At 46.1% G+C, this 72,089-nt stretch overlaps 1 protein-coding gene across 1 annotated transcript; it reads right to left on the reverse strand.

Moving 5' to 3' along the window:
• Positions 1 to 5,406: 5,406 nt before the first annotated feature.
• Positions 5,407 to 30,260, reverse strand: LOC120989153 (annexin A1-like). The gene is made up of 13 exons (XM_040417074.1): positions 30,116 to 30,260; positions 26,418 to 26,491; positions 25,325 to 25,415; positions 23,996 to 24,090; positions 23,752 to 23,865; positions 22,257 to 22,347; positions 20,132 to 20,211; positions 19,898 to 19,954; positions 19,729 to 19,822; positions 8,624 to 8,719; positions 7,955 to 8,013; positions 7,129 to 7,251; positions 5,407 to 5,609 (listed from the first exon to the last, which is right to left on the reverse strand). The coding sequence occupies exons 2-13, from the start codon at positions 26,484 to 26,486 to the stop codon at positions 5,547 to 5,549; spliced, it is 1,032 nt and encodes a 343-aa protein (XP_040273008.1). The 5' UTR covers positions 26,487 to 26,491; positions 30,116 to 30,260; the 3' UTR covers positions 5,407 to 5,546.
• Between the last annotated feature and the right edge of the window lie 41,829 nt (positions 30,261 to 72,089).

A 72,089-nucleotide genomic window follows, 5' to 3' on the forward strand; every position in this document is an offset into this window, starting at 1 on the left:
TAGGACGTACTGTTCCTGAGATATTCCCAAAAAATGACCCACATTAGCCAATACAAGTCTTTCTCTTCAAATCCCAACTGCCATAAACACAGTTTTACTCCAGGTTTCCATAACATCCCAGCCATTTTTCTTTACTGCTTAAAGGGGCGAGCACTGTGGAGGTCACTGTTGTTAAAGGGGCGGGCACTATGGAGGTCACTGTTATTAAAAGGACGGGTGAAAGTCACTGTTAAAGGGGCGGCCACTGTTAAAGTCACTGTTAAAGGGGAGGTCACTGTAAAAGTCACTGTTAAAGGGGCGGCCACTGTGAAAAAATCACTGTTAAAGGGGCGGCCACTGTGAAAACGGCGGTCACTATGAAAGTCACTGTTAAAGGGGCGGCCACTATGAAAGTCACTGTTAAAGAAGCGGTCACTGTGAAAGTCAATGTTAAAGGGGAGGTTACTGTTCAATAGGCAGTCACTGTGAAAGTCACTTTTAAAGGGGCGGCACTGTGGAGGTCTCTGTTAAAGGGGCGGGCACTGTGGAAGTCACTGTTAAAGGGGTGACCACTATAAAGGTCATTGTTAAAGGGGCAGGCACTGTGGAGGTCCCTGTTAAAGGGCAGACTCTATTAAAGTAACGGACAATGTGGAGGTCACTGTTATAGGGTCGGACATTGTGGATGTCACTGTTAAAAGAGCAGGCAGTGAGGAGGTCATTGTTAAAGGGTCGGGCACTGTGGAGGTCAATGTTAAAGGGTCGGGCACTGTGGAGGTCATTTTTAAAGGGACGGGTACTGTAGAGGTTACTGTTATGGAGGAAACTGTCGATATCTTTTTACGACACACGGAAACATAAAATCAAATAGATTAAATATAGCCGGGTCCTTCTGCTAGTCTCTTATATATATAAAAATGAGTTTCTGTCTGTCCCGATGTCTGTCTGTGTGTCTGTTCTTTATGCGTGACCAAACGACTGGACCGATCTTCACCAAATTTGGCACACCGGTACATCAGGTGTCTGGGAAGAATTTAGAGTCTCAGCTCTCTAGGACATACCGTTCCTGAGATATTCCCAATAAATGACATGCATTAGGCAATAGAAGCCTGCACGTCTTTCTCTTCGTACCCCAACTGCCATACACACACAGTCACATGTCCCTTATCAGGCAAAAGAAGCTTGCAGGCCCTTAGTCTCCACATACACACAGTTTTACTTCAGGGTTCCATAACAACCTAGCCATTTTTCTTCACTGCTATAGGTCAGCTCTAGGCTAGAGCTACACGACGACATGCATCGCTCAACACATATGGCACAACTACACTGCGACATTGATGTTGCAGAACAATTTTTATAATGATAGTCTATGGTGTTGCACTGCGACATGCAACATGATGCGACGGTCACAAAAAAAATCCATCTTGGATGGATTTTTTGCGACGGTCGTGTTGCAGTCGCAGCGTGTTGCAGTGTGACACTATAGCCTATCATCATAAAAATTATTGCGCGACATTGGTGAGACAAAATAGCGTGTGACACATGTCGTGTAGCCCTAGCCTTAAAGAGGCTGTGGAGGTCACTGTTAACGGGGCAGGGGTCACTATTAAAGGGGCAGCTGCTGCATAGGTCACTGTTAAGGGGGAATGGGCCACTATCAAAAGGGCAGCTGCTGTGGATCTCACTGTCAATGGGGCGGGTGCTGTGGAGGTCACTGTTAAAGGGACGTTCACTTTGGATGTTACTGTTAAAGGGTTTCTACCACTTCGTTTCACCTAATTAGCTGTCAGACACTAGCGATCAGCTAGTGTCTGCTCTAACAAACCATCCTAATATAACAGCTTATTGTCCTGCCGTTTCGCTAAAAAACTAACTTATATAGATATGCTAATGAGCCTCTAGGTGCTATGGGGGCGTCATTAGCACCTAGAGGCTCAGTCTACCTTCACAAACTGCCGCCGCCCAGCGTGTCCCTCCAGCCTGCCCATCTCCTCCGGAATGCGATCCTCCCCGTGCGCGTCTGTATTCGGCGCATGCGCAGTGAATGTCTGACCGCTTCCCTGCTCAGACATCTCCACTGCGCCAATGACGTCATAGTACTCCGAGGAACAGGCGCAGTGGAGATGTCTGTGCAGAAAGCGGTCAGACATTCACTGCGCATGCGCTGAATACAGACGCGCACGGGGAGGATCGCATTCCGGAGGAGATGGGCGGGCTGGAGGGACGCGCTGGGCGGCGGCAGTTTGTGAAGGTAGACTGAGCCTCTAGGTGCTAATGACGCCCCCATAGCACCTAGAGGCTCATTAGCATATCTATACAAGTTCGTTTTTTAGCGAAACGGCAGGACAATAAGCTATTATATTAGGATGGTTTGGTAGAGCAGACACTAGCGGATCGCTAGTGTCTGACAGCTAAATATGTGAAAACGAAGTGGTAGAAACCCTTTAAGGTGGCAGGCTGCTGTGGAGGTCACTGTTAAAGGGGCGGGCACTGCAGAGGTCACTGTTAAAGGGGCAGGGTACTGTGAGGTCACTGTTAAGAGAACAGGGTACTGTGGCGGTCACTGTTAAAGGGACGGGTGCTGCGGAGATCTCTGTTAAGAGGACGGTCCCCTATGGAGGTTAGTGTTAAGGGGCGGGGTGCTGTATAGGTCACTGTTAAGGGAGCGGGCCCCTGAGGCGGTTACTGTCAATGGAGTAGGGTGCTGTAAAACTCACTGTTAGGGTACTTTCACACTAGCGGCAGGACGGATCCGACAGGCTGTTCACCCTGTCGGATTCGTCCTGCCACTATTTCGCCGTGCTGCCGGACTGCCGCTCCATCCCCATTGACTATGAGAGGCCGCCGGACTAAAAAGTCGGACATGCAGTACTTTTAGTCCGGCGGCCTCTCGCCGTGCTGCACCGGAGCTCTGCCCCCGTCCCCATTATAGTCAATGGGGACAGAGCGTCAGTCTGGTGAAAATAGCGGCAGGACGGATCCGACAGGGTGAACAGCCTGTCGGATCTGTCCTGCCGCTAGTGTGAAAGTACCCTTAAAAGGGTGGGCTGCTGTGAAGGTCAAAGTTAATGGGATGGGCTGCTGTGGAGATCCCATTTTAAGGAGGTGGGGCACTGTGGGGGGGGGGGGGGGGTCAGTGTTAAGGGGTGGGTGGGTGGGTGGCTGTGGAGTTCACTTTTAAAGGGGTATTCCCATCTGAAAGATCATCTTTTAAAAAGTTTACACTGGTGCCATACATAATTAACATTAATTTTTATAAATAGCTTCTATTTTTTATAATGCACCCATTTAGAGACATGTTGACATTTGGAAAATCATAGATATGGCCACTGCTCCAGGGCTGCGCTTGTGCAGACCGTTCTCCCTTTTCACCCGGGCGGCCGGTGATTCAGACGAGTACGCGCATGCTGCCGCACAGGCGCATATCGTCTTTCCTCACTGCCGCGTTTGATACAGAGCCGCGCATGCTCTGTATGCAGCGCGGACTCTGGATAAAGCGGCGCATAGAGGGGGTGTGCATTGGAGCGATCGGAGGAGAGTGGAGGGACAAGTTTATTTAGTGGAGGGACACTGGGGGCCAATTTTATTTAGTGGAGGGACATTGTGGGACAATTTTTAGTGGCAGATGTAGCAGAGCTGTATTGAAAGCTGTTCAGCCACAGTGCTGGTAGTGGAGAGGAAGACAGATGTAGCAGAGCTGTATTGAAAGCTGTTCAGCCACAGTGCTAGAGAGGACTGGGGAAGACAGATGTAGCAGAGCTGTATATGCATCTATACAGATACATGGCCTAAAGGTGTATACACAACTGTAGTAGAGCTGTAATGGAAACAAATCTGCATCAGTGCTGGTGGGTGGGGGATGGTAATATTTTAGGGGAGGCAAAAGCACAGATCATTTGGCTACTAGCTATGCTTTTGGGCTCATCTATAGTAGTGAATTATTGTTTTGCTGCTCAGAATGGGTTTTGTACTGTCTTAGCTCACTTCCCATGGCTCTCTGAGTGATCATTCCCCAGCAGGAGGGATGGGCTTCACACTGCAGGCTGCCAGACTGATGACTCATACTATCCACATGAATGAGCATGCAAGGACTGAGTTCTCAGTGTGATGTCATATGGCCTCCTTCACTCAAGCTGCCTAAGCCCACCCAGTCTTAGGCCTCTTTCACACGGCCGTTTTTTTTTTTCCGTTTTGCGGGCCGTTTTTTACGGTCCGTATACGGAACCATTCATTTCAATGGTTCCGCAAAAAAAGGAATGTGTTCCGTATGCATTCCGTTTCCGTATTTCCGTTTTTCCGTTCAAAGATAGAACATGTCCTATATTTGGCCGCAAATCACGTTCCGTTGCTCCATTAAAGTCTATGGGTCCGCAAAAAAACGGAATGTATCCGTTCCGTTTTTTGCGGAACCATCTATTTAAAATGTTATGCCCAGCCCAATTTTTTTCTATGAAATTACTGTATTTGCCATACGGAAAAACGGAACTCCAGGTTGCCATAACAACTGATCACAGATTTTAGCAGTTCGCCTGTCCTTAAAATATTCCGTCATATGACAGCTACATGCATGAGGGTCAGGGGTCACTATTAAACAGACGGGCGCCGTGGAGTTCACTGTTATGGGGGAAACTGTTAATATCTTTTTACGACACACGGCAACATAAAATGAAATAGATGGGTCCTTCTGCTAGTAATTATATATATATATATATATATATATATATATATATTTTACACACCAAAAAAGGAGAGGGATTAGCAGTCGGCACTATGCCCACAGATGAAAAACTATTCACAGCGGGGTCTGGGTTACCACAATTCAGTGGTGCTCAATGTACAAAGCAAAGTCTTCAAATCAATCCACTTTTGAGAAAATGCAAACATGGCACTCCCTCCCCATGAAATCTTCCTTAATTAGTTCATCATATAGAAACATCAGGACAGTGGAGAGCAGCCATTGCTCTCCTGCATCATTCCCCAATCTGCCATTTCTATATGATGAACATTACATACCGGCCAAGACCCTTACTAATTACATGAGATCTCTACTTCAAGTGTGCAAACCCCTGGTCCAAGAAAACAAGACTGTTTTATATATTTATTTAGGTCAAATCTGCATTTACAGTTTTGCTTTAGGCTTCATGAATATAGCAGTGTTTACATTTCGGCACACAAAATATCAATACTGTCACAGAATTTTTCTTGCTCCCTTTTACAGAAATTACTATTCTTGTCCTCAAAGACAAGAAAAAGACATGTCCTATAATTTGCGAAACGGCCACATGGATCTGCATAATAAAAATCCAGGATGTATGCAGGGCCGAATGTGCCAACAAACTTCATATAAATGCGGATACCACAGAGATGAAAAATAAGGTCATGCGTATGAGGCCTGACACCATTTTATACAAATAAACAGACGCACTCTGTAAACATACAAGGTTCACATTTATTGTTGAATACTAAATTTGTTAATCATATGTTTTAGGTGAATGAGAAGATTTGCGTTCTAGTTTTCAAAAGACAGAAGAAACGTGTAGTGACCTCTTGAAGATAAAAGTAGGCACTTAGTTGTCAGGTCCACACAATGCCAAGACAATGGTCTCATAGTCTCCCTTCAGCTTTTCCTCCTATAAAAAGAAAGCACATATAGATGACCCTTGTTCATTTAGAGCCAATTCCATCTGTTCTAACAGTATAGTCAAATACAATCAATAACATAACTTGGAGTTCTATTCTATAGAGGCAGGGCACCTGACCGCTTTGGTTTCCATACTGGGAAGGGACCAGTCACTGAAATGTTTTTCCAACCTTGACATTGTCATAACAGCTACCTATTGCTCATTTACAGACCTGCACACCTCAAAATGGAGTTCAATATTAGCTGTAACCCATGTGTCAATAGGGTAGTGAGCAATAGTAGGCCACAAACTACTTTAGGTTTGCAGCCTACAGTGTGTTGGGACCAAGAAGAGGATGCCAACATTGCTGCACAATGATATCTGAACTAAATTGAGCAGGGACTTGGTTGCAGTAGTCACTGGTGAGGAGACTAGAACACCACCACCACCACCACCCCCCCCCCCCCCCCAATGGCTGTCCTGTGGTCCCGGTACAGTGGAGTCACATTACACTCCGGTAGCTGTCCCTGCTTCAGCAGAGACTTCTGCCTGTAATGATGAAGCAGAGAGCCGTTGGCTCCCTGCTCCATCATTAGTCACCCCTGCGCTCCACACTACTGGACTGGGTGGGGTGGGGCCGGCCGTCAGCCTCTGCTCCTCCTCCACAGAGCAGCCGATGTGTATCCTGGTGCTGCTGGCGAATGAGGGGAGTATTTGTCTTCATTTATTTTTTTACTTTCTGTGAAGGGGGCACAACCCTGGGCATATTACTGTGAGGGGGCACATATCTGGGCATAATCTGAAGGGGGCACAGTGTGGTGGCATAAAAGGGGGAATAATTAATATGTGGGAGCATTTAAAGGACTGGGTAGGACTAGTGTTTAGTTATGTTTTCGGCAGAGTTAGAGGCATGGCCTAGTGCAGAAATAAATGTGCCATGGCATGCTTTGCGTGCCACACATAGTGTGCCTCTTCCTTTTTTTCAAAAGTTGGGAGGTATGTAGTAGTACTGGAAGTAGTCATGGTATGGGGTTACCTGGGTTGGTGTCTCTCGTCCCATATGCATTTTGTTCCCCTGTGCCGAGACCCTAGCTATGCCTCTCCCATATGCAGTTAGCTCCCCTACATATAGTGATTGCATAGAACCACAATTACACATTTTAGGATGTTAGAAAACTAGAGTATACGCATACATTTCTGACAGATTTCATATTTTAATAAAAGAATAAGCAAGTTTTGTATTCCTTTGTGGCAATGTGATCCCAGGTAAAGTTATACCGGCAGTTTTATGCTATCTCGGGAGATGAGACCATGTTGTGGCAGATAGTGTAAGACCTCTTTGAAATAAACATACAAGTTAACCCAAGTTCACATAAACTTTTTGTATTACATTAAACAAATGCAAATATATCCACCCGACCCTTCCCCAACGTATATGTCAAATGTAAAACAAAAACGTGATCTGAACCCAGCACAGTCATTAGTCATAAGCATTTGTTTTATATTGTGGATGATATTGTTTCCATACCATAATAGCTTGGCGCAGGGATTTGCCGTAAATCCTCTTATAGTAAGTCTTGACTTCTTTTAGGTCAATTTCACTGCGAGAAACCAGCAGTCTGATTAGATCCTTATGCTTGGTTCCTGAACCCTATGGGGGAAACCAGACATTTCAGTGGCCAGACAAAACCCGTCCACAGGAAAGTAGCCAATTTGATAATGGACAGACAACAACAAGCCTATTCTGCATTACATTCAACTGATCCATTCTACCATGAGGCGGTTTGTTCAAAAGGAGTAATGCAATGTACAAGACATTGGATCTCTCAAATGTGAAGTGCAAAGGATCTTATTCTGAAGAGTAATGAAGCAGATGTTTCAGAGATAAGGACAGTATAAAATGTGTTTACATCTACCCATATGTCCAAACAGCAAAATTTATAGAGGTCACTAGTTTTCCTCCAGCCCATGCCCGCTGTGGAGAGAAACAGAGCATTGCATCCTGTTGCTAGGGTGACGTCATGTCAATAGGGGGAGAGACTTTGTAGCGCATCTCCCCTGGCACGGTGGTGCCAAGGCTGGAGATCTCGCTGCTGGAGTCCAGACCGGTAGGTTAGTGACATTTAACTTTTAGAAAGACTAATTTCAAGTAAATGGTTGCCCAATTGAATTAAAATAACCATCTTGAAAAAAGACAAGTAAACTGTACATTAGAGAAACTAGCAGAAGTGAAAAGAATCAGAAACCCCTGATATAATAAAGAAGAAAGCAGTGTAGATAAAAAAAAAAAAAATATGATCCTGTCAGAGGACCTCACATATTCTTGCAAATAAATTACTCAAATCATACAGTACCTTCATTGCCAGGAAGAATTTCTCCGCAAAATAACTTGGTTTGCTTATTATACATTTTACTGCAAGTGAACATAACAGAGGGTTATTGTTGTAGAGTTTCTATTTTAAACAATCTCCTTGAAGTCTATGAAGAAAACTAATATGAGGTGCGGTATTGCCCAAACAATTGACATGCTGCAGATTTCAAAAACGGAATAACTGCTCAATTTCAACTTGAAAAAAATTACACAAAATGTTTAGTTGACAGCTCATGTGTGTGGCCACTTTAAGTTTCAACCAGTTAAAGTATGCAGACTAATTTGACATTTTTTTTATAAAATGGTGTTATTTTTCTGTAATTTTTTCGTATATTAATATACTATTTAACGTAAAATTTGGTGTACTCCTACAGGCATATTCAGTATACCCATCTAAGCCTTAAGCCTGGGTTCATATCATATTTTTGTCTTATGTTTAACATATGTTGGGGTGGGGGGGAAGGGGGAGAATGCAGAAACGCAGTGCACAACGCTTTTCCCATCATGCAGAGTCCAGACAAAAAAAAAAGTTAACAAAAAAAACTATGGTGACAGATGCCACTGTATGGCATCCGTTTAAACTAAGACAAAAATGTGATGTCAACCCAGTCTAATGGGCATCTATATAAAATTAAACAAACATTCTACTTACCAAGTGAGATCAGACAGTTTTCAATGTCTCCTTTTAACTCCAGATCAAGGGCCTTAGCCATATCATTTTTGCTATATCTGGAATATCTTCCGAAGACTGAAAATGAAATTCATATACTCATAAGTACTATAATATATTATATATATATATATATATATATATATATATATATATATATATATATATATAAAAAATAAAAAAAGAGATGGCAGCACCGTCACAGTAGAAGAAATGGATAAAGGGTGCACAGGCCCAGTATGGATAAGCCAATCCAGTAAAATATAAGCGATGAAAAAGGGCAGCACTCCAATAGATAAAAATAAATAACTTTATTTACCCATAAGGCTGTAGCGACGTTTCGGCTCTAACACAGGAGCCTTCCTCAAGCAGTGTGTACAGATCAAGATCCAAACATATATAGTGTTATAGCTAGCCATAGCCAATTACATGTTAAGTGAACATAATTAATAAATAAAGCAAAATACAAAATACATCATACATGTGAATACAGATAAAATCAGCAATACAATGTGGTTCAATCGTGGTGCACCTGATTGCTTAAAAACTATTACCATAAATATAAAACTTAGTGAGATATTTCTATAATTACATAGTTGATAATATGATCAGTGTCAACTGTAGATGATTAAATAAAGTGTCACGTGCTTACTATTACAGGTGGTGCATACTGAGGATGCAGGATGAGGGTCGGTTGTGGTCGCTGCTGACATGTGCGGTCCGGCGTGCCTAGGTCCCCACTGCGCATGCCAATACGACGTGTAATACATGTTGCCGGCCAGTATCAATACGACGTGTAATACATGCTGCCGGCCAGTATCAATCTCGTCACCTGACGCATATGCTCCTACGTCACCGCACCAAGACGGCCATTATGGATAAGGGCAAACAGCCCATTCTGTCGCCCTGACGATCATGCTGACAATTTAGTCCGATGCAGTGTGGAATCGGGATGGTACTGGCATGGGACAATGCCAGAGTGTCAAAAGTGGCTGAGTGGGCTCGGCTAAGGGATACCACAACAATGAAGAGTGGATCCGCCAGCCGTGACCACAGAGCGGCCGCGCATCTGTACGCAAATACAGAGTCGCGGCCGCTCCGATCCAACCCACCTGTCGCCACAACCTGTGGCGACAGGTTGTGGCGACAGGTGGGTTGGATCGGAGCGGCCGCGACTCTGTATTTGCGTACAGATGCGCGGCCGCTCTGTGGTCACGGCTGGCGGATCCACTCTTCATTGTTGTGGTATCCCTTAGCCGAGCCCACTCAGCCACTTTTGACACTCTGGCATTGTCCCATGCCAGTACCATCCCGATTCCACACTGCATCGGACTAAATTGTCAGCATGATCGTCAGGGCGACAGAATGGGCTGTTTGCCCTTATCCATAATGGCCGTCTTGGTGCGGTGACGTAGGAGCATATGCGTCAGGTGACGAGATTGATACTGGCCGGCAGCATGTATTACACGTCGTATTGATACTGGCCGGCAACATGTATTACACGTCGTATTGGCATGCGCAGTGGGGACCTAGGCACGCCGGACCGCACATGTCAGCAGCGACCACAACCGACCCTCATCCTGCATCCTCAGTATGCACCACCTGTAATAGTAAGCACGTGACACTTTATTTAATCATCTACAGTTGACACTGATCATATTATCAACTATGTAATTATAGAAATATCTCACTAAGTTTTATATTTATGGTAATAGTTTTTAAGCAATCAGGTGCACCACGATTGAACCACATTGTATTGCTGATTTTATCTGTATTCACATGTATGATGTATTTTGTATTTTGCTTTACACTGCGTGCAGAATTATTAGGCAAATGAGTATTTTGACCACATCATCCTCTTTATGCATGTTGTCTTACTCCAAGCTGTATAGGCTCGAAAGCCTACTACCAATTAAGCATATTAGGTGATGTGCATCTCTGTAATGAGAAGGGGTGTGGTCTAATGACATCAACACCCTATATTAGGTGTGCATAATTATTAGGCAACTTCCTTTCCTTTGGCAAAATGGGTCAAAAGAAGGACTTGACAGGCTCAGAAAAGTCAAAAATAGTGAGATATCTTGCAGAGGGATGCAGCACTCTTAAAATTGCAAAGCTTCTGAAGTGTGATCATCAAACAATCAAGCGTTTCATTCAAAATAGTCAACAGGGTCGCAAGAAGCGTGTGGAAAAACCAAGGCGCAAAATAACTGCCCATGAACTGAGAAAAGTCAAGCGTGCAGCTGCCAAGATGCCACTTGCCACCAGTTTGGCCATATTTCAGAGCTGCAACATCACTGGAGTGCCCAAAAGCACAAGGTGTGCAATACTCAGAGACATGGCCAAGGTAAGAAAGGCTGAAAGACGACCACCACTGAACAAGACACACAAGCTGAAACGTCAAGACTGGGCCAAGAAATATCTCAAGACTGATTTTTCTAAGGTTTTATGGACTGATGAAATGAGAGTGAGTCTTGATGGGCCAGATGGATGGGCCCGTGGCTGGATTGGTAAAGGGCAGAGAGCTCCAGTCCGACTCAGACGCCAGCAAGGTGGAGGTGGAGTACTGGTTTGGGCTGGTATCATCAAAGATGAGCTTGTGGGGGCCTTTCGGGTTGATGATGGAGTCAAGCTCAACTCCCAGTTTCTGGAAGAGACCTTCTTCAAGCAGTGGTACAGGAAGAAGTCTGCATCCTTCAAGAAAAACATGATTTTCATGCAGGACAATGCTCCATCACACGCATCCAAGTACTCCACAGCGTGGCTGGCAAGAAAGGGTATAAAAGAAGAAAATCTAATGACATGGCCTCCTTGTTCACCTGATCTGAACCCTATTGAGAACCTGTGGTCCATCATCAAATGTGAGATTTACAAGGAGGGAAAACAGTACACCTCTCTGAACAGTGTCTGGGAGGCTGTGGTTGCTGCTGCACGCAATGTTGATGGTGAACAGATCAAAACACTGACAGAATCCATGGATGGCAGGCTTTTGAGTGTCCTTGCAAAGAAAGGTGGCTATATTGGTCACTGATTTGTTTTTGTTTTGTTTTTGAATGTCAGAAATGTATATTTGTGAATGTTGAGATGTTATATTGGTTTCACTGGTAAAAATAAATAATTGAAATGGGTATATATTTGTTTTTTGTTAAGTTGCCTAATAATTATGCACAGTAATAGTCAGCTGCACACACAGATATCCCCCTAAAATAGCTAAAACTAAAAACAAACTATAAACTACTTCCAAAAATATTCAGCTTTGATAATAATGAGTTTTTTGGGTTCATTGAGAACATGGTTGCTGTTCAATAATAAAATTAATCCTCAAAAATACAACTTGCCTAATAATTCTGCACTCCCTGTATTTATTAATTATGTTCACTTAACATGTAATTGGCTATGGCTAGCTATAACACTATATATGTTTGGATCTTGATCTGTACACACTGCTTGAGGAAGGCTCCTGTGTTAGAGCCGAAACGTCGCTACAGCCTTATGGGTAAATAAAGTTTTTTGCTATTTTATTTATTGGAGTGCTGCCCTTTTTCTACGTTATATATATATATATATATACACACACACACACACACTTTATTCTCTTCAATTTTCAACCTTAAAATTCTTCTGAGACACAGTGCTGCTCCCAATTAGTGATAGATGAACATCGGCCGGAACAGTTCTCAAACACGCGTTCAAGAACTGCGCGTTCATGGCAGGCCCTATTGACTTTAATGGCAGGTGAACCTGAAAAACCTTCAGGTCATATTTGCAGCCACCAAATACTTACTAGAAGTGCACAAAAAGTCCCACAACATGGACAGTGACATACCAGAGGGGCTTCATTGGCAAAAATTCCCCCCCAAAAAAATAATAATATATATATATTTTAATCAGGGGCCATTTTTATGCATATTAGGCTACTTTCACACTAGCGTTCGGGTGTCCGCTTGTGAGCTCCGTTTGAAGGCTCTCACAAGCGGCCCCGAACGCATCTGTCCAGCCCTAATGCATTCTGAGTGGACGCGGATCCGCTCAGAATGTATCAGTCTGGCAGCGTTCGGGTGTCCGCCTGGCCGTGCGGAGGCAAGCGGATCCGTCCAGACTTACAATGTAAGTCAATGGGGACGGATCCGTTTGAAGATGACACTATATGGCTCAATCTTCAAACGGATCCGTCCTACATTGACTTTCAATGTAAAGTCTGGACGGATCCGTTCAGGCTACTTTCACACGTCCGTTGTTTCTTTCCTGATCTGTTCCGTTTTTTGCGGAACAGATCTGTGCCCATTCATTTTCGATGGGTCCTGAAAAAAAAAAAAAAAAAGCGACATTGAGCTGTCCGATTTTTTTAAGGACCCATTGAAAATGAATGGGTACAGATCTGGTCCAGATCTGTTCTGCAAAAAACGGAACAGATCAGGAAAGAAACAACGGACGTGTGAATGGACCCCTAGACTTTTTTTCAAACTATAATGCAGACGGATCCGTTCTGAACGGATACAAACGTCTGCATTATAGGAGCGGATCCGTCTGAGTAGACATCAGATGGACCCGCTCTGAACGGCAGTGTGAAAGTAGCCTTAAAAGGGAAACTCTCAAAAATGTGTCCTGCTGGAGCCTAGAAATTTTATATTTTAGGCCACGGGAGTACAGGCCCCAAAAATTAGGCATTCATCTGACAGAAAAGAACTTGGGATTGTGGCTGGAGGAAGAGCCGGCTCCAGGTTCATGTGGACCCTTGGGCAATAGATCCCAGTGGGCCCCCTTGAGGCATTTTTTTGTACATTTACATGTCTGTTACTCCCACACGGTATAATGACCACCAGTGGCCCCTATACAGTATGACGACCACTAGTGGCCCTTCACAGTATAATGACCCCCCCCCCCCCCCAATATAATGACCCTACAGTGGCCGTCCATTCAGGAGAAAAAAAAATAATAATAAGTCGCCCCCCCATTCAGAATGACTCAGTGGCCCCCTGGGAGGGGCACTGGGGGTCAATATATTGAATGGGGGCTCTGGTGGTCATTATAATGTGTAAGGGGCCCTCACAGTGTAATGACTCCCCCAGTGGCCCCCTCACATACCCATCATTGCTGGAGCACAGGGGAGCTGGCGGTCCAGTCATTCACTAACCGCAGCTCCTGCGCTCAGTCTCTCCTCAGGCCCGCTGCAGCAGTGAGACACATGTCATGACGTCACTGCTGGGCTGGGCCTGGAGGAGAGAAGGAGCTGTGCAGTGATGTAGCTAGAACTGACTGGGCCCCACAGAAAATTTTAGTATGCCCCAGTGGGTTCAAAGCAAGTTTGATGTATACAAATGTGCAGCACTCCACGTTTTTTGTATCCTGCAGAGTCCAGTAAAAAACACACACACACACGCACACACACACTTTTTTCCAATGGAACTATATGTGAACAGACGCCACTGTATGGCATCAGTCTGAGGCATCTGTTAACGTATACATTTTTGTTATGCATTAGGGTACTTTCACACCAGCGGCAGGAAAGATCCGACAGGCTGTTCACCCCGTCTGATCTGTCTGGCCGCTATTTTGCCGTGCCGCCGCTCCATCCCCATTAACTATATGACGGCATTTAACAGTGAGAGGCCGCCGGACTAAAAAGTCGGACATGCAGTACTATTAGTCTGGCGGACTTTTGCCGTGCCGAAGCTCCGCCCCCATTATAGTCAATAGGGACGGAGCAGCGGTCCGGCGAAATAGTGGCAGGACGGATCCGACAGGGTGAACAGCCTGTCGGATCCGTCCTGCCGCTAGTGTAAAATATTCTTAAATGGATGGCAAAAATGGGATGTGAAACCAGTCTTAGTGTCAGAAATAAGAACCAGTACACAGCGGAGAGGGGAGGCCGCCATGTACTGACAGAGCGCTAAATGGTCCTGGTGGTCAGGGGTGAGGATTGCTTCCCAAGGATCATTTATCTACTGGGAAATACAGGGCATAGTATAATACACTAGAATCTATATACTATAAAGATATTATCCCTACCCCGAATAAAACATTTAGGCGGTTATTTATTATATAGAAATAATATAGTCTATATTAGGTGTATTTAACAGATTAACAAAAGGTTCTTGGCACCGCAATCTGCATCTTTTTCCCCACTCATGCCAGGTCTAAAAAATGTGGCGTGGGCAGCAAAAGGGATACAGTTATGGCCATACAGTTATTGGATACCACCGCCATACAGTGACTGGATAACACGGTATAAGAGGGCACAGTACAGGGTGGGTGGCACAGTACGGGGTGGGGGGCACAGTCACATGACCCTGTGACGTTAGAAGGTCCTTATGGTGAATGCGGTTCAGACGTTACCATAATGAGAGGCAGAGGAGTGAGACAGGGGCCCTGGATGGACAGGAGGGGTGAACACAGCAAGTAGGTGGGAGGGGCTTTGAGGGGGATTCATCCAAGAAGTAGTGGCAGGAGGTCTGTGCAGGGCAGCAAAAAGAGATAAGAGGGTGGAACAGGAGCTGTGGATACATGAGGGAGGAAAGGAGACAGAAGGGGATCCATGAGGATGAGATAGGACAGGATATGGGGGGGGGGGCACAGGTGTCATGAGGCAAACTGCTTAATGAAGCAGTAAAACAACTAAATAGCATGAAACAGCATCCAGCAGCAGCTTGAAGAGTTCTAATCCCCTGTCCCACAGAGAAGAGACAGTCACAGTTCAGACTCCCTGACAAACTCTGCGTGTCTGAAGCTGTTAAGGTAACCTGCTGCTCTGCTGAATGGAGTGAAGAGGGGACATATCTAAAGCTCTGCAGCAGCCGGACTGTAGTACAGGCCCCAAAAGTTAGGCATTCACCTGAGAGAAAATGCCTTTTATGGTGCTGTATATACACAAAAGACAAGGACCATTCTTTGTTCTGGGCGGTGGCGGATGTGTGGGCTGGCATGAGGAAATTCAATTACACGTGGTCGTCACAGGTATTGAATTCCTCTGAGATCCATGCCTCATTCATTTTTAGAAATGTGAGGTAGTCCCCACTGTCATGAACTAGGAGAATGCACTTATCGGTCACGATCCCCCCTGCTGCGCTGAACGTCCTTTCGGACAGGACACTCGACAAGGGGCAAGCCAAGAGTTCCATGGCAAATTGTGCCAGCTCTGCACATCCAGTAGTCCCTCGCTTCTCAGAGCATCCACATCGGCCGTTAACCATATGTAGTCAGACACCTTTCGGTCTAGGCGTTTGCTGAGGCTGGATCCGAAGGGCAGCTCTCCATGGGTTGGCTGCAAAAATGATCTCATATCCGAAGTGACCAACACCTCTTCAAACCGCCCTTTTCTTGCAGGCGAGGTAGGATTGGTACCTGCACCTTTTTCGCTGTGGGTGGAAATTCCTTTGCCAGTGCCTGCAACAGCAGAATGCAGCATCTCTCACAGAAAGGCCTGGAAATGCTGCATTCTGCCAGCCCTCTGATGCTGGTAACATGTCCGCCATTTTGTGTTTGTACCTGGGATCTAAGTACATTGCCAGCCAGGACTGGTCCTTGCTCTTTATACGGGGGTGCCTCTTCAAACACTGTACCATGAAGGCCCCCCCATTTGCACTAAATTGGAAGCGGTGGAGCGCCCTGGCTCCTGCTCATCACCCAGGAGAATGTCATCCTCGTTATCCTCTCCCCAGCCACGGACAAAGTTTAAAAATTCCCCCTCAAAGCCTGCTCTGGTCTTCCTCCTCCCCCAGCCACCATCCTCCTCTTCAGACTCCTGCTGACTTGTCTCAGATGGAGTAGCCCCCCCCCCCCCAGGAATTCATTCCTCATCTTCCAGCTCCTCGACAGCTTGATCAATGACACTACGCAATACAAGCTCCAGAAAGAAGGCGTAAGATGCGATGTTACTGATGGCTCCCTGGCTGCGACTGACCAGTTTGGTGATCTCAAATGCATGAGCAGCCACTGGCGCGGTGAAAAGAAACCAAGCTCCCCAGAACCTGTCTTGCTGCAGAGTTCATACAGGTAGTAGTTAACAGCACGTTGCTACTGGAGCAGCCTACCAAGGAAGTAGAGTTCCAGCACGTCGGGCTGTCACAAATCAGACGTCTGACAGGCAAGTGGTGACGCTGCTTAACGTCAGCAAGGCGAGCCATGGCAGTGTAAGATCTTCTAAAATGGCCAGAGATTTTCCTGGCCTGCCGCAAGACATCCTGGACCCCGGGGTATTTGGCAACAAATCGCTGCACTACTAAGTTCAGGACGTGTGCCATGCACAGCACATGTGTCATTTTTCTCCGTTTCAGCACGCTCAGCAGATTGGCACCATTGTCGCACACCACTTTACCAACTGTCAAATTGAGCGGGGTTAGCCACTGATTGGCCTGTGATCGCAGAGCTGAAAGCAGTGCAGGACCGGTATGGCTCTTGGCTTACAGCACAGCATGGCAACATCTCACCTGTCATGTCGAATAGGCTCTGGGGAGCTTGGTGGGGGGGGGGGGGCGCAGCGGAAGAGGAGTCAGCCGAGATGGAGACGGAGGATGGAGTAGGAGGATGAGAAGAGGCAGGCCTGCATGCAATCCGTGGCGGCAACACCAAATTCACACGGGAGCTACGGGTTACCTGCTTGACACCCGTCATAAGGTTCACCCAGTGGGCAGTAAAAGTTATGTACCTTCCCTGCCCATGTTTGCTAGGCCATGTGTCTGTGGTCAGATGTATCTTGGCACCAACATTGTGTGCCAGAGATATATTAACTTATCGCTAAATGTGGTCATATAGCTCTGGGATGCCCTTCTGTGAGAAATATTTCCTTCAGGGGACCTTCCATTGCGGTGTGCCAATGGCCACAAATTTTCTAAAGGCCTCCGAGTTCACCAGTTTATATGGCAGTAGTTGGCATGCTATCAGTTCTGACAAGCCAGCGGTCAGCTGTTGGGCAAGAGGGTATCCGGCGTCATAATTTTTTTTTACGGTCGAACATTTGGGCCACAGAAGCCTGTTTTTTGCCAGATAAATGTGACGAAGGCATGGTGAAAGGTGGAGTGGAGGACAAATGGGAGGAGAGAGGATAAGGAGAAGAGGCAGGATGTGAAGTGCCAGGATTGTGGCTCTGTGGGTTCTGACGGTGTTGCTCCCACTGGGCTCGCTGATGGGAAGCTAGGTGCCTTCTTAAGGCGGTCGTCCCTAGCTAAGTGTTGGGCTTACCGCGACTTATGCGTTGACAACACAGGCTGCAGATGGCAACACTATTGTCAGCAGCTGACACGTTAAAAAAGCCCACATTGTGGAGCCATGTGCCAGAAGTGACCGTGCATGGCTCACTCCAGATACATTTGCAGTCCGCTTTTGGCCTCCTGTGCCCTGCCTGCTTCTCAGTCTCTCCCTCTGAACTCCCCTCCTCTTCCTCTCTTGTGGGCACCCACTTGACGTCCTTCAACACGTCATCATAGTCACCTTCACCACTATGAACATTTTAGATCGGAGTAGGCAGCAACAGCGGGGACCTCCCTCCTTAGGCTGATCTGGGTACTGTCGTCAGACCGCTGGGTGGCGGCCATTGCTACCTCCTCTTCCTCATCCAATGTCAAGAATGGCTGGGAAAATAATTCCTTTGACTCGAGTGGAGGGGCTATGGTGGTGTATTTCAGGGTACACACAGCAGAGTGAGGAGGGTGCAGAAGCAGAAGGGTGAGTGAGCCACTCAACCAACTCTGGTGCGCCCTTCGCATGCCTTCTCCAAATTCCCACTGCACCTGCCCGACCCCTACCACCCCTGCGGAATGGTTTGCCTCTTCTGCCTGTCATTTTCAAAATAACCCTGTGCCAAAGTCCCTAGAGAAGAGCAGTATTTGTGGAAGCAGGTATATCGCAGGCCTCATTAAATATTTGGAGGAAACAGGTATATCGAACCCCTTAATCAGCATTTTGTGGAAGCAGGTATATCACACCCCTCAATTAATTTTTTTTGCCACAACAGTTATATCACACCACCCTGTTTATTTGTGGCAACAGGTATAGTCGCAGCTCTCAATCAGTATTTTGTGGCAGGTATATCACACCCCTAAGGCTGGTTTCACACAGGCGTTGCGGATTGGGGCCGGATGCGTTCAGTGAAACTCACACTATTTTGCAAGCAAGTTCAGTCAGTTTTGTCTGTGGTTGTGTTTAGTTGTTCAGTTTTTTCCGCACAGGTGCAATGCGTTTTGATGCGTTTTTTCACGCGCGTGATAAAAAAAACTGAAGGTTTACAAACATCTTAGCAACCATCAGTGAAAAACGCATCGCACCCATTCACTTCTATGGGGCCAGGGCTGCATGAAAAACGCAGAATATAGAACATGCTGCGATTTTCACGCAACGCAGAACTGATGCGTGAAAAACAACGCTCATGTACACAGACCCATTAAAATGAATGGGTCAGGATTCAGTGCGGGTGCTATGCGTTCACGTCACGCATTGAACCCGCGCAGAAAACTCGCTCATGTGAAAGGGACCTTAGTTTTTTTGGGGGGGCAACAGGTATATCACACCCTTTGCAAATAGTTGTACCAATAGTGCTTGTCCCTCTATATAGCTGCAGTATCGCAGCAGAACCACACACACACACACACACACACACACACACACACACACAACTGCTGCACAATACAAATGCACTATATACTTTCTATGTTAGAAAGTATATTATAGGTATATCACACCTATACCAGTCCTTAAAGGACTTTTGTGGCCCTATTAGCTAGCGTTTGGTGTCCCTAACAGCTTGTCCCTGCTCCACAAAACAACCTCTCCCTACACTGGCAAGACACAGAATGTAAAGTGGCTGCCAGATTGTGTTCTTTTATAGGGTGGAGGTGTATCCATGTGCTGAAATCTCAATTGGCTGTCCTGTCCCACCTGATGGATATGCTATGGGTCAAAGTTCGGAGCAATGCAAAAGAATATGGTGCCGGCGGACATCGCCATATGTCTGAATGTTCAGTGAATCGCGAACGCCCAAAGTTCACCACAAAACCACCAGGCAAACCGCAAGGCCATCTCTACTCCCAATGTGCACTGTAGGTCTCAGTGAGGACATTCACATTGAACAGAGAACTTCAGACATAAGTCTTTACCTTGACAGAGATGTGGATAGCTCCTTGAAGTTAGAATGGTTATGAACGTAGACACGTCTGTTCCCTTTCGTTTTTCTCCAGCTTCATATAAAGCCTATCATTGAAACATTAAAGTTTTTATCACCTAACAAAAAAATTAAAAATAAAAACTTTGTGTCCATATCCTTACCCTTGCATCATTGTCAACTTGCTCTTCGTTTACAACTGTGCTGTCGCTGCGCTCACCCTAAATGTAAGGGGAAAATATCACCTTAGTATTGGTTTTAAAGTCTAGGCCAATTCATGATCCTCATACATGACATATGTAGCAGTACTCTGGCATCCCATTCCTGCCTTGCGAGTAATAGCCCAAGAAAAAAAAAAAAAAAAAAAAAACCCACCAACTGTTAGAACGTAAAACTACCTTGATAAGTGCAAGAAGAGCTTTCTGAAAATCTCCAGAAGTATCAGAGGCCACATCTTTTGCAAGTTCCTTTTTAAATTCTGAAATTAGAGTATACATATGAGCAGTATATTACCATAAGATCTGTGCACGGTAAAATTCTTTAAGAGTCTGATCTCTTTACAGTTTCTAAAGAATGTATATCTATAGACGGGTTAAACACATTGTATAGTTATGGTACCAGAAATCATACAATGTAAAAAAAAAAAATATATTTTTTAAAGGGGTTCTCCAGGAAGGATTTAAAAAGGCTGGGAGCAACCTGTTCAGAATGCTAGATTGTGAGCAGCACAGATTGCCACCACTTACAAAGATGCCCGGGGGAAAGGGTGGGTATGAGGAGGCAGGGCACTTACTGTACATATACTACACTTTGGCGAATGTTCCTGTCCTGCTGCTCAGTCATGATGACATATTGTAAGCCGGGTTGAATCATTACCATCCATTGTAGAGGAGTGTATTGAGGCCCCCCCCCCCCCCCCCCCCCTCCCCCCTCACCTTCCAGGCAGTTCTGCAAATGGATGCAACCAGTCCTCCTCACATTCTAGGACAGGTTGCTGGAGGTCATTTAAAATAATTCCTGGAGAACGCCTTAATGTCACAAGAGGATCTTAGACCATTTACACTGGCCTTATGGGTTCTGTTAATAAAGGCTATGGACACCTTTGGGGAATTTTTTTCTGCAATTTAATTTTACTAATTTTTGGGCTAAAAAAAATGAATAAAAAAATTGTCAACTAGTTTTTATTAAGAATATTCAGCCACTTTAGATACATGGGTTAAAAAAATAAAAATCAAAGTCAGTTTGCAGAGTATCACTTCTCAGTCCTATTAGCTGGAGGCATAAACTGATAAGAATATGGCTTAAATTTGTGTTTATGAGGTCAGGAAAAAGGGCTTCCCATGAGAAATCAGTTGACTGAGAAGTGATACTCAGCAAACTGATTTTTAACCCCTGTAGCTAAAAAACAGCTGAACATTTTTTATAAATACCAACTGAAAGCATATATTTTTTAGCCCAAAATAAGTAGAACACAATAAAACAGAAATTGTCCCAAAAAGTGTCCATAGCTTTTAAGGGTCACGGGAAAATAGATACCATTATCATGTACGATACGATAACTAAATATGCAGATTTGCATGGCTACATTTATAAAAGAAAAATCACTGAAAATAATGGATACAATAGATGCAAACATAACCTATGGACTAAGCCCTCATTCTGATATAAAATCCAGAGACTCCGCCAATATTTTTTGATCAAAAACACATCTGTGCCCACCTACTCGGACCAATGTGGTCTCAGTCAGGCAGGTCCCATTCTAAATCTACCTGTGACATGGGTAGGCGGGCACAGACGTGTTTTGATCTAAATATATTGTCAGAAAGCCTTAGATTTTATCAAATCAGAGTGAGGGCTTAGTCCATATAATGTCTGCATCTATTGTAGGAGTGCATTATTTTCCTTGATTTTTCTTTCATAGCTTTTAAGTGCCCATGAGAGATATCAAAAATGTAATCTTATGTGTAATCGATCCAAGAATCTCTTGGTTTTCTAATGGTTCCAAAAGATGTTAGCAGTTTTTTTTTTTTTTTTTTTTTTTTTAACTCTATATGCCTTGACATTTTCCTGGTCAGGAGCACAGAACCCTGGTGAAATTATAAGACCAGAGTGAATAGACCCTTATGGCAAGTCTTTACATTCTGATTTTTAAAGGGAATCTGTCATCCTGATTTTGAACTATTATCTACAGTAATACTTGAGTAGTACTGCAGATTAGGAGTCCAGATCACTATTTTTTATTTTCTGACTTCCTCCTCTCCCCTCCCCCCGTTCCTCCACTGTCAGCTCTCAAAGCTGCTGAGACTGCTGTGCTGTTCTAACATAATGGGGAGGACTCATGTGCACATACAGCAGTCCTGACAATGTATTTTAACACAGTTCTGTCTACCACTGTAGGAGAGTCCAAAACGGGAGTGACAGATTCCCTTTAAATGTTACCGGTACCTTGTACACTGTCCATAAACCTAAATGATTTTGGTCAACAAATGTCATAAAAAAAATTAAAAAAAAAGGAAAAGTTACCTTCTTTGTAAACTTTGTTGATTTCTCTGACCTCATGATTGGTTCGTGATACTAGGATTTCAATCAATGTATTTTCATCTGTTCCAAGACCCTAAAAAAATAAAAATTGTCCAGCAACTTTAAACTGTCATTATATATATATATATATATATATATATATATATATATAATGTCCCCATACTGCCTCGTGGTTTGCAGACGACAGATCGCTATTAAACACGATCTGCTGCCAGCAAGAGCTGATTTTTTAGGCATGCTTAAAAAACAGAATTGCCCGATGAACAATCACCACAGGTGGGGCAGGGGAGCTGTTTGGATGGGAAATATAACTCCGATGCTGTGGTTACAATGGTCCATGGCATCTGAGGGTGTTAAATGTCAGTGACCCGCATTATCGTCAATCATGGACTCTGCTTCTGGGTGTCCGCTTTGTAAAATAGCAGGCATCCAGCTGCTATAGCACCTTCTCAGCTTCTGAGTGTCTGCCATCTTTAAAGTCCTGGCTTGCACCATACATGTAGGGGTTAATTACTAATTAACTACAACTATAAAATGGAATAAATTAGCTAGAAAGATCATCAAACCTAAGGTTATTTAGTGTAATCCATTTATACCCAAGACTGTCAAGGGGACATCCTCTACGTCTAGTAAAGAAGGTTTGTAGATCAACATGGAAGAGGGTTCTTTACTGTAAGAGCACAGACTATAAAACTGTGTGCCAGAGGAGATGATGAACACACTAAAAGAGTTCAGAGGGGTCTGGATGTATTTCTGAAGTATAAATAGTATTACAAGTTAGAGTTACTAGGTTTCTACAGATGGGACATTGATCTATGGAACTTAATCTGATTCCAAGAGTTGGGAATTATTTTTTTCCACCAAAAAGAAAACTGGCTTCCAGATCAACTCTGCAAGATACCAGGATTGAGGAATGTCTTATCAGCCTTACAAGCTATGCAGCTTCAATGGAATGGTGTTGGAGCTGCCTACGCAACAGGTGGCTAGGAGTGCTGTTGTGCAGGGGGATAGAAATATAAAATATACTGTATATATATATATATATATATATTTTTATTAATCAAAAAGGGGTAGCATCACTAAGCCAGCGCTGTGGCCTCTGGTCTAAAGAGTGGTGAGGGTCAGAGTAGGATCAGTGTTTTGGCTAGGACCACAGCTTTTGAAGCAGATTACAGAAGAGTAATTCAGGTATATACAGTATATTGATCAAATTTTTCGTTGACATCTATGTGGGATAATCAGCACCTACCATATATGGCATCAAATGGAGCATAATATCATTCTTTTTCATAAGGCAGTGTAAAAAAAATACTTATTTTATAAAAACAAAGCCTCGGGTACAAATGTGTCCAGAGGATAGCATCACTGCCATATGATTGCTGCATACTACTTGGAAATAAATTTGAACTATCGTACAGTTGTGTGGATGAGGCCCATGAAGGACAATTAGAATTAACATACTATGACAATATTTTACCTTCACAGCATTCTTCAAACAATGGGCATCAAATTGGGCAGGGGTTTTCAGCAATCCCAAAACAACCTCCTCCAGATTGCTTTTGAGGGCTTTTTTCATAGCATCATCCAAAGACTAGAAGAAAAGATAGCAGCTCAAATAAATGATACATTTGTGTAATTGTTATATGTTTTATTCAACTAGAGAATAAGCAATTATTTCTCAATATGAAGGTTTCCTTCCTCAGGAAGAAGGCTATACCAACCTTGCCTGTTTGCTGCTGATAAGCAGCCTTTATTTGCTGACGTTCATGGTTGGTTCTTTTAGTCAAGATGTCAATGATAGTGCCTTCATCAACACCTGCAAAAAATTAAATAAAATAAATCCACCCTCGCAAGTAACAGTAAAATGGAATTTAACAAAGGGATTAAGTGGTTGAAGGTTCAAGAATGTAATAGTAACAATCTATAATAAATTCACGCTGCCTGGAAAAGTTAATCATGCTGATTAAAATTATACCCGTCTTGTGAAAAATCAGTTGTGGCATTCCCAATACAAGAAAAACTTCCATTCTTTATGCAAATTAGAGCCTCAGTGCACCGAGGAGGATGCCCAGCATGGGAGTTAGACACATACTGAAGCCCCGATTTGCATAAGTCATCCGCATTTTCTCAGGAACACCACAACCAGTTTTCACAAGACAAGTATTACCGTATTTTTATAATCCGAATCAACGCTACCAGGCAGTAGTGCCTGGTTTAATAGGGTTGATCCTACTGGATGGTACTTTAAAATTAAAACAATTTTTTTTGCTGTTCAGTACAGATCTGAAATGCTGTACTGATTAAGTTTTTTTATATACATCTTTATAGAAAAAAAAATGGCTGCACACCATTATGCATACAAACAATAGAGCCAAGAAATGCGGGATACCACTTATTTAGAATGACCCCCATTTCTTAGCTCTATTGTTTGTATTTATAAGGGTGTGCAGCCATTTTTTTTTATAATTATGTTTGCTTCATGGATATGCACCTGTGATTCTAAAGGTTCTAGTCTAAATTTAGCGAAAGGAGCTCGTCAGTTATGGATGGAGACTAAGTTCAGCTCATAAATACACTTTAATCAGGCTTGGAATAATTTTTTATTTTTTTTTAAGTAAACAGTGTTGAGTAAACTCCACTAGAGGAGCATCACAACTTTATCTAGGGTCAGAATGGCCAACCAGAGGATCCTCCAGTGGGCCCAGTCACCGAAGCCATAGTGGGCCCCAAATGTCCAAGATAAAAAATAAAAAAAAATAAAAAAACACAACACACATTTGGAGCTAGCCATTTGCCACTAGGGTCTATTACTTTGATTGAAAATCTATTATACTTGGGCTCAGAGAATACATTTTTTCTGCTAGGACCAAGAACCTTAGTCTGACATCGATATTAACATTTAAAACTTTTGTCCCCCTCAGGGGGATTTGAACCCCTGCATCCTGCAAAAATGGAGCCTAATGCATACTGTTACCAACAAAGTAATGTACTTTATGGACATGCATGGTCAAAACAGGTTTACCACAAAAGGAAGTCTAGAAATATATAACCTTTAGCTTTTATGGCTTTCTCTAGATTTGCTGCATCTGAAGCAGGATTGTATCCAGAAGTTGCTTTCAGAGATGGTCCTGACTCCTCAGCCTGTAAGAGATTATTTTAGGAAGTTACATGAACAAACCATGGACAGTTATTGATGCATTCACATCTTATTTCTGATAAATTATCTCTGTCTAAGGCCCCCTGCACACGGCCGTTTTTTGCGTTCCGTATACGGAACATTTCATTTCAATGGTTCCGCAAAAAAAAAAACACGGAATGTACTCCGTATGCCTTCAGTTTCCGTATTTCCGTTCTAACATAGAACATGTCCTATTATTGCCCGCAAATCACGTTCCGTGGCTCCATTCAAGTCAATGGGTCCGCAAAAAGCGGAACACATACGGAAATTCATCCGTATGTCTTCCGTTTTGTTTTTTGCTGAACCATCTATTGAAAATGTTATGCCCAGCCCAATTTTATCTATGTAATTACTGTATATGCATACGGAAAAAAAAACTGAACAGAAACAAAAAACGGATCCGTGAAAAACGGACCGCAAAACACAGAAAAAGCCATACGGTCGTGTGCAATAGGCCTAAAGATCAGAAGTTCCAACACTGAATAGTTAGTCACCTGCTATCGAAAACACAATGTGAATCGCAGCATCTCATTTTCCAAAATATATAAATGGACTAGTCATGTAATACTTACAAATATATACAGTACTTTTTTAAGTTTCTAACCATTCTGTGGGTGGGCAGCAAATCACATGAGAATCAAGTTGCTGCACCTCCCAGGATGCATGGCAATTGGAGTCATGGTAGCTAGTCTTAACCAATATAGAGATTGCTGAGATGTTTAGATGGAGCAGGGGAGCGGCTAGGCTTGGCCTCTCTTGTGATGAGTAATGTTCAAGGCATTTGTTAAAACAGGCTTGTATGAAAATTGTCTGTTTCTAAAAACGACCGAATTCCTCTGCTGTTATACATGTCTACGGCTAGCCATCCAGTACTGAGTAATTTCCTGGGTCTAGCAAGTTACACAATGTTATTTTGCAGAGATTAAATGTTACATAGTTTGCAGTTCACATAAGCTTTCACTTACAGTGCACTGGGCGGGTCCGCCATCTTCCAGAAATTTTGCTTGGGCAAGAAACTCTTGCATAAAAGACATGATTGCTAAAAAAATAAAATAAAAATTTAGATATAATACAATACACATCAGTAAATAGGTACATAGAACCATAATGTAAGAAAAATACACTAGGACTGTTCCCATCTTGTCATCGAGTGCAGGAAATCTAATGTTTTGCGGGCTCTCATGTACTTTTGCAAGTCTATTTAAAGGGGTTGTCTCACTTCAGCAAATAGCATTTATCATGTAGAGAAAGTTAAAGGGTTTCTGTCACCCCACAAAAATCTTTTTTTTTTTGGATAGTTACATTCCTTATAGGGCGATATAGGAGAATATAATAGTCTTACTTACTTTCATGCGGCCGATTCTTTAGAAAACAAAGTTTTATAATATGTAAATTCGGTCTCTACCAGCAAGTAGGGCGTCTACTTGCTGGTAGCCGCAGCAGAAAACCGCCCCCTCGCCGTGTTGATTGACAGGGCCAGCCGTGATCTCCTCCTCCGGCCGGCCCTGTCAGTATTTCAAAAATCGCGCGCCTCTGTTCATTCAGCGCAGGCGCTCTGAGATGAGGAGGCTCGTCTCCTCAGTGCGCCTGCGCCGATGACGTCTTCTCTTTTGGTGATGTCATCGGCGCAGGCACACTGAGGGAGTTCTGAGGAGACGAGCCTCCTCATCTCAGAGCGCCTGCGCCGAATGAACAGAGGCGCGCGATTTTTGAAATACTGACAGGGCCGGCCGGAGGAGATCACGGCTGGCCCTGTCAATCAACACGGCGAGGGGGCGGTTTTCTGCTGCGGCTACCAGCAAGTAGACGCCCTACTTGCTGGTAGAGCCCTGATTTACATATTATAAAACTTCGTTTTCTAAAGAAACGGCCGCATGAAAGTAAGTAAGACCATTATATTCTCCTATATCGCGCTATAAGGAATATAACTATCAAAAAAAAAAAAAAAATTTTGTGGGGTGACAGAAGCCCTTTAATAAATGGCCCTTATGTATTGTGATTCTCCATATTGCTTCCTTTGCTGGCTGGATTCATTTTTCCATCCCATTATACACTGCTCGTTTCCATGGTTACAACCACCCTGCAATCCATCAGTGGTGGTCGTGCTTGCACACTATAGGAAAAAGCGCCAGCCTATGTGCTCTCCTTCAGTCCTGATCACCCAGGAGGCCAGTGGTTTCTTCTATAGTGTGCAAGCACGACCATCATTACTGGATTGCAGGGTGGTCATAACCATGGAAACGAGCAGTGTATAATGTGATGGGAAAATGAATCCAGCTAGCAAGGGAAGCAACATGAAGAATCACAGTACATTAGTAAGTGCCTTGTATTAACTTCCTCTACATGATAAATGCCACTTGCTGAAGCAAAACAACTCCTTTATTTGTTTTTTTGTCTTTATGGCATTTTCACAGTTGTTAAGGACTGATCAGGTCATTAGGATCTAGTAACAAAGAAAAATGAAACCTAATAAATCTGCAGCTCAGTGAAACAACTATATTTCTACATCATCGGCCCAATTGTTAAATCATGGCTGGATGATGTCTTTATGTGATTATGTCCATTCGTGTAGCCAATGTCTGCCTCGGGTGGGGGGTGGCCTGCTCATACTGCTGACCTGACCATGGCCAGGCCGTTTTGCCTTACCCAGGGTGCAACTATAATCCATATAGGGCCCCAACCACCTTGTGAAAAAGCAGCAAACAGGTACGTATAATAAGATATGGGAATCTTTATGTTTAAAAGGCAAACTCTTTTCAGGAAAAGATTAGATCTAACATAAATTAACACTTAATAGAAGTTCGGGGGGGGGACGAACTTGCCCTACGATGCTAGGAAGGTTCTTCGTCCCCGTCGCGGCCTGCTATTGGCTGACCCAAATCCCTGTGTTTTCAGCACTGAATCCGTGCGAAATAGGCCTTCAGCAGACTTTGAGGGGTCTTTTAATAACAGCAGTATGCCAGTTTTATGATACATTATATATACACACACCCTTTCTATTATAATAAAGGTATTTTTAAAAGTCACTTTCTTTAGGGCTCTTTCACACTTGCGTTCTTGTCTTCCGGCATAGAGTTCCGTCGTCGGGGCTCTATGCCGGAAGAATCCTGATCAGGATTATCCTAATGCATTCTGAATGGAGAGTAATCCGTTCAGGATGCATCAGGATGTCTTCAGTTCCGGTACGGAACGTTTGTTGGCCGGAGAAAATACCGCAGCATGCTGCGCTTTTTGCTCCGGCCAAAAATCCGGAACACTTGCCGCAAGGCCGGATCCGGAATTAATGCCCATTGGAAGGCATTGATCCGGATCCGGCCTTAAGCTAAACGTCGTTTCGGCGCATTGCCGGAGCCGACATTTAGCTTTTTCAGAGTGGTTACCATGGCTGCCGGGACGCTAAAGTCCTGACAGCCATGGTAAGTGTAGCGGGGAGCGGGGGAGCAGTGTACTTACCGTCCGTGCGGCTCCCCGGGCGCTCCAGAGTGACGTCAGGGCGCCCCAAGCGCATGGATCACGTGATCGCATGGATCACGTCATCCATGCGCATGGGGCGCTCTGACGTCATTCTGGAGCGCCCCGGGAGCCGCACGGACTGTAAGTATACCGCTCCCCCGCTCCCCGCTCCTACTATGGCAACCAGGACTTTAATAGCGTCCTGGGTGCCATAGTAACACTGAAAGCATTTGGAAGACGGTTCCGTCTTCAAATGCTTTCAGTACACTTGCGTTTTTCCGGATCCGGAGTGTAATTCCGGCAAGTGGAGTACACGCCGGATCCGGACAACGCAAGTGTGAAAGAGGCCTTAGTTGATGAAGTACTAACAGTTATGCCTGGAAACGTGTGAAAGAGGCGTGAAAACTACTGTAGTCAGGGTGTGGAACCAGTCACTTCATGTGCTGTCCGCATCCGTTGTGTGGCCCCGCAAAAATTATGAGGCATGTCCTATTCTTGTCCGTTTTGCGGACAATAGGCCTTTCTATAAATGAGCCTCCTGTTCCATTCTGCAATTTGCAGACCGCAAAACACGGCACGGTCGTGTGAACAAGCCCTGACAGACACTAGTGGAGAAGAAGAAACACGTCGTCATCAGAGTAGATGCCTCAGGCCCTAAAATGCTGAGGCACACCCTGCACCTCCTCCCATACATACTGGTGAGAGGACAAAGAACAAGAGGAAAATTAAATGTAAGATTTACAGTTACACATCCGACCATGTTGTAACTTGTAAAATGTAATAAATAAATAATCTATAATACAACATAAGTATAAATACACCCCCCCTCCCCATTTTGAATGTTTCCACACCCCTTCACTGCCAAAAACATAGCACTCAACCCATATACAGTATAAAACACACATGCACAGATCCAAGTCATACAGTACAGAAAACATGCATAGTCCACCCGTTAGTACAAGGTTAATAGAAACTTGGCAAGCAGCAGGCAAGTCTGTTTATTGTGTGCACAAAACAGATTTAATTTGCTTGTCCAGCACATAAAACCCTAGGCGATTGGGTCGCTCCCTTTGAAAAATCACACAATCTAGGCTATATAAACTTTGATATATTAACAACAATCACACCCCTGATGTAGACACATTGAAGTTTCCTGTGCAGCAGGCAAAGAGTTAAAGCAGCTGCACAAAGAGGAAAACCCGAGACCCACCTTCTGTCGCAGTGGAAAGAGGCTGAGGACTTATGTGCTGTGAAGTGGAAGACTGGGGAACTGAACTCCTGATTTTTATGAAGAGCTTGTAAACCACACCTAGCAACCCTCACATTGCTCAACCAGCACTGATTGGTTGGCAAGCAGTAGTGCTAGAGGCGTAGCACATTACTCCCAACATGGAGGATTCGGGCTATTGGCAGACACCCCTTTCTCATTGTCAGTTACCTGCCTCTACACAGCTAATGAAACACATTATGCAAACATTTCTATCTTTGTAACTCTTTTTTTATCATATCAAACCAATCCATGATAACACAATTCCTGGGTCCTGGACAATACTGCATGTGTGTAATAAATACATAGGTAAGGGAAGGTTGTTCCACTACTAAACAAGTTAGTCATTTACTGTTAATCTTACGGTGGTTTTAAGCCCAACATTCTTTACTTGCCCTAGCTATGGACCTGTTGTCTGTGTCAGATCCATAGTATAAGACAGGACAGACTGGTCTCTCAGGCTCAACCAGAATACAAAAAGGCTTAGCTGGAAAAACTGTGTGATGAGTTATTTCACACACAACTGTACAAACTAGGTGGGGCAGAGGCCTAACTTGAAGTCTCTGAGCTCCAATTCATTTTTTTTTTTTTTTATCAGGACGTGATATTTATATTACGGATAGAGATGAGCGAAATTGAATCCAATGAAGTGGAATTCGATCCGAATTTCAGGATAAATTTGATTCGCCTTGAAGCCGAATTTCCTCGTGCTTCGTGTTAGCGAATCGATTTAAACTTAAATAGTGTAAAAAAACAAACAAAAAAAAAAATCATACTTACCTCCTCCATTTGCTCATGACAGGCCACCACCCTCCATCTTGATTGAAGATCTCGGGCAAAATCCCGTGCGTGGTGACGTATGATGTCACCATGCCGGCCGGAGTGATGATGTAATCTCGCGCTGTGCGAGATTTCGCTCCAGATCTTCAAGCAAGATGGCAGCCGACCCGTCGTAAGCAAATGGAGGCGGTAAGTTTAATCAAAATTTTTTGTTATGTTAATTTCACACTGTTTTTATACTCAGATGCCGCGATCATGCATGAACGTGGCATCTGAGGGCTATAATGACAGGGGGCGGTGCTATTGCAGCTCCCTGTCATTGCACCCGCTACTTACAAAAAATTGTGTTTCGTGACAAAGGTATTCGTCATGAAGCGAATTTTCTTATAAAATTGGGCAAATCAGACTAATCGAACTTTTCATAAACTCGCTCATCCCCAATAGAGTTCCCGGCGAACATCGCTTGTTCGCGTTCGGTCCGCCCCCTATACGTCATCATTGAGCAAACTTTGACCCTGTACCTCACAGTCAGCAGACACATTCCAGCCAATCAGCATACCCTCCATCCCAGACCCTCCCACCTCCTATCAAAAAGCAAGGAAAGCATCCATCTTATATTCATTCTGAAGCTGCAGTGTTAGTTAGAGCAGGGAGAGTGCTGCTACTGCTGATTTAATAGGGAAATCGTTAGCTAGGCCAGTGTTCTGTGTCCACTGCAGTCCTCAAAGACTCATCTGCTGTAAGGACAGCGTCCTGACAGCACCCCAAAAAGCCCTTTTTAGGGCTAGTACATCAGTCTGCTTTTTTTTTATTTATTTTTTATATATATATTGCAGTTGCCTGCCAGTGTGTGTCAGGCCCACAGAGTGTACTGTGCCCACTGCCAGTGCCCACCACTCGTATCTGGTTGCACAGTAGCTTGCAGATAAAAAAGTAATACATTTTTTTTTCTGTAATATAATTGCAGTTGCCTGCCAGTGTGTGTCAGGCCCACAGAGTGTACTGTGCCCACTGCCAGTGCCCACCACTCATATCTGGTGGCACAGTAGCTTGCAGATAAAAAAGTAATACAATTTTTTCTCTGTAATATAATTGCAGTTGCCTGCCAGTGTGTGTCAGGCCCACAGACTGTACTGTACCCACTGCCCACCACTCATATCGGGTGGCACAGTAGCTTGCACGCAGAGGATCTGTCAGAGGAGTTATTTACACATCAGTTGGTAGAAATGAGTGATGCGCAACCATTATTGCCACAGGATGTAGATAAGGCCTCATGCACACGAACGTTTTTTTTCACGGTCCGCAAAAATGGGGTCCGTAGGTCCGTGATCCGTGACCGTTTTTTCGTCCGTGGGTCTTCCTTGATTTTTGGAGGATCCACGGACATGAAAAAAAAGTCGTTTTGGTGTCCGCCTGGCCGTGCGGAGCCAAACGGATCCGTCCTGAATTACAATGCAAGTCAATGGGGACGGATCCGTTTGACGTTGACACAATATGGTGCCATTTCAAACGGATCCGTCCCCATTGACTTTCAATGTAAAGTCTGGAGTCCCTTTTATACCATCGGATCGGAGTTTTCTCCAATCCGATGGTATATTTTAACTTGAAGCGTCCCCATCACCATGGGAACGCCTCTATGTTAGAATATACTGTCGGATATGAGTTAGATCGTGAAACCTCATTTCCGACAGTATATTCTAACACAGAGGCGTTCCCATGGTGATGGGGACGCTTCTAGTTAGAATACACTACAAACTGTGTACATGACTGCCCCCTGCTGCCTAGCAGCATCCGATCTCTTACAGGGGGCCGTGATCAGCACAATTAACCCCTCAAGTGCCGCACCTGAAGGGGTTAATTGTACTATCATATCCCCCTGTAAGAGATCAGGGCTGCCAGGCAGCAGGGGGCAGACCCCCCCTCCCCAGTTTGAATATCATTGGTGGCCAGTGCGGCCCCCCCCCCTTCCTCCCTCTATTGTAATAAATCGTTGGTGGCACAGTGTGCGCCCCCCCCCTTCCTCCCTCTATTGTAATAAATCGTTGGTGGCACAGTGTGCGCCCCCCATCGGCCCCCCCTTCCTCCCTCTATTGTAATAAATCGTTGGTGGCACAGTGTGCGCCCCCCCCTTCCTCTATTGTAATAAATCGTTGGTGGCACAGTGTGCGCCCCCCATCGGCCCCCCCTCCCTCTATACAACATTGGTGGCCAGTGTGCGGCCTCCCATCTCCCCCCCCCCCACCGATCATTGGTGGCAGCGGGTTACTAGCAATAGTACAATAGTAAAAGATTCATACTTACCTGGGAGCTGCGATGTCTGTGTCCGGCCGGGAGCTCCTCCTACTGCTAAGTGACAGTTAATTTAGCAATGCGCCGCACAGACCTGAGGCTGTCACTTACCAGTAGGTGGAGCTCCCGGCCGGACACGAACATCGCAGCAGCAGGTAAGTATGAATCTTCTACTATTGTACTATTGCTAAGTAACCATGGCAACCAGGACTGTAGTAGCGTCCTGGTTGCCATGGTTACCGATCGGAGCCCCAGCGATTAAACTGGGACTCCGATCGGAACTCCGTTGCCACCAATGAGGGGGGGGGGGGGAGATGGGAGGCCGCACACTGGCCACCAATGTTGTTAATGCTATAGAGGGAGGGGGGGCCGATGGGGGGCGCACACTGTGCCACCAACGAATTATTACAATAGAGGGAGGGAGGGGGGGGGCGCACACTGTGCCACCAACGAATTATTACAATAGAGGGGGGGGGGGCGCACACTGTGCCACCAACGAATTATTACAATAGAGGGAGGGAGGAGGGGGGGGGGGGGCGCACACTGTGCCACCAACGAATTATTACAATAGAGGGGGGGGGGGCCGCACTGGCCATCAATGATATTCAAACTGGGGAGGGGGGGGGGGTCTGCCCCCTGCTGCCTGGCAGCCCTGATCTCTTACAGGGGGATATGATAGTACAATTAACCCTTTCAGGTGCCGCACCTGAAGGGGTTAATTGTGCTGATCACGGCCCCCTGTAAGAGATCGGGTGCTGCCAGGCAGCAGGGGGCAGTCTTGTACACAGTTTGTAGTGTATTCTAACTAGAAGCGTCCCCATCACCATGGGAACGCTTCTGTGTTAGAATATACTGTCGGTTTGAAAAAGCTTTATGCAGACGGATCTTCGGATCCGTCTGTATAAAAACTAACCTACGGCCACGGATGACGGACACGGATGCCAATCTTGTGTGCATCCGTGTTCTTTCACGGACCCATTGACTTGAATGGGTCCGTGAACCGCTGACCGTGAAAAAAATAGGACAGGTCCTATTTTTTTCACGGCCAGGAAGCACGGATCACGGATGCGGCTGCAAAACGGTGCATTTTCCGATTTTTCCACGGACCCATTGAAAGTCAATGGGTCCGCGAAAAAAAACGGAAAACGGCACAACGGCCACGGGTGCACACAACGGTCGTGTGCATGAGGCCTAACAGGGATATGTCTCAGTCAGGCAGCATTACACACATGGACGTATGGTGTGATGATGATGATGTTGTACCCGCTGCTGCTTCCTTTGCTGAGTTGTCAGATACAAGTAAAGCTGTTGATGATGACGATGTGTCCGTGGATGTCACGTAGGTGCCCGCTCGAAGAGAAGAAGAACAGGGGGAAAGTTCAGATGGGGAGACAGAGAGGAGGAGGAGGAGACGAGTTGGAAGCAAGGAGAGGTTGTCGCAAGGAGCTAGTGGCACAGTCAGACAGCATGTATCGGCACCCGGGGTCAGCCAGACAGCACGCCAATCAACGCATGCTGTTGCCACCACCAGAATGCCGTCATTGCAAAGCTCAGCAGTGTGGCATTTTTTTTGTGTGTCTGCCTCTGATAACAGCGATGCCATTTGCAACCTGTGCCAAAAGAAACGAAGTCGTGGGAAGTCCAACACCCACCTAGGTACAACTGATTTGCGAAGGCACATGATCTCACATCACAAACGCCTATGGGATCAACACATGATGAGTACAAGCAGCATAGAAACTCAAAGCCACCATCCTCCTCCTGGTCCAGCATCTTCAGCCACGTCAACCACTGCTGTCCTCCTTGCCCCCTCTCAACCATCCGCCACTCCGCCTCTCACCTTGAGCAGTTCCTGCTCATCTGCCCACAGTCAGGTGTCGGTCAAGGAAATGTTTGAGCGTAAGAAGCCAATGTCACAGAGTCACCCCCTTGCCCGGCGTCTGACAGCTGGCTTGTCGGAACTCTTAGCCCACCAGCTTTTACCATACAAGCTGGTGGAGTCTGAGGCCTTCAAAAAATTTGTAGCTATTGGTACACCGCAGTGGAAGGTACCCGGACAAATTTTTTTTTCACAAAAGGCAATCCCCAACCTGTACTCTATTGTGGAAAAGGAAGTCATGGCATGTCTGGCACACAGTGTTGGGGCAAGGGTCCATCTGACGACTGATACCTGGTCTGCAAAGCACGGTCAGGGCAGGTATATCACGTACACTGTGCATTGGGTAAACCTGCTGACGGCTGCCAAGCATGGAATGCGTGGCTCTGTGGAGGAGTTGGTGACACCGCCACGACTTGCAGGCAGGCCTGCTGCCACCTCCTCTACTCCTCCTACTCCATCCTCTTCGCTAACCTCCTCAGCTAAGTCCTCTTCTGCTGCTGCGTCTTGCTCCACATCAACTGCACCCCCCCCCCCCCCCAGCTCCCCAGGAGCTATTCCACATCCTGGATATGACAGTGTCACACCGTCTTGGGGTTGACTTGCCTGAAAGCAGAGAGTCACACCGGACCAGCACTCCTGTCCGCCCTGAACGCACAGGTGGATCAGTGGCTGACCCCGCACCAACTGGAGATCAGCAAAGTAGTGTGTGACAACGGAAGCAATTTGTTGGCGGCATTGAATTTGGGCAAGTTGACACATGTGCCGTGCATGGCACATGTGTTGAATCTGATCGTACAACGCTTTGTGCATAAGTTCCCAGGCTTACAGGACGTCCTCAAGCAGACCAGGAAGGTGTGTGGCCATTTTAGGCGTTCCTACACGGCCATGGCGCACTTTTCCGATATTCAGCGGCGAAACAACATGCCAGTGAGGCGCTTGATTTGCGACAGCCCGACACGTTCGAATTCAACACTCCTAATGTTCGACCGTCTGCTCCAACAAGAAAAAGCCATAGTATTTGTATGACCGGGGTGCTAGGACAGCCTCTGCGGAGCTGGGAATTTTTTTGCCACGTTACTGGACGCTCATGCGTAATGCCTGTAGGCTCATACGTCCTTTTGAGGAGGTGACAAACCTAGTCAGTCGCACCGAAGGCACCATCAGCGACATCATCCCATTTGTTTTCTTCCTGGAGCGTGCCCTGCGAAGAGTGCTGGATCAGGCCGTAGATGAGTGTGAAGAGGAAGAGGAAGAGTTGTGGTCACCATCACTACCAGAAACAGCCTTATCAGCATCGCTTGCTGGACCTGCGGCAACGCTGGAAGAGGAGTCAGAGGAGGAATGTGGCTTTGAAGAGGAGGAAGACCAACCACAGCAGGCATCCCAGGGTGCTCATTGTCACCTATCTGGTACCCATGGTGTTGTACGTGGCTGGAAGGGAGAACAGACCTTCAATGAGATCAGTGAGGACGAGGAACAGGACATGAGTAGCTCGGCATCCAGTCTTGTGCAAATGGGGTCTTTCAGGCTGTCATGCCTGTTGAGGGACCGTCATATAAAAAGGCTGAAGGATAATGACCTGTACTGGGTGGCCACGCTACTAGACCCCTGGTATAAGCAGAAAGTGGCTGAAATGTTACCGAATACCGGAAGTCGGAAAGGATGCAGCAGTTCCAAAACAAGTTAAAAAGTATGCTTTACACAGCGTATAAGGGTGATGTCACAGCACAACGGTAATCTAACGGGAAGATGTGAAAGTAATCCTCCTCCTACCACGACCACGCCGGCAAGGACAGGACGCTTTACAGACGTGTTGTTGATGGAGGACATGCAGAGCTTTTTAAGTCCTACGCATCGCCACAGCCCTTTGGGGTCCACCCTCAGAGAACGACTCGACCGATATCGACACTCTGAAGAGCGATGAACCCCTTGACTACTGGGTGTGCAGGCTTGACCTGTGGCCTGAGCTATCCCAATTTGCGATAGAATTTCTGGCCTGCCCCGCTTCAAGTGTCCTGTCAGAAAGGACCTTCAGCGCAGCAGGAGGTATTGTCACTGAGAAGAGAAGTTGCCTAGCTCAAAAAAGTCTAGATTACCTCACCTTTATTAAGATGAATGAGGCATGGATCCCGAAGGGACTGACCGTGGGGGATGCATTTGACTAAAAAAGGCCCGATGAGATGTCTTGGGCTAAAAATGGTCCACACGCTGCTGTATTTAATCTCTGCATGCTGGATGACTTGCGTGACTTCTCCGCCACCAACTAGGGTTCAAGCCGCAATGTTTTAGTTCACTTTCTGCCTGGAAAACATCAATTTTTCCGGCGCAACAATACCTAATTTTTCAGGCATGTGTACATGGCTGCAAAAAAAAAAAGGCACATACATGTGTCAATTCCCCTTCATGATCGTTACCTTGTTGTGGTGAAGGGGCTTGCGTATCACAATGAAGCAATCACCTCTATGAGTGTGTTGGCAATGGCAATGTTGGCACACCCCAGATGATAAGGTCGTTGCTTCATTGTGAACAGACCAAAAGCGATCGGCTGGATAATTTTGCATAGAAAAAACATTAATTTTCTTTGTGATCATCTAAGGTGATTATTAAAGCCTACTAGGACAACAATGGGCCCACACTGCAGAATCTTCAGAGTTTCAGAGTTTTCTGGGTCACTTAACTGTCACTGAACTACCTCAGCACGACCATAGGCTTTGAAAAACTCCCATCGCCTGCAATCTGCCAAACGTGCGCACGAGCACAGTCATCACTACACCAAGATTGACGCATAGAGGAATAAAATTTATGTCATGAGTGTGTCAACTATTGACAACTCTTTGCGGTTGTCTAAACTCTATTCGATACACGTCCCCTGATAGGGGATGTAACAGGGATTAAACTGATAGGAATAGTACTACTTAACATACCACTCATATAGGGTAGCACAGTACATTGCACGCGCAGTTCCCCAAATTGGAAGTAAGATGACCAACCAAGCATCTTTTTCCATCTCCCGGTTCCTAAAATCTATTCCATACACCGGCCCCTGATAGGGGACGTAACAGGGATTAAACTGATAGGAATAGTACCACTTAACACACCACTCATATAGGGTGTCACAGTACATTGCACGGCGCACGCGCAGTGCCCCAAATTGGAAGTAAGAGGAAGGACCAACCATCTTTTCCATCTCCCGGTTCCTAAAATCTATTCCATACACCGGCTTCTGATAGGGGACAAAACAGAGATTAAACTGGTAAGAACAGATTTTTTTTAATAAAAAAAAAAAGAGGACATCCTCTGTGGAGCTGGGAATTTTTTGGCCGCGTTACTGAACGCTCATGCACAATGGCTGTAGGCTCATGCGTCCTTTTGCGGAGGTGACAAACCTGGTCAGTCAAACCCAAGGCAACATCATCGACCTCATCCCATATGCGTTTTTTCTGGAGTGTGCCCTGCGAAGAGTGCTGGATCAGGCCGTAGATGAGCATGAAGAGGAAGAGTTGTGGTCACCATCACCACCAGAAGCAGCCTTGTCGTCGTTGATTGCTGGACCTGCGGGAACGCAGAGAGAGGAATCTGAAGAAGAGGAGTCAGAGGAGGAAGGTGGCTTTGAGGAGGTGGAAGACCAACCACAGCAGGCGTCCCAGGGGGCTTGTTGTCACCTTTCGGGGACCCTTGGTGTTGTACGTGGCTGGGTGGAGGAAGAGACCTTCAATGACGTCAGTGAGGACAAGGAACGGGACATAGCTAGCTTGGTATCCAACCTTGTGCAAATGGGGAGTTTGCGGTTGTGCAAATGGATTGTTTGCGGTTGTTTGCGGTGTGTTAAACGGGGAGTTTGGTCTGTCACTGTGAAGCGGGCGTAACCCTTACACTACCTGATCGATACAACATCATACCTGATGTTTTAAAGCACGTTATTCCAAACAATTTAGGAATGTTAGGTGATTTATGCCCTTTATGAATTAAAACCCGACTCTGCGTCAATTACGTAATTTTCCATGGGAGTTTTGCCATGGATCCCCCTCCGGCATGCCACAGTCCAGGTGTTAGTCCCCTTGAAACAACTTTTCCATCACTATTGTGGCCAGAAAGAGTCCCTGTGGGTTTTAAAATTCGCCTGCCTATTGAAGTCTATGGCGGTTCGCCCGTTCGCGAACACTTGCGGAAATTCGCTTTCGCCGTTCGCGAACGGAAAATTTTATGTTCGCAACATCTCTAATCCCCAATTACGGATGTAAACTTATGAGGGAAGTGGACCCGTAGGTCACCTCAGTCATTTGGACATACACTGCGTGCAGAATTATTAAGCAAATGAGTATTTTGACCACATCATCCTCTTTATGCATGTTGTCTTACTCCAAGCTGTATAGGCTCGAAAGCCTACTACGAATTAAGCATATTAGGTGATGTGCATCTCTGTAATGAGAAGGGGTGTGGTCTAATGACATCAACACCCTATATTAGGTGTGCATAATTATTAGGCAACTTTCTTTCCTTTGGCAAAATGGGTCAAAAGAAGGACTTTGACAGGCTCAGAAAAGTCAAAAATAGTGAGATATCTTGCAGAGGGATGCAGCACTCTTAAAATTGCAAAGCTTCTGAAGCGTGATCATCGAACAATCAAGCGTTTAATTCAAAATAGCAAACAGGGTCGCAAGAAGCCTGTGGAAAAACCAAGGCGCAAAATAACTGCCCATGAACTGAGAAAAGTCAAGCGTGCAGCTGCCAAGATGCCACTTGCCACCAGTTTGGCCATATTTCAGAGCTGCAACATCACTGGAGTGCCCAAAAGCACAAGGTGTGCAATACTCAGAGACATGGCCAAGGTAAGAAAGGCTGAAAGACGACCACCACTGAACAAGACACACAAGCTGAAACGTCAAGACTGGGCCAAGAAATATCTCAAGACTGATTTTTCTAAGGTTTTATGGACTGATGAAATGAGAGTGAGTCTTGATGGGCCAGATGGATGGGCCCGTGGCTGGATTGGTAAAGGGCAGAGAGCTCCAGTCCGACTCAGACGCCAGCAAGGTGGAGGAGGAGTACTGGTTTGGGCTGGTATCATCAAAGATGAGCTTGTGGGGCCTTTTCGGGTTGAGGATGGAGTCAAGCTCAACTCCCAGTCCTACTTTCTGGAAGACACCTTCTTCAAGCAGTGGTACAGGAAGAAGTCTGCATCCTTCAAGAAAAACATGATTTTCATGCAGGACAATGCTCCATCACACGCGTCCAAGTACTCCACAGCGTGGCTGGCAAGAAAGGGTATAAAAGAAGAAAATCTAATGACATGGCCTCCTTGTTCACCTGATCTGAACCCCATTGAGAACCTGTGGTCCATCATCAAATGTGAGATTTACAAGGAGGGAAAACAGTACACCTCTCTGAACAGTGTCTGGGAGGCTGTGGTTGCTGCTGCACGCAATGTTGATAGTGAACAGATCAAAACACTGACAGAATCCATGGATGGCAGGCTTTTGAGTGTCCTTGCAAAGAAAGGTGGCTATATTGGTCACTGATTTGTTTTTGTTTTGTTTTTGAATGTCAGAAATGTATATTTGTGAATGTTGAGATGTTATATTGGTTTCACTGGTAAAAATAAATAATTGAAATGGGTATATATTTGTTTTTTGTTAAGTTGCCTAATAATTATGCACAGTAATAGTCACCTGCACACACAGATATCCCCCTAAAATAGCTAAAACTAAAAACAAACTAAAAACTACTTCCAAAAATATTCAGCTTTGATATTAATGAGTTTTTTGGGTTCATTGAGAACATGGTTGTTGTTCAATAATAAAATTAATCCTCAAAAATACAACTTGCCTAATAATTCTGCACTCCCTGTAGTTATACTGTTCAAAAGCTCATGGAGATAAGAATTAAACAAACTGTCTAGCTTATGAGAAAAAAAAAAAATATAGTGGTAAATGTTAGAAAACAAGAAGCCAGAACCGAGCAGTGGGTTGCAGGTAAGTATGCTTTCATCTACAGGTCCGGAGGGGAGGGAGGAGGAAAATTGCACATGCAATGAAAAATAACAGAAGTTCTACTAACCACACCCCTGACGTTCCAATGGTTTCAGTGTCCCAGCTGCACTCTATTTCCTGCTCCTGACAGGGCAGGATTTGATTTGGACTGGCTATGAATGTTGCTCAATCAATCATTGGCTGCAAGCAACTTGCCTCAACCAGTGACTGTCTGAGTAGCATTCACGGACATTTCCTGCTGTGTTGAGACTAGAGCAGGAAGTGCAGTGCAGTGAAGACCCCGACGTTGTTGGGACAGCAGAGTAGGGGATGGATGAGGTGCGTATACGCTCTGTATTTTTGTCCACCATTTGCAGCCTGGGTGAAAACTTTATATTTTTTTTCACTGGAATCCCCCTTTAAGTATGTGGTGAGAAAACTCAGAGCACATCAGAAAGAGAGCATAAATAGCAGTGCTCTGCAGACCTCATGGTCAGGATCAGGCTGGAAATGGAAGATTGAGCTTGAGCTGCTGGAATCCAATCTAGCATTTATTCCTGTGAGTAAGGCTACATGCACACGACCGTGACGTTTTTTGCGGTCCGCAAAAAAACGGAAGCCGCCCGTGTGCCTTCCGCAATTTGCGGAACGGAACGGGCGGCCCATTGTAGACATGCCAACTCTTGTCCGCAAAACGGACAAGAATAGGACATGCTATATTTATTTTGCGGGGCCACGGAAGCGGTGCAACGGATGTGGACAGCACACGGAGTGCTGTCCGCATCTTTTGCGGCACCATTCAAGTAAATGGGTCCGCATCCGAGCCGCAAAAACGGCGGCTCGGATGCGGACCCAAACAACGGCTGTGTGTATGAGGCCTAAGTAATGAGGTGAAGCCTAGTTCGTGCAACCTGGAAGCAACTAAGGCCCGTGTAAGGAATAGGCCTGTCATAAAAAAGACCATTCATTCTGCAGTCTGAACGCAAACCTTATGTGACAGACTGTGTGCAGTACTGTGTGGTATGTGGCAGGTATACCATGACTGATAAGAGTGTGTGTACTGGTTGTAAAGTCAGAGATACCATAACCTGGAAGCATCTGTTAGACATTGTGTGGTCCCATGCCACATGGAGAGAAACCTGTGATAATAAATGCAGAACCACAGTGCCCAGGTTGGTTGGGTGTTAGCAAGCCTGTAGACTGTCCAGACTGTAACCACTAATCCTGCTGCCTGTCAAAGACTGTTGTAACTGTATATTGTTCTTCCATGATGTCATATTTGTCTGCTGTCATTTAAAGAGAAAAGGTATAAAATAAGACTGTTGCCTCTGACTAAGGCCTCATGCACACGACAGTTGTTTTTTGCATCTGCAAATTGTGCGTCCGCCAAAAAAAAATTATGCGGCATCCGTTTTTTTTTGGAGGATCCATTTTTTTCCACAGATCCCTTGTAATAAATGCCTATCCTTGTCCGCAAATGTGAAAAAAGTAGGACATGCACTATTTTTTTTTGCTGAAGGGAAACACGGACAACGGACGCGGAACACAAACGGATGAACTATCTGCATTTTTTTGCTGACCCATTGAAATGAATTGGTCCCCATCCTATCCGCAAAAAAAACGGAATGGAGGCCGAGAAAAACAACTGTCGTGTGCATGAGGCCTAAGGCTACTTTCACACTAGTGTTCGGCAGGGCTCAGCAAAAACGCTTCCATTACTGATAATACAACAATCTGCATACGTTATGAATGGATCCGGTTGTATTATCTTTAACATATCTTTACCATAGCCAAGACGGATCCGTCATTAACTCCATTGAAAGTCAATGGGGGACGGATCCGTTTTTTATTGTGTCTCCATTGACTTGCATTGGAGGTAATGCCGGATCCGTCTTGCTCCGCATCCCAGGGCGGAAAGCAAAATACAACATGTTGCGGTTTGCTCTCTAGCATGGGAACGCAACTAAACGGAACGGAATGCATTTTGGAGCATTACGCTCTGTTCAGTTCAGTTTTGTCCCTATTGATAATGAATGGGGACAAAACTGAAGCATTTTTTTCTGGTATTGAGCCCCTATGATGGAACTCAATACTGGAAAACTTAAACACTAGTGTGAAATTACCCTAAGCCTATACCCTTCTTAAGAGACTATAACCACTAATCCTGCTGCCTGTCAAAGACTGTTGTAACTGTATATTGAGTCACATGGGGAAAGAAGTAAAGACCGCCTTTGTAAGTTACAACTGAAGCCACCTGATACCTTCCACCATCCTAGAGTGGCAAACTATGCAAACCACTCGGGTCCCAAAAGATCCTTTCTCTAAGGTCCGACCCCTTACAAGAGGCCCAATTAGTCACGTGCTGTATTACTGGCCTCATACCTCAGCAATGGGAGCCATGGTGCCAGCAATATAGCATGCGACTAGAAATGAGCAAACCCATGGATGTTCGGGTTCGCCGGGTTTGGCCGAACTTCCGGTCAAAGTTCAGGTTCGGGACCCGAACTTGACCCAGAACCCGAACTTCGCTTTATTAATTTCCGTTATAACATGGTTATAATGGAAAATAATAGCATTCTTAAGACAGAATGTTAAATAAAATGGCCATTGAGGGGTTAAAAAAAAATACCTCATCTCATCCACTTGATCGTGCAGCCTGTATCCTCTTCTTTCTGCAGGACCAGCAAAAGGATCTGCGATGACGTCACCTCAGGTCCTTCTATCTTCATTCAGCAGGACCTGTGATTGCGTCACCGCGCTCACCACGTGGTGAGCGAGGTGATGTCATCGTAGGTCTTTTGCAGGTCCTGCAGAAAGAAAGAAGATGATACCGACTGCGTGATCAAGTGGATGAGGTGAGGTTTTTAAATTATTTTTAACCCCTCAATAGCCATTTTCTTTAGCATTCTATCTTAAGAATGTTATTATTTTCCGTTATAACCATGTTATAATGGAAAATAATAAAATCACCCAAACAACGAACCCGAAATTCAGTGAAAAAGTCCCGGTTCAGGTCCGGGTACCAGAACTCATAAAGTTCGGTACAAAAAGTTCGGGTTCGCTCAACCCTACATGTGACCCCTACCCCCAGGAGGAATGATTGCCAGAGGAAAGAAGACAAACCTGTCAAGACCAGCAACGCCAGAGAATGCGCTTAACGGTACTTTCACACTAGCGGCAAGGAAGTCTGGCAGGCTGTTCCGGCGGGTGAACAGCCTGTCGGGTCCGTCCTGCCGCGTGTGTCGTACTTTAAGTCCAGCCGCCTCTCGGCATGCGCTGCCGTGCTGCCGCCGGAACTCCGCCCAGCCCCCATTATAGTCAATAGGGCTGGAGCAGTAGTCCGGGGACACGCGTGCACTAGCGGCAGGACGGGTCCGACAGGCTGTTCACCCATCGGAACAGCCTGCCGGACTTCCTTGCCGCTAGTATGAAACTAGCCTAATCTATATATGTAGTTAAGGCTGCATGCAGCCTGTATTTGTGGGCGGGGCCAGGTCTCCCTTCTTAAACCCCCATGCCCGATCTTTCCTCGCCACGCTCGTCTCCACGCTACTTCCGGCGACTTACGTCACTTCCGGTAAGCGCGCCTCTCAGGCCCTTGCTGCTTCCTCCCCTCACATCCTCCGGCTGGTCCCTAGCGCTCACAACTGGCTGCTCGGCCCTACGTCTCGCCGGACCCAGCAGGCCCTGGCCTCACTCAGTCAAAATTCTTACATTTGTGTCCTTTTCCCAGGTTCCCATAGCGTTCGTGGTCCCCGCCGTACCTGGTCTTGACCTCCTGACGTCAGGTTTAGGTATTGGACTGGGTTCATACGTTCTTTCAAAAAAAAATAAAAAAATTTCCACAGGCTCTGCAGAAGGTCCCTGCCAGCCACCCGATGGAATTTTTAGGCTTGAGGGTTTTTCAGGTAGGTATGTCAATGCTGCACCCTGCAGTTCCTCTCACTAGCATTCTGTACTACCTCACCTGGGGGCGTTCAGGTGATGTTTCTGTCCAGCTTTAGCCTGAAGCGTTCAGGTGTCTTCTCTGTCCATCTTAGCCTGAAGCGTTCAGGTGTCTTCTCTGTCCATTTTAGCCTGAAGCGTTCAGGTGTCCTCGCTGTCCATCTTGGCCTGAAGCGTTCAGGTATCTTCCCGGTCCTGAAGCATTCAGGAGTCTTTCCTGGCTACCTTTGCCTGAAACATTCAGGTCTCATCCCTGTCCTCCTTAGCCAGCAGCGTTCTGCCGTTTTGCTATCAGTAGCTTGTAACGTCAGGTGTCTTCCCTGTCCTTCTTAAGCCTGAAGCGTTCAGGAAATTCTACTCACATCCCCAACCTGAAGCGTTCAGGTCACTCCTCGTCACTCGGCCTGGAACGTCCAGGCCTCCTTCTCGCCGCAGTCCAGGACTCCTCCTTCTGGCTCGCTAGATACCCTTCTGTTCCTTGTTTTCACTCATCCACGTCACCCTGTTTCCCTTGTCATCCAGCACAGCGGTGCGTCCATCCACATCACCATTGGTTTTAGATCCCGCTCCGCAACTCACTCACGTCGCTCCTAACTTTTCCAGTCCTCAGGGCCAGTCGGGTCGCTTCCGTCAATCCTCAAGCGGTAAGGCAAGGGTTTTGAATTCGCTCTCACAGGTACGTTCTCAAATACGATTACTCACGGGCTTAGTAAATACGGAACATGGTCCTCGTGACCTCTCCAGCTGCCATATTTTGTCTTTAATTCCAGGTCTCGCGTTAGATCTCTTCAAGTCCTCGGAGCCATGTCGCAGGTATCGGACGTCGACGACACTTTGTCCCTCCCGGGCACTTCGGTCTCTGGCCAAGGCGGCCCAGAATCCCTCAGGAGATGGACCGTACCAAGGCTCGTCGCGGAGTTAAACAGAAGGGGCATCAGGCACCCAGCGACAGCGAGGAAGGCCGAGTTATACAGGCTGTTGATGACGGAACCCGGTCCTCCGGAAGGAGAAGTTCCACCCCCATCCATCCAGCAGTCCCTGGCGCAGTTGCAGGCCTCCATGCATTCTCTCGCCTCTTCCATGGCCGACATCAGGGCCAGGGTGGTGGACTTGGAATCTAGAACACCGTCATCATCCCAGGCGGTGGTTCCACTCACTGACCCCCCTCTGTATCAGCTCCCGGCTCCAGGTACGGCTCCAGCAGCTCCCGTGGTGGCACCAGCACACTTCATGCCGGACAACATCAGGAAAGACATCTTGGCAGAAAAAGGACGTGAATCTCGCTTCCATTCTGATAGCGTCCCATGATGCAGCCGACAACAAGACATTCGACTGCGGGGAAATCTCGGTGGTCCTTCGGGCCAAGGATGCCCGTCTCAACCGCAAGCTCTCCGTCTCAGAGTTCGTTTTGGCCTTTAGCCTGTATAGAGACGTAATCTGCTCCGCCTACCCAGCTCGCCGGGAGGAGCTGGATACATATCTATACAGGGTCACTGATCTTGGGCACAAGTACGGCGGTACGGCCTTCTATGATTACCACCGCTCCTTTTCAGCCAAGGCCGCCGCCGCGCTGACCCAGTCCCAGTTCTCCGTTAACTGGGTCACTCTGGATATGGAGTTATTCTGCCGGCATTTCGCCGGTCTCCGGGCACCCTCCTGTTCGACTTGTCAGTCGATATTCCATGCCACAGAGTGGTGTCCTCAAGCGGCCATGGCGCAACCAGACAGGGTCACCCCAGGCCCCTCTGGAGTCTCTCGCAGCCCCTCCTCCACTGACAAGTTAGGCAGACCCATCGTCTATCTTGGCAACAGCCAAGTCTGTAATAACTTTAACGTCGGCTCTTGTCTCTTCAGTGGCTGCAGGGCCCTGCATATCTGCACCATCTGCTTCAGGGCTCACCCTAGGGCCACGTGTCCAAAGAGGTTGTCCAAGCATCCGTGACTAGCTGATTGTAACATTGATCTCCTGGCCCTCATGTTACGGGAACATCCGGTTCCGGGATTTGTGGACTCCCTGATTTCCGGCCTCTGCTTCGGCTTTGACAAGGGGATGGTGGCACTCCCCCACTCTAACTGGGGGTGCGACAATCTTCAGTCGGCCAGGTCGGATCCTGCCGCTGTTCAGGAGCTCCTGAACTCGGAGGTTGAGAAGGGGTTCCTCCTGGGCCCTTTCAACCTGATTCCATTTTCTCGCTGGCGGATCAGCCCCATAGGAGTGGTGTCAAACAAGGATTCCAATAAAAAACGCTTGATCTATGATCTGTCAGCCCCTCATGATTCCATCATCCCCAGCATCAATTCTTTAATTCCTTCTGAAGAGTTTGCCATGAGATATGCGTCCATTGATGAGGCCATTGCTCTCATCTTGAGGGCTGGGAAAGGCGCCTGGTTGTCCAAAACTGACATAGCAGACGCGTTCAAACTACTTCCAATCGCCCCACATCTATGGCAATTCTATGGCATACAATGGGAGAGCAGGTTCTATTTTGCCAACCGGTTGACGTTCGGCTCTAAGAGCAGCCCGTGGTTGTTCGACCAACTGGCGCAGGCTCTACACTGGATTCTGATCCAACACGGCAGCGCCCCAGCGGTCATCCACTACCTGGACGACTTTCTCCTCATAGAACCTCCACTATGCCACCCGTCAGGGCTTCACTCCCTCCTGGAGCTCTTTTCCTCCCTTCACATTCCAATATCACAGGGCAAGACCTCTGGTCCGGCCACCTCCATCACCTTCCTGGGCATTGTCCTGGATTCCGACAGAATGGAAGCCAGGCTTCCAGAAGCAAAGTTGTCCCAAATCCGAGAAGTCGTTGCAGGGGCCATCACCTCTTCCCAGGTGACCAAAGTCGAGTTACAGTCCATTCTGGGTAGGTTAAACTCCGCCTTAAGGGTGATGCCCCAGGGTAGGGCCTTCGTTTCACGTCTGCTCTCGCTCCTCCCTGCAGCCCCAGAACCCAACAGAATTGTCCACCTAGACAGGGCAGCCATGGCGGATTTACGCATGTGGGACAACTTTCTTTCAGCCTGGAACGGGGTTAGCCTGTTCGTCCCATCCTGGACCCAATCCTCTGCTAGGGTGTTTTCTGATGCCGCAGCTTCCCGGGGGTTCGCTGCCATCTTCGGGTCCCACTGGTTAGCTGGTCCATGGCCGCCTCAGGTCAGTTCTGACCAGGGCCGGCCTTTGGGGTGTGCGGGCTGTGCGGCCGCACAGGGCGCCATAGCAACAGGGGCGGCGGGCGGCGAACTTTATTCTGCAGGGCCTGCGGGCGGGCGAACTTACACAGTCACACTCACAGTGTGACACTGCGCTCCGGTCCGGACTGAAGGAGTGAGGAGGGGGCGGGGCTCGCGGCCGCTCTGCGCTCCGCTCTGCTGCCTGGCTGGCCTGCCTATCTCTTTAAGAGAGCAGACCAGTGGCTGCTGGAGCGTAGCCACTGAGCTCCGCCCCCAGAGAGAAGACGGAGCGCGCCCAGCCAGCAGACACAGCAAGGCCCACGCGGCAGCCGGCAGCACTACAGCTTACAGCTAGAGAACAAGTAGGTATTTTTGATTTGGAGAAATGATTATGATTTATCATTTTGTGAATGTGCCAACAGTGCCATGGGGGATGGGGGGACGGGACAGAGATGTGCTGATGCTGCCCAAGTGGAGGGGACAGGGAGAAGTGTGCCAATGCCATGGTGACTGGGGGGGGGACACAGAGTCTCTGTTGCCCCCCCCCCAGTCACCATGGCATTGGCACATTTCTCCTCCAGATGGGCAGCATCAGCACATCTCTGTCCCCCCCCACCCCTGCGTCACCATGGCATTGGCACATTTCTCCCTGTCCCCTCCAGATGGGCAGCATCAGCACATCTCTGTCCCCCCCCACCCCCGCGTCACCATTGCATTGGCACATTTCTCCCTGTCCCCTCCAGATGGGCAGCATCAGCACATCTCTGTCCCACCCCCGCCGCCGCGTCACCACCCCCGCGTCACCGCCGCGTCTTCTCTCTGGGGGCGGCAGCATCAGCACATCTCTGTGACAGAGATGTGCTGATGCTGCCCATCTGGAGGGGACAGGGAGAAATGTGCCAATGCCATGGTGACGCGGGGGTGGGGGGGGGGAACAGAGATGTGCTGATGCTGCCCATCTGGAGGGGACAGGGAGAAATGTGCCAATGCCATGGTGACGGGGTGGGGGGGGACAGAGATGTGCTGATGCTGCCCATCTGGAGGAGAAATGTGCCAATGCCATGGTGACGCGGGGGTGGGGGGGGGGGACAGAGATGTGCTGATGCTGCCCATCTGGAGGGGACAGGGAGAAATGTGCCAATACCATGGTGACGGGGTGGGGGGGGACAGAGATGTGCTGATGCTGCCCATCTGGAGGAGAAATGTGCCAATGCCATGGTGACGCGGGGGTGGGGGGGGACAGAGATGTGCTGATGCTGCCCATCTGGAGGGGACAGGGAGAAATGTGCCAATGCCATGGTGACTGGGCGGGGGGGATGTGCTGCTGCCAGCCCACTGGCCCACCTGGAGTGGGAAAAGTGTGCAATGGGTGAGGGGGGGGGGCTCAGAGAGGACTCAGGGGGGCTCATAGAGGACAGGGGGACAGTGTGCTTTCCTGCTACTACATCAACCCCCCCCCCCCCCCCCAGGGATTTTGGGGGCCATTAAGGGTTGGACTTTAACTCCTTGCTGCTGATGTTGAGTGTGCACATAGCCACCAATCATATTCCTCTCCCCCAGCACATCAGTTACCTTTAGGAGGGGGGATATGATTGGTGGCTATGTGCACAATCCGTATCATCCAACCACTAATGCCCCCCAAAATGCCCGGTGGGGGGGGGGGGGTATGACAGGCAGGAGGAGTAATGTGTATGCGGGCCCTTGCCCTGTACTCGCTCAGATGTGCTTGCATACATATCGTGCCCTGTGTCCACTGTCCTGTGCCCACTCTGCTAAAGCCTGGCATAGCCCAGCTTTACCAAAGCAGACAGGCAGGAACTGTGATGTGATCATATTTATCATATGTGTGTGTATCCATCCCTGTGTGTGTGTCTGTGTGTCACCATCACCATGCCCACTGTTCCTATGTCTTGACGGAGCTGCATCAGGACGTTCTGTGCGGAGGAAGAAGGAAGAGGAGGCAGCGCCGCCAGCATGGAGTCCGTGCGATAGACACAGGAAGGCAAACTAAGGACTAAGGTAACACTACCACATGATCTACACTAGTGTTATCTGTGGTTTTACATAGGACTGCAGGTAACACTACCACATTATCAGCACTAGTGTTATCTGTGGTTTTACATAGGACTGCAGGTAACACTACCACATTATCAGCACTAGTGTTATCTGTGGTTCTACATAGGACTGCAGGTAACACTACCACATGATCTGCACTAGTTATCTGTGGGTTTACATAGGACTGCAGGTAACACTACCACATGATCTACACTAGTGTTATCTGTGGTTTTACATAGGACTGCAGGTAACACTACCACATTATCAGCACTAGTGTTATCTGTGGTTTTACATAGGACTGCAGGTAACACTACCACATGATCTGCACTAGTGTTATCTGTGGTTTTACATAGGACTGCAGGTAACACTACCACATTATCAGCACTAGTGTTATCTGTGGTTTTACATAGGACTGCAGGTAACACTACCACATTATCAGCACTAGTGTTATCTGTGGTTTTACATAGGACTGCAGGTAACACTACCACATGATCTACACTAGTGTTATCTGTGGTTTTACATAGGACTGCAGGTAACACTACCACATTATCAGCACTAGTGTTATCTGGGGTTTTACATAGGACTGCAGGTAACACTACCACATTATCAGCACTAGTGTTATCTGTGGTTTTACATAGGACTGCAGGTAACACTACCACATTATCAGCACTAGTGTTATCTGTGGTGTTACATAGGACTGCAGGTGACATCTACTACATTATCTGTACTCATAGAGTTATCACTGTGTTATATGTGGTGGTAAATAGGAGTGCAGATAAAACTTTTATGGTATATTCACAGGAGTCCCATAGATTCAGATACCGTATCGTGTAGTAGCAGGTAGCAGCATCATGGGTCCCAAAAAACTCTCCGGTTCCCAAAATCGAAAACGTAAGGTGCTTATGAATTTAGAGGACCAGAAGAGTGCAGGGGCTTTAAAAAAGTTCTTGGGAAGATCAACACATAGTGCTTCCGAAGCAACTGAAGAAGAAAAACTAGATGACGTTAGCTGCAGCAGTCAAGCTGATGATGTCCATCTTGAGAAGAATGAACCTTCAACATCAAGTTCATGTCTACAAGATCTGGATTCAAGTGCTCTCTCTAACCCACTGTCTTCTAATAGTCCCCCTGACTCACTGTCTTCTGAGACAACATCTGAAAGTCTATCAGATCCTGCTTTATGGCCGAAATTAATTTCCAAGAATGTTGACCGTCTTGTGGAATTTGGCCCTGTGCAGGTAACAAATATGGAGTTTAAAAAAGATGTTCATAATCGCCACTTCTCTGCTACATTCTATAAGCGAAAGTTAGAAAGTGGAGAAGAGCAGACAAGGCGATGGCTGGTGTACTCTCCATTCGCAGATAAAGCTTTTTGTTTTTCTTGCAAGTGTTTTGACTGGAATGCAAAAAGTTCTTTGGCTTCAGGAGGGTCAGAAGACTGGAGACATATGGCAAATATTCTCAAATCTCATGAAACCTCCAGCAGTAATTTTTTAGCTCAACAGATGTGGATGGAAACACAACTCAGATTGAAGTCCAAAAGTGCAATTGATCACAATTTACAATCTCTTATGAGCCAAGAAAGAAAACATTAATGGAGAGGCTACTAAACATTGTTCACTTTTTAACTGAGCGTAACTTGGCATTTAGAGGATCTTCAGATCGTTTGTTTACACCCAATAATGGCAATTTTCTTGGGCTTGTGGAATTACTGGGAAAATATGACAATGTGATGGCAGAGCACTTACGCCGTGTGGCCTCAAAGGAGACAGCAGACCACTACTGTGGAAAAACAATTCAAAATGAATTAATAAACCTAATGGCAAAACAGGTACTTGAGGACATTTTGGAACGTTGTAGAAAAGCAAAATACTACTCAATAATCCTGGATTGCACCCCAGATATTAGCCACAAGGAACAGATGTCATTTACAGTTAGATTTTTGGATAACAGCACTGGGGATTTGAAAGTAAAAGAACATTTTATTGGGTTTCAAACAGTAGATGACACAACTGGAAAGGGACTGGCTGACTTCCTCCTTCAATTTCTATCTGAAAAAAAACTGGATATTGATAATTGCTGTGGACAAGGGTACGATAATGGGGCAAATATGGCAGGAAAAAACAGTGGTGTCCAGTCAAGAGTTTTAAGTATTAACCCAAGAGCCATATTTGTTGTACCATGTGGATGTCATTGCCTTAATCTCGTCATTGGTGATGCAGCACGGTCAGGCAAGGAATCACTAGAGCTGTTTGGAGTAATTCAACGCATTTATGTTTTATTCTCTGCATCTGTAAAGAGGTGGAAGATTTTGACAGACCATGTATCTGGCCTCACGTTAAAGCCTCTATGCACTACATGGTGGGAATGTCGGATCAACTGCCTTAAACCTTTCAGGCATAATCTTGTTGAGATATAGGATGCATTGATTGCATTGTCAGAGGAAGAACCAAGTGTCTGTCACGAAGCTCTGACATTGTCTCAGCAGGTTGGCAATTTCAAATGTATTATGGCATTATGTGTTTGGTATGAGATATTGTACCAAGCCAATATTGTCAGTAAGGCAATGCAGCGCGAAACAGCGAACTTGATTTTGGTTACAGAGTTAATAGAGAAATGTAAACACTTTGTGCAAATCTTCAGAGACACTGGATTTGAAAGTGCATTCCTTATTGCAAAGGAAATAGCGGAAAAGCTTGAAGTTGAGCCTGTTTTTTTTATCATCTGCTCGCATTAGAAGGAAAAAGGCTTTATTCAATTATGAGGGGAAAGATGAACCTTTAACTAATCCAAAGGAGAGATTTAAAATTGAATTCTTCTATGCTTTAGTGGATACAACAATTATGTCATTGGATGAGCGTTTTGACCAGTTGAAAAATCATACCAAGGTTTGGGGATTCCTGTATGCCATAAAGTGTCTCCCAGCAAGGGAAAATTTGAAGGAATGCTCCTTGATGTTACAGAAGGCTTTAGAGAAAGACAGCCAATCTCTTATCAGTGGAATCGACTTAGCAGAGGAGCTTTGGCACATTCAAGGCCTTATTCCCCAAGAATCAACAACGCCACTGAATGTACTTAACTTCATTGTTAAGAATAGACTCACTGACACATTCCCAAACATCTGGATTGCACTACGCATACTACTGACAATCCCTGTTTCTGTGGCATCGAGAGAACGCAGCTTTTCTAAATTAAAGCTGATTAAAACTTACCTCAGATCCTCTGAGTGATGAACGACTAACATCGTTATCAGTGCTGTCCATTGAAAATGACGTTTTCAAAACATTGGATCTTAACAGCACCATTGATGAATTTGCAAAGGCAAAAGCACGTAAAGTTGTGTTTTGAGCTTGTGCATGTGTAATCACTTGCATACACAGTTAAATTGTACCAATTTTTTGGGCACTTTTACATTTAAATCTTTATTTGAAAAGCTGGCACTTTTGTAGGTTTTATACTCCTGGATTATTGTGCTTTCAGACTCCTCTTTAAAAGTATTAGTGCAGGAAATAAATAAATACCAAGTGATGAGGATCTGCAAGGGGTGTCTTAGTACTCATTTTGAGTTTGTGGAGTTCTAGTTTACATTTTACTTTGTTACACGTGGTGCACTTTGTTATAGTAACAATCTAGTCTAGGTTTTGTGTTCTGTTTTTTGTTTTTACTTTTCTAGATGCACTTGAAAAAAAGGGTCTGCGGGGCAACCTGACACTTTCTTTTATAGACTCTATTTTAGTTTGACATTTATTGTTTACCACTTGATTGTTTACTGTTGTTTTATTTAATATGTATGATTATATTGTGCTTACAAGTTTAATACCTTTTGAATAAAAGTTGTATTTTTATCATAGCTTGTAATCTGTTTTTTGGGGACTTAACGGAATGGAAGGTTTTAAATTGAGCAGATATTGGAGAAATGGGTGTGACCACTGAAAGGGTGTGGTTACAGAGGGGCGTGGTTACTGAGGGGCGTGGTCACTATGGGGCGCTGTAAAGCTTTCTCGCACAGGGCGCCTAAAGGCCTAAGGCCGGCCCTGGTTCTGACCCTCAGGCCCTCAGTTCTTCTCCATTCCTGGAATTTTATCCCATCGTGGCATCTGCCACGGTCTGGGGACACCTCTGGGCTAATTCCAGTGTCATGTTAATTTCGGACAGTCAAGACTTGGTGGATATCATCACCAAAGGCCGAGCCAAGTCGGCCAAAATCATGTCCCTTGTGCGCAAACTGGTCTGGCTGTCCATGATTAACAACTTCCATTTTTCATGTTCCCATATTCCAGGTGTTAGCAACACGGCAGCCGATGCATTATACCGATTCAACTTTCACACGTTTTTTCAGGTATGTCCAGAAGCGGACCAGACCGGGGCACGGATTCCCGGTTTCAGCAACCTGGTGTTGGATTGAGGTCGCTGCTGGCAACCGCCAAGGACCTCATGCACCGATCCCTCTCCATCAACACGGCCCGCAATTACCGCACCGATTGGAACCTGTTTCTAAAATTTACCAGGGACCATCCCCAACGGGATACAGCCTTCATATCCTATATCATGGCTTTCATGGCCCATTGCCATGTCAACCTCAAGCTGGCACCCAACACCATCCGCTTGTACCTCGCCGGGGCGCAACATTTCTTAGTTCTGCAGAATCCAGAGCATCGCTCGGCGTTCACTTCTCAAGCCGTCAAGGCCACCCTCAGGGGCATTGAGAAGAGCCGTAAGGACTCAACTCCTTCCCGACGGCCGGTCTCCGGCGAACTGTTCAGGCAGCTGTCTGCAACCCTAGATGGTAACCCTTTTGGCTCTTCCTTTAGTCTGGTGATCAAGGCCGCAATGTATTTGGGCTTCTACGGCTTTCTACGCCCAGGAGAATTCTCTGTTTCTTCCCAAAGGGCGACCTTCCTGAAGAAGAATCAACTATCCTGGAGCCAGGATCACCTGGTGTTAAGCCTCCCTTCCACCAAGACATCCAAAAACCGGTCCTCCCATACAGATTCGCTTCTTTGAGTCCAAAAACGCCTGGTGTCCGGTTATGGTGCTCCGACGTCTCCTAAACTCCACACCATCTTCAGACCCTGAATCTCCTTTGCTTCCATTCCAAGGGAAACCCCTATCCACGCTGCAGTTCATTTCACACATCAGATCCCTGGTCGCAGGGTTGGGGGTGGACCCCAAAACGATATCTGGACATTCCTTCCGCATCGGAGCCACTTCGGCAGCTTCCAAGCATGGGACACCTCCGCACGTCATACGTCACATGGGTAGGTGGAGATCTGCCTGTTTCTCCCGATACATTCCGGATCCGCAATCTGAAACCCGTCATGTGTTCCGTTCCTTGGCTTTGTAACATGTATTAAACGACAGCACTTTCCCTACTCAGTGTCTTTTTGGCCCTCTTTTAGGCAGGCCCACGTCCCGTGGCTCCAGGCACACACCAGCCACTGTTAGGACCCCTTCCCGTCATTTCACGGACCGTGGCCGCGGTCACAAGTAGTTAAGGCTGCATGCAGCCTGTATTTGTGGGCGAGGCCAGGTCTCCCTTCTTAAACCCCCACGCCCGATCTTTCCTCGCCACGCTCGTCTCCACGCTACTTCCCCCCCCCCCTCTTTCCCACCCCTTTTTCTTTACTCTTCCTAGGGTTGGCCCTCTTTTAGGCAGGCCCACGTCCCGTGGCTCCAGGCACACACCAGCCACTGTTAGGACCCCTTCCCGTCATTTCACGGACCGTGGCCGCGGTAACAAATATATATATATATATATAAAGGATGTATATATGTTTGTATGTATGTTCCGCGATCACTCAAAAACACAACCATCGATTTTAACGAAACTTGGTATACACATTCCTTGCTACCTGGAAAGAAATCTTGTGGGGGGGTCTTAGTTCTCTAGGATATACCGTTCTCGAGATATTCCCAAAAAATGACCTGCATTAGCCAATACAAGTGTCATGGATGGTGTACAGGAAACAAGACAATGCAATATAATCAATGACTCACTGGATCCACAACTAAGGAACAAAAGGGAGAGCCCTGCATGGACCTGACAGACTCTCCCTGACTGCTCAGCCTATGCGAACACCCCAAAGGTGAATGTTCGCATATCCACGTACCTCGACTATCTAACACCTGAAGACCCTACAATAGTGAGGGGACACGACTACCGGCTCCCTACACAGACACGGAGGGAGACAGAGTCACCTGGATCCAGCAAACAGAAAATCACAAATACATATACAGCACTTATCTTGCAGACGACTGGGAACTAGGAACAGCAAGCACACACACTCCAGGTAGTTGTATAAGCCGCACACTACTGCATTATGGGGAGGAATTTAAAGGGAAGCAATCAGTCCGACTGCATGACAGCTGAGATAGGCTAACGAGATGAGGAACTGAAACCAAAACAAGGAAAACTCAAGGAGGAGGTTCTGAACGGTTTCTGTCAGAGCTTCTCAGCTGTCTGGTTGTGACAGTACCCCTCCCTCTACAAGTGGACTCTGGACACTGAGAGCCCACCTTCTCAGGATGGGACCTATGGAAAGCCCTGATGAGATAAGTGGCCTTAATGTCCGTCACTGGGACCCACATCCTCTCCTCAGGACCATAACCTTCCCAATGAACGAGGTACTGGAGAGAACCGCGGACAAGACGAGAATCCACAATCCTAGAGACCTGAAATTCAAGATTCCCATTAACTATAATCGGAGGAGGAGGCAAAGGCGAGGGTACAATGGGTTGAACATAAGGTTTCAATAAGGACTTATGAAAAACATTATGGAAGTCTGAGGAAGATCAAGACGGTAGGCAACAGGATTGATGACAGACAGGATCTTGTAAGGCCCAATAAACCTAGGACCCAACTTCCAGGAGGGAACCTTCAATTTGATATTCTTGGTAGACAACCACACCAGATCACCAACATTCAGGTCTAGACCAGGCACACGTCTCCTATCTGCCACACGCTTATATCTCTCACTCATGCTCTTTAGATTATCCTGAATCTTTTGCCAAATAGATGACAAAGACGAGGAGAATCTGTCCTCATCAGGTAAACCAGAAGACCCCTCTCCCGAGAAAGTCCCAAACTGCGGATGAAACCCATATGCACCAAAAAATGGTGACTTATCAGAGGACTCCTGACGACGGTTATTTAAAGCAAACTCAGCAAGGGACAAAAAAGAACACCAATCCTCCTGATTCTCCGCCACAAAACAGCGCAGATATGTCTCCAGATTTTGATTGACGCGCTCTGTCTGGCCATTCGACTGCGGGTGGAAAGCAGAAAAGAATGACAACCGAACCCCCAAGCGAGAACAGAAAGCCTTCCAGAATCTGGAAACAAACTGCGTGCCCCTATCCGAGACTATGTCTGAAGGAATACCATGCAATTTGACAATGTGGTTAATAAATGCCTGCGCCAGCGTCTTAGCATTGGGCAAACCAGGAAAAGGGATGAAATGCACCATTTTGCTAAAACGGTCCACCACCACCAGAATCACAGTCTTCCCCGAGGAACGAGGCAGGTCCGTTATAAAGTCCATGGACAGATGTGTCCAAGGACGGGAAGGAATGGGTAAGGGAAGGAGAGGACCTGATGGCCGTGAATGAGGGACTTTGGCACGAGCGCAAGTCTCGCAGGCTGCCCCAAAACCCTCAACCGACTTACGAAGCGCAGGCCACCAGAATCTCTGAGCGATGAGATCCAGTGTGGCTCTTGCCCCCGGGTGCCCAGCAAGGACCGTATCGTGGTGTTCCTTAAAAATCTTGTGTCTCAAAGCGAGAGGCACAAACAACCTCCCAGGAGGACAAAGATCAGGAGCCTCTGACTGGGCTGCCTGCACCTCTGCCTCCAATTCAGGAAAAAGAGCAGAGACCACCACACCTTCAGCCAAAATGGGACCCGGGTCTTCAAAATTCCCACCTCCCGGAAAACAACGTGACAGGGCATCTGCCTTCACATTCTTAACCCCAGGGCGGAACGTGACAACAAAATTAAACCTTTGAAAAGAACAAAGACCATCTGGCCTGTCTCGGGTTCAGACGCTTGGCTGACTCCAAGTAGGCCAGATTTTTATGGTCAGTAAACACGGTAATAGGGTGTCTGGCTCCCTCTAGCCAATGGCGCCATTCCTCAAAAGCCAACTTGATGGCCAACAATTCCCTATCTCCCACATCATAATTTCTCTCTGCGGAGGAGAGTTTCTTCGAGAAAAAGGCACACGGTTGCCATTTGGCAGGAGAGAAACCCCGAGACAAGACCGCACCCACCCCTACCTCAGAAGCATCAACCTCAACTATGAAGGGTAAAGAAATATCAGGTTGTACCAGGATGGGAGCAGAAGCAAAACTCTCCTTGATATTAGAAAAGGCCTTACGCGCCTCTACCGACCAGGAAGAAAAATCTACCCCCTTTCTGGTCATATCAGTGAGTGGTTTAACAAGAGAGGAATAATTCAAAATAAACTTCCTGTAATAATTGGCAAAGCCCAAAAAACGCATCAGCGCCTTCTGATTCTCAGGAAGCTCCCACTCAAGCACAGCGCGGACCTTCTCGGGGTCCATGCGAAAACCAGAAGCGGAGAGAAGAAACCCCAGAAATTGAATTTCTGGAACCGCAAACACACATTTTTCCAGTTTCGCGTATAATTTATTCTCCCGCAGGATGAGCAAGACCTGACGTAGGTGTTCCTTATGAGTCTTGAAATCAGGAGAAAAAATCAAAATGTCATCCAAATACACTAATACAAATTTTCCCATTAAATGATAAAAAATGCTGTTCACGAAATGCTGAAAAACGGCTGGGGCATTCATCAAACCAAAAGGCATAACCAAATTCTCAAAATGGCCCTCAGGGGTATTAAAGGCCGTCTTCCATTCGTCTCCTTCTCTGACCCTGACCAGGTTGTATGCCCCTCTTAGATCTAATTTGGAAAAGACTTTAGCCCCAACAACCTGGTTAAACAGGTCCGGGATCAGAGGAAGCGGATAAGGGTCATGAATAGTGATACTGTTCAGCTCCCTGAAATCCAGACAAGGTCTTAAAGAACCATCTTTTTTCTTAACAAAGAAAAAACCAGCGGCAACAGGTGACTTCGAGGGTCGTATGTGTCCTTTTCTCAGACTCTCAGAGATATAAGCACGCATAGCGACCCTCTCAGGTTGGGAAAGATTGTATAAACGAGATTTATGCAGCTTGGCACCTGGGATGAGATTAATAGGGCAATCGTACTCCCTGTGCGGGGGCAAATCCTGAACTCCACTCTCAGAGAAGACATCCGAAAATTCAGAGAGGAAAGGTGGTACAGTCTTAGTAGAAACCTCTGAAACAGATGTCGTGAGGCAATTCTCTCTGCAAAAGTCACTCCAACCATTTATTTGCCTCGCTTGCCAATCAATGGTGGGGTTATGTTTAGTGAGCCAGGGTAGCCCCAACACTAGAGGAGTAGGCAAACCGCTAAGGACGAAACATGACACATCCTCAACATGAGCATCACTCACAATTAAACGGATATTGTGAACTATGCCCTTAAATGATTTCTGATAAAGTGGAGCGAAATCAATAGCAAAAACAGGAATATCCTTTCCCAAAGTGCATACCTGGAAACCATGAGTTATTGCAAATTGATTATCAATGAGATTGACAGCTGCTCCACTATCCACAAAAATCTCACAAAAAATTCTCTTGCTCTCTAGCGCCACCCTAGCAGGCAGGACAAAACGGGAACTACAAGCAAACGGAAAACCTTCAATTTTTGCTCAACCCTGCCAATAGTAACAGACGGAACATTTTTAAAAGATTTTTTCCTTTTTGTTTCTTTATTACTCCCAGAAAACTGCCTGTATCTCCTAGAGGGACAAACATTTGCCAAATGATTTATACCTCCACAACAAAAACAAACCCTCCCATGCGAGCTGAATCTTCTATTGTCAGAGGCAATCAACCCCAGCTGCATGGGCTCCTGCTCAGAAGGGGCTGACAGCGACTGAGACCCCTGCGCACAGAATGAGACCGCTGCACTGTCCCGGGACTGAGTATGACAGGAAGGAGAGATCTCTCCTCTCTCTCTAAGACGCCTATCAATACGAACGGCCTGAGACATAGCAGAGTCCAAGGAGCTAGGCCTCTCATGAAAGCAAAATGCATCTTTCAATCCCTCTGAAAGACCATGGCAAAATTGACTTCGGAGTGCAGCATCATTCTAACCAGTATCAGCTGCCCATCTCCGAAATTCTGAGCAGTATATCTCTGCGGATTGTTTACCCTGGCATAACAGACGTAGTCTAGACTCAGCCAGAGCAATACGATCCGGATCATCATATATCTGACTCAGGGCTAAAAAGAATTCATCCACTGAACGGAGGGGTCGTGCCCCCTCCGGCAGCGAAAAGGCCCAGGACTGAGCGTTACCCCTGAGCAGCGATATAATGATCCCCACCCTCCGTTCCTCATTACCAGAGGAATGGGGAAGAAGGCGAAAATGGAGTTTGCAAGCCTCTCTAAAACGCACAAAATTCTCACTACCCCCGGAGAACGTATCCGGGAGCGAGATCTTAGGCTCAGAACAAATTCCATGAACGCAAGCTGAACCGGTCACTTGAAACTGAGAAAAAGTCTTACGGAGATCAGCTACCTCCAATAAAAGGCCCTGTAAGCGTTCAGCCAAAACTGAAACCGGATCCATGCTTGAGACGGTTTTGGCGGCTTATAATGTCACGGATGGTGTACAGGAAACAAGACAATGCAATATAATCAATGACTCACTGGATCCACAACTAAGGAACAAAAGGGAGAGCCCTGCATGGACCTGACAGACTCTCCCTGACTGCTCAGCCTATGCGAACACCCCAAAGGTGAATGGTCGCATATCCACGTACCTCGACTATCTAACACCTGAAGACCCTTCAATAGTGAGGGGACACGACCACCGGCTCCCTACACAGACAAGGAGGGAGACAGGGTCACCTGGATCCAGCAAACAGAAAATCACAAATACATATACAGCACTTATCTTGCAGACGACTGGGAACTAGGACAGCAAGCACACACACTCCAGGAAGTTGTATAAGCCGCACACTACTGCATTATGGGGAGGAATTTAAAGGGAAGCAATCAGTCCAACTGCATGACAGCTGAGATAGGCTAACGAGATGAGGAACTGAAACTAAAACAAGGAAAACTCAAGGAGGAGGTTCTGAACGGTTTCTGTCAGAGCTTCTCAGCTGTCTGGTTGTGACAACAAGCTTGCAAGTATTTCTCTTCATATCCCAACTGCCATACACACGGTCACATGTCCCTTATCAGGCAATAGAAGCTTGCAGGCCCTTAGTCTTCACATACACACAGTTTTACTCCAGGTTTCCATAACAACACAGCCATTTATCTTCACTGTTGTAGGTCAGCCTTAGGCTAGGGCTAAACGACGACATGTGTCGCGCAAAAATAAGTCGCACGACACATAGGGCACTGCTACATGTGTCACGTGACATTGATGTCACGCGACAGTCACAGAAACATCCATCTTGAATGGATTTTTTTGCAACTGTCGTGTCGCAGTCGCAGCATGTCACATGTTGCAGTGCGACACCATAGCCTATCATTATAAAAATTGTTGAGACAAAATGTCAAGCGACACATGTCGTCGTGTAGCCCCAGCATTAAAGGGGCAACTTCTGTGGAGGTCACTGTCAAGGAAGCAGGGTACTGTGAGGTCACTGTTAAGGGGGCGGGCCCTTGGGGAGGTCCCTGTCAAGGGAGTGGGATGCTGTGAAACTCACTGTTAAAGGTGTGGGCTGCTGTGAAGGTCATAGTTAAGTGGATGGGTTGCTGTGGAGGTCCCATTTTAAAGTGGGGGGGCAGTGTTAAGGGGTGGGGGACTGTGAAGTTCACTGTTAAAGGGGAGGGGTGCTGTAGAGGTCACTGTTATGGGGGATATTGTCGATATTTTTTAACGACACACACAAACATTAAATGAAATAGATGAAATATACCCGTGAAAAGCCGGGTCCTTCTGCTAGTTCAGGGATGGGCAAACTGCAGCTCTCCAGCTGTTGTAAAACTACAGTCGTGGCCAAAAGTTTTGAGAATTACATAAATATTGGAAATTGTAAAAGTTGCTGCTTAAGTTTTTATAATAGCAATTTGCATATACTCCAGAATGTTATGAAGAGTGATCAGATGAATTGCATAGTCCTTCTTTGCCATGAAAAATAACTTAATCCCCAAAAAAACTTTCCACGGCATTTCATTGCTGTCATTAAAGGACCTGCTGAGATCATTTCAGTAATCGTCTTGTTAACTCAGGTGAGAATGTTGACGAGCACAAGGCTGGAGATCATTATGTCAGGCTGATTGGGTTAAAATGGCAGACTTGACATGTTAAAAGGAGGGTGATGCTTGAAATCATTGTTCTTCCATTGTTAACCATGGTGACTTGCAAAGAAACGCGTGCAGCCATCACTGCGTTGCATAAAAATGGCTTCACAGGCAGGGATATTGTGGCTACTAAGATTGCACTTCAATCAACAATTTATAGGATCATCAAGAACTTCAAGGAAAGAGGTTCAATTCTTGTTAAGAAGGCTTCAGGGCGTCCAAGAAAGTCCACCAAGCGCCAGGATCGTCTCCTAAAGAGGATTCAGCTGCGGGATCGGAGTGCCACCAGTGCAGAGCTTGCTCAGGAATGGCAGCAGGCAGGTGTGAGCGCATCTGCACGCACAGTGAGGCGAGACTTTTGGAAGATGGCCTGGTGTCAAGAAGGCCAGCAAAGAAGCCACTTCTCTCCAAAAAAAACATCAGGGACAGATTGATCTTCTGCAGAAAGTATGGTGAATGGACTGCTGAGGACTGGGGCAAAGTCATATTCTCCGATGAAGCCTCTTTCCGATTGTTTGGGGCATCTGGAAAAAATCTTGTCCGGAGAAGAAAATGTGAGTGCTACCATCAGTCCTGTGTCATGCCAACAGTAAATTATCCTGAAACCATTCATGTGTGGGGTTGCTTCTCATCCAAGGGAGTGGGCTCACTCACAATTTTGCCCAAAAACACAGGCATGAATAAAGAATGGTACCAAAACACCCTCCAACAGCAATATCTTCCAACAATCCAACAACAGTTTGGTGAAGAACAATGCATTTTCCAGCGCGATGGAGCACCGTGCATAAGGCAAAAGTGATAACTAAGTGGCTCGGGGACCAAAACTTTGACATTTTGGGTCCATGGCCTGGAAACTTCCCAGATCTTAATGCCATTGAGAACTTGTGGCCAATCCTCAAGAGGCGGGTGGACAAACAAAAACCCACTAATTCTGACAAACTCCAAGAAGTGATTGTGAAAGAATGGATTGCTATCAGTCAGGAATTGGCCCAGAAGTTGATTGAGAGCATGCCCAGTCAAATTGCAGAGGTCCTGAAAAAGAAGGGCCAACACTGCAAATACTGACTCTTTGCATAATTGTCATGTAATTGTCAATAAAAGCCTTTGAAACGTATGAAGTGCGTGTAATTATATTTCACTACATCACAGAAACAACTGAAACAAAGATCTAGAAGTAGTTTAGCAGCAAACTTTGTAAAAACAAATATTTGTGTCATTCTCAAAACTTTTGGCCACAACTGTACAAATTCCAGTATGCCCAGTCTGCCTACAGCAGGGCATGATGGGATTTGTAGTCTTACAACAGCTGGAGAGCCACAGTTTGCCCATCCCTGTGCTAGTTAAAGGGCTTCTGTCACCCCACTAAACAGTTTTTTGTTTTTTTTTGGTTACTTTTAATCCCTATAATGCGATTTATGCATACATACTGTCATTAATCATTTTGGTTCAGCAGATTATGTTAAAAACGTACTTTTAAAATATGCAAATTACCTTGCTACCAGCAAGTAGGGCGGCTACTTGCTGGTAGCAGCCGCATCCTCCTATCCTAAAGACGCCCCCTCCGCATGTTGATTGACAGGGCCAGCGGACGGGATCTCTCTCTGCTGGCCCTGTTTGCCAGCAGAGAGAGATCCCGTCCGCTGGCCCTGTCAATCAACATGCGGAGGGGGCGTCTTTAGGATAGGAGGATGCGGCTGCTACCAGCAAGTAGCCTGCGCCGTACCTGTTTTCAGTCGGCGCAGGCGCACTGAGAGGCGGACGCTCGCTTGGCCGCTCCATCCTCAATGCGCCTGCACCGATGACGTCACATCTACACCCGGCGCAGGCGCATTGAGGAAGGAGCGCCGAGCGAGCGTCCCCCTTCTCAATGCGCCTGCGCCGGGTGTAGATGTGACGTCATCGGCGCAGGCGCATTGAGGATGGAGCGGCCAAGCGAGCGTCCGCCTCTCAGTGCGCCTGCGCCGACTGAAGACAGGTACGGTGCAGGCGCCAGATTTTGAATGCAAACAGGGCCAGCAGAGAAAGATCCCGTCCGCTGGCCCTGTCAATCAACATGCGGAGGGGGCGTCTTTAGGATAGGAGGATGCGGCTGCTACCAGCAAGTAACCGTCCTACTTGCTGGTAGCAAGGTAATTTGCATATTTTAAAAGTACGTTTTTAACATAATCTGCTGAACCAAAATGATTAATGACAGTATGAATGCATAAATCGCATTATAGGGATTAAAAGTAACCAAAAAAAAAAAAAATGTTTAGTGGGGTGACAGATGCCCTTTAATCATAAACCATAATCATAAATTAAGGTCATCCTCTGGCAATCCGCCAATATGTTGGTGTCCAATACATGACTACAGCACTTATACAATCTTACCAACATGCACATTTCATAGAGCAAAAAACAACTGACAGTAAGGAAAACTCTGAAGGGACATAACTTATGCAAGGAGTTCCGTTATTGGTATGCAGTGCACCTATCATTTTATAAAACCTTTCACATGTCATAGTTACAGAAGTTTAAATAGATGGAAGTCCTGGTGCTGGAGCCCTTAGCAATTGCCAAAACAAAGGGGCAGACGCACTGAGCCGATTACTTTGCAGTATTCTGCGCAGAATCGAGTGCGTGGTGTACAGACTCAAAGAGGGAGATTTATGAAATTAGCTAAAAGAAAAAAAGGTTTGTTGCCTATAGTAACCAATTATATTGAAGTTTTCATTTATTACTCTGCTCCTAAAAATGACAGCTGTACTGCGATTGGTTGCTATGGCCAACAAAGGCCATTTTTTGTTTAGACAGCTTCATAAATCTGCCCCATAGACTTTTCATGAGACGTGCAACCCTTGCTCTGGTCTCTGAGAAGACTGATCAGGGCTGAGGGGGCAAAGGACTCAGATCAGAGCTACTGCCTATTCATATTAGCGTTGACTCTGCTCACTGTAAAAAGCTGAGCGGAGACAAAGGGGCACATTTATTAAAGAGGAACTTTCACCGCTCCTGACATGTCTGTTTATAGCTACATGCATTTCCCATCTATTCTTATGGCTCTATGTTGTGCCATTCCTTTATTATTTCTACTGGCAGCAGCAGCATGATACAACAGAGTGGCACGGTGACATAGTGTGGACATGACAGTGCCAGCAGGCCACAGAGTGGCAAGGTGACATAGTGTGGACATGGCAGCATCAGTAGGCCAGAGTGGCAAGGTGGGTGGCAATACTAGTACTCGTTGAAGATGGTGGGTGAAAGAAGGAGCACTTGGCATTAGATGTTTGGCATCAGGCGGGTAACAGCATCAGAATAGTAGCTGAGGCAGGTAGCCAGAAGAAAACTGTCTCTTTTGTCAAAATGTTGGTGTGGCACCATGGATGAACTAGTGGTCTGATGCATCAGGCATTGGTGTGTTGAAATCCTGGCTGATCCACGGCTGATTCATCTTGATGCACTTGCAGTGTCCCACTGTGTGCTATATGTGGGCACTTTAAACTCTTGCTAAATGTCATATCAAATGTATTGTGGTAACATGCTGTAGTTCCCTTTAACAGGCTGGCAGTATCATTTTCCTTTATTCGCTCCTAGGTGGTGCAGGAACCACTTAGATATATAGCTGGGGAGGGGTGTAAAGTTAGTGTGTCCGATGTTAACTCCTTCACACAACATCACATACATGTACGTGGGGGAATGTGGTGCCTCACCGCATCCCCACATGCATGTACGTGATCGGCTTTCTCTGTCAGCGCAGGGAGCAAAGCGCTGAAGGTTCAGTGAAGCCGGCGTGCTGGGCAACCAGAGACGCCGGCGGGAACTGCATCGGAGCTCTGACCCGCCCGCGATTGCTGTGATTAGTCCAATACTGCAGAGGGACCAATTGCAGCGCATCGGGGCAGGTAAGGGTAGGATTGGGAGGGACTATGTGCTTCTCCTTCTCTGATCGTCCCAATTCCTGTCAGGGAAGCGATCAGAGAAGGAGAGAGTGTGAAAAGCTGCTGTACATTACGGCCCCTTTCACACGGGTGAGTATTCCGCGCGGATGCGATGCGTGAGGTTAACGCATTGCACCCGCATTGAATACCGACCCATTCATTTCTATGGGGCTGTTCACATGAGCGGTGATTTTCACGCATCACTTGTGCGTTGCGTGAAAATCGCAGCATGCTCTATATTCTGCGTTTTTCACGCAACGCAGGCCCCATAGAAGTGAATGGGGTTGCGTGAAAATCGCAAGCATCCGCAAGCAAGTGCGGATGCGGTGCGATTTTCACGCACGGTTGCTAGGAGACGGTCAGGATGGAGACCCGATCATTATTATTTTCCCTTATAACATGGTTATAAGGAAAAATAATAGCATTCTGAATACAGAATGTATAGTAAAATAGCGCTGGAGGGGTTAAAAAAAAAAATTAAGAATTTAACTCACCTTAGTCCACTTGATCGCGCAGCCCGGCATCTCCTTCTGTCTCCTTTGCTGAAAGGACCTGTGGTGAAGTCACTCCGGTCATCACATGATCCATCACATGATCTTTTACCATGGTGATGGATCATGTGATGGATCATGTGATGACCAGAGTGACGTCACCACAGGTCCTGTTCCTGTAATGAATGCTCACCACAGGTCCTGTTCAGCAAAGAAGGAGACAGAAGGAGATGCCGGGCAGCGCGATCAAGTGGACTAAGGTGAGTTAAATTATTATTATATATTTTTTAACCCCTCCAGCGCTATTTTACTATGCATTCTGTATTCAAAAATGCTATTATTTTCCCTTATAACCATGTTATAAGGGAAAATAATACAATCTACAGAACACCGATCTCAAGCCCGAACTTCTGTGAAGAAGTTCGGGTTTGGGTACCAAACATGCGCGATTTTTCTCACGCGAGTGCAAAACGCATTACAATGTTTTGCACTCGCGCAAAAAAAAAGCGGGTGTTCCCGTAACGCACCCGCACATTTTCCCGCAATGCCCGTCTGAAAGAGGTCTAATACCTACCAGATCAAATTAACCCCTTTTGCGCGGAAAAGCTTCTTCTGTGCCCCAGTCAGTGACACAGATCAGTTCTGTGCCTTATCAACAGCCTGTCACCTGTCATCTGTAGTCAGTTCTGTGCCTCATCCCATGCTTCGTACATAATTAACCCCTTCAGTACCGATTTGCCACTCTTCTGTGCCTGATTTGCCCCAGTTAGTGAGATTAGTCCTGTCCAGTCCTGTCCTCATCACCTCATCCAGACACCTGTCACTACTGTCCGTCCGTTAAGACAACTGTCTGCAAGTCAAGACACATGTCACTCCAGCCTGTCCGTCCATCAAGACACCTGTCCGTCCATCAAGACACCTGTCACTCCAGCCTGTCCGTCCATCAAGACACCTGTCAGTTCAGCCTGTTCGTCCGTCAAGACACCTGTCAGTTCAGCCTGTTCGTCCGTCAAGACACCTGTCACTCCAGTCTGTCCATCCATCAAGACACCTGTCACTCCAGTCTGTCCATCCATCAAGACACCTGTCACTCCAGTCTGTCCATCCATCAAGACACCTGTCAGTCCAGTCTGTCCGTTCAATAAAGACACCTATTACTCCAGCCTGTCCGTCCATCAAGACACCTGTCAGTCCAGTCTGTTTGTTCAATAAAGACACCTATTACTCCAGCCTGTCCGTCCATCAAGACACCTTGACTCCAGTTTGTCCGTTCAATAAAGACACCTGCCTGTCTGTCCCTCAAGTCACCTGTCACACACTCCAAAGTTACATCAATTTTTTAAAAAAAAATAACCGTCAATAGGTGTGCCATCCTCCTGTGTGTATATACTCGTGTCCTGTCCTTGAGTGGCACCATTCTGTAAAATATAAGTCTCTTATGCCCCATGTGGCTTTGTGCCACATAATACTGTAAAAGAATACATTAATTAAACCCTTTTCTGCCCCAGTAAGGATATTGGCACTACTCTGTGCCCCATACTAGACCCCTGGCTCATCGCCAGCCATCTGTGCTACCTGACACCTGTCAATAATTTCCAAGTGACTCAGGGAGTTTTTATCCTATCCTAAAGGATATACAGTATTTTAGTCTGCTGTTCTATTTTTTTTTTTTAATATATAAAAAAAAGACAAAAAAAATCTACGTTAGTTTACAGTTTAAAATGACTAAAAGGCTTTTCACTGCCGAAGAGGCATATGCCGTACTTTTTGAGGACACTGACTCCAACAGTGGAGATGAAGTGACATTTTTAGTTTCATCTTCCTCAGATGATTCATCTAATGATGAACCCCCTCGTAGGCGTCCTAGGGATAGTGCGCAGTCGCAGCCCCGTACAAGTGACTCTTCATGGATCCCCGCAGATAACTATGTGCCCCAGGTGCCTGAATTTACAGCCACTCCAGGCATCAATGTAGATACAACAGGTTTGGGGGTTCTTTCACTGTTGGGGTGCCTCAGGGTGTCTTCAAATGCGACATGGTGCCTGAAAATTATTCCAGCGAAATCTGCCTTCCAAAAGCCACACAGTGTTCCTCTCATTCTGAGCCCCGCTGTGCCCCCATATAGCACTTTATGACCACATATAGGGTGTTTCTGTAACTTAAGAATCAGGGTAACAAATATTAAGGTTTATTTTGCTGTTAACCCATGCTGGGTTGCAGGAGAAATGGATCTAAATGAAAAAATCTGCAAAAAAAGTGAAATTTTAAAAATTCACCTCTATTTTCCATTAATTCTGGTGGAACACTTAAAGGGTTAAGAACGTTTGTAAAATTAGTTTTGAATACCTTGAGGGGTGTAGTTTCTAAAATGGGGTCATTTTTGGGTGGTTTCTATTATATAAGCCACACAAAGTGACTTCAGACTTGAACTGGCCCTTAAAAAGTGGGTTTTGGAAATGTTCTTAAAAATGATGCAAACATGAAGTAGACATATGGTAAATGTAAAGTAATAACTATTTTGTAAGTTACCACTGTCTGTCAGAGAAACAGAGAAATTAAAATTTAGAAAATTGCAAATTTTTCAAAATTTTCTGTAAGTTTGGGAATTTTTTTTATAAATAAAGGTGAAACATATTGACTCAAATTTACCACTAACATGAAGTACAATATGTCACGAGAAAACGATCTCAGAATCGCTTATATAAGTAAAAGCGTTCCAGAGTTATTACCACATAAAGTGAAACATGTCAGATTTGCAAAATGTGGCTTGGTCCTTATGGTGAAAACTAGCTTGGTCTTGAAGGGGTTAATGAAGAGATGAGGAAGTTAATGGAGGAGGTGGAAATTTTTATTTCCACCAAAATAATTCACAAAAGATTATACCGCATATAAGTGCAGCGCTTAATGCAAAATACAAGATTTTTTTCCACCCAAATATTTCAAAAGAGATTTTAGCGCATATCAGTGCAGTGCTTAATGCAGAATACAAGATTTTTTCTGAAGTAAACGGGACATAGCGGAGGAAGTAGGTCCACGCTGGAAAAGCGAGTGGTGGACCTCGTGCGGTTTGTGTGCTGCAGAAAAGTCCCCATAGTGTCCAGCATACAATACCATAGATAGATGCGGGCTGGTGTGAATTATTTTGCATTTTTGTGCAGGGTTAGTGCATAGTCTATTCACCTGTATTGGTGTGCCGCTCTTATGGACATCGTCACATAAGTGCGCATTGTGAGAAACGTAAATACAAAATTTCAACACAACTTAATTCAGTACCTTCTGCAAAAAAGACTTTTCCACATAAAACTGCAGCGCTGAGTATATCTTGATTTTTGTACAGTAACATGCAACTAAAGGCTTTACCTCATATACAGTTGCAATAAAAAAGTATGTGAACCCTTTGGAATGATATGGATTTCTGCACAAATTGGTCATAAAATGTGATCTGATCTTCATCTAAGTCACAACAATCGACAATCACAGTCTGCTTAAACTAATAACACACAAAGAATTAAATGTTACCATGTTTTTATTGAACACACCATGTAAACATTCACAGTGCAGGTGGAAAAAGTACGTGAACCCCTAGATTAATGACCTCTCCAAGAGCTAATTGGAGTGAGATGTCAGCCAACTGGAGTCCAATCAATGAGATGAGATTGGAGGTGTTGGTTATAGCTGCCCGGCCCTATAAAAAATACACACCAGTTCTGGGATAGCTTTTCACAAGAAGCATTGCCTGATGTGAATGAGGCCTCGCACAAAAGAGCTCTCAGAAGACCTACGATTAAGAATTGTTGACTTGCATAAAGCTGGAAAGGGTTATAAAAGTATCTCCAAAAGCCTTGCTGTTCATCCGTCCACAGTAAGACAAATTGTCTATAAATGGAGAAAGTTCAGCACTGCTGCTACTCTCCCTAGGAGTGGCCGTCCTGTAAAGATAACTGCAAGAGCACAGCACAGACTGCTCAATGAAGTGAAGAAGAATCCTAGAGTGCCAGCTAAAGACTTACAAAAGTCTCTGGCATATGCTAACATCCCTGTTAGCGAATCTACAATACGTAAAACACTAAACAATAATGGATTTCATGGGAGGATACCACAGAGGAAGCCACTGCTGTCCAAAAAAAACATTGCTGCATGTCTACAGTTTGCACAAGAGCACCTGGATGTTCCACAGCAGTACTGGCAAAATATTCTGTGGACAGATGAAACCAAAGTTGAATTGTTTGGAAGAAACACACAACACTATGTGTGGAGAAAAAGAGGCACAGCACACCAACATCAAAACCTCATCCCAACCGTGAAGTATGGTGGTGGGGGCATCATGGTTTGGGGCTGCTTTGCTGCGTCAGGGCCTGGACGGATTGCTGTCCTTAGGAGCAGAATGTTATATCGGCATGAGTGCAGTTTGCCCCATCTGTTTGGCGAAACTGTCACTCTGCCTGCAGGTAAAGGACGCTGCACGCTCCTGTTAGCGCGCGTGCAGCACACAAAGACACAGCCTCAGGCTCTGTTTACGGCCGTAAACAGAGCCGGAGGCTGTGTCTTTGTGTGCTGCATGTGCGCTAACAGGAGCTTGCAGTGTCCTTTACCTGCAGGCAGAGTGACAGTTTCGCCAAACAGATGGGGCGAACTGCACTCATGCCGATATAACATTCTGCTCCTGAGGACATCTCACTGTTACAAAAGTGATATAGAAACGCGTCGAGCAGACGCACGATTAGGCAGGGACAGTTCAATATCTATGTAAATGGCGATGGGATCCAATATGATATAGGATTAGAGAAGCAGGGTATAGGGTAGAGCTTTAATAAAACAGCTCTCACCTGCAATGTATCCATCCTACTTCGCCATTTGCATATGTTTGCTGGTGTGATACACTCAGAAGCGTATCTATCACGAGGCAAACAAGGCATTTGCCTAGGGCGGCACTTGCCAATGGGGCAGCAAAATGCCTTGTTTGCCTGCTTAGTGATAGTAAAATGTGCCAAACTTTTTTTCCCCTTTGTCCGCTGCTTGCCGATCCGAATCCTATCCTTCAC

This window comes from Bufo bufo, chromosome 2 (assembly GCF_905171765.1).
Source record: "Bufo bufo chromosome 2, aBufBuf1.1, whole genome shotgun sequence".
Lineage (NCBI taxonomy): Eukaryota > Metazoa > Chordata > Amphibia > Anura > Bufonidae > Bufo > Bufo bufo.

Bases quoted from the DNA above. Each gene is read 5' to 3' on its own strand.
- LOC120989153 (XM_040417074.1), bottom strand. From the start codon at position 26,486: ATGTCTTTTATGCAAGAGTTTCTTGCCCAAGCAAAATTTCTGGAAGAT. The intron at 19,823-19,897 runs GTAAGGATATGG...TTTCAATGATAG, and splicing joins AAGTTGACAATGATGCAAGG to GCTTTATATGAAGCTGGAGA. The intron at 5,610-7,128 runs GTATGGAAACAA...TTCTTTTTATAG, and splicing joins CCCTGCGCCAAGCTATTATG to GAGGAAAAGCTGAAGGGAGA.